Below are 60,948 nucleotides of genomic sequence, written 5' to 3' on the forward strand. Positions count from 1 at the left end.
TGCTCTCCTAATGATTGTGGACACAGGAACAGTGGACTTAAGTTTCGTCATCTGTGTTCTGAATGCTGATTTACTTTTGGGAGAAAATGAATACATATTGAAATGTGTTATGTTGATTCATCTGAGGTTATTTATTTGTTATAAATGTTGGTGAAAACCATGCAATAGTCATTTAGGCGGATAAAAGGAAATGGCTGTTAAATGAAAGAACTGAAGAAGGCTGTATTCGACTGTATTCCTCATACAATGTCATGTATTTACTAACTGCTGTACAATGATACCTGAAAATGTTTGCTCACATGAAATTTTTCCCCCCCTAAGAATATGGAATCAAAATTCGAGCTCTATATTTGATATTTAATTAGAGCAAAAAAGCTGTGGGGTATCATTCTGGAAACTGCATCAAGAATATATACAGCACATCCAGTGTTGTCCTCTGAATGTAGGATTAACAGCTCACTGTTTGTTATTTTGCTGTTTGTTAATGTCAGGACCTTGGCTGTGTTTGCCATGGCTGTGTCTGAGTGTAGTGGCTCGCTGAAGAGGATACTTCAAGTGTGATTAACTGTGAAGGAACACAGGGAGCACCAGTGGCTGCTAATTAACCCCACATTGTGCTTCCCTAACAAAGGCACAAAAGAACAAAGTCGAATTTAAATGTGAGAGATTATCACTATAACAAAAGTAGTGAATCATGCTCTTGATTTGGAATTTTCACACTGATCGTGACAACATGGGATTAGATCAAAGACTGATCAAGTTACATTAGCGGGACAATGGGGCCTTGTTATTCGACAACAAGAGGCACCCATCTGCATGTCACAGAGCCCCATTACAGACAGCTTCCTCTGGATTTAAATACAGTACTGTGAATTTCAAGTCTACAAAAGATGTGTCCTGATTGCTGATGGATGTTCCTCAGGACGTATTGTGTAGTATCTAATAAATGTTCACATCATCCTCTTTTTTTGTGACTGACATGGCCTTGTTTGAAGCATAATCCACCAATACCATTATGGCTACCTTCAGAATCTTGATATATTACTGCATCTCTATTAGTTCTCTAATTCTGATCTGGCCCTAGCTCTTCAACAGGACATGAGAAGGAAGCAGAGCAAATGTGGGTTTTCATGATTCATGCCTTATTTCCCCCCCAGTAGAGATTTAGCCAGGGTAAAACGTGGCCTTCCCTTACACTACTAATCATAATCAGCTCCTCTGACCACTGGGTTTGGCCTTTAGCACTTCTTGACACTTTTTCTCACCTCTACCATCCCTTCTGCCTTTGAAGTACAACTGAAAGTGTTATTTTATGGCAGGAGATAAAGATCTTTGAAAAAACGAGGGCAATAAATTACTTGTGTCAGTTTGCAAAGGGAAAGAATCGGGGAATGAAGAAATGCAACAGAAGCTGTTAGCGCTCTAAGATAGGTAACACCTTAGCACAAAGCTCCCTTAGAACCCAAACACTGTTCTGCAATGTCCTGAAGAAAGATACATTCAGTATAATTACCTAACATTAGCCAAATATGCAAACCACTGTTTGGCTGTTTACTTTAAGCAATGCGTTTACTTTGAGCCATCCACCTGACAAGCCACGACAAAACGGAGGGCTGTTAATCACACAGACAACCGCTGCCTGCTCAGGGAATGTGCAGCACACATACACACACACACACACACACACACACACACACACACACACACACACACACACACACACACACACACATACATAGACATATACACAATCGTGCACATATACACAAGACAGCCACCCCGATTAAATTAAAATATGAGTACATCAGCAAATTATCTGCTTTTAAATGAAATGAATGCATCACACAGACATGGTTATCTGTGGTATGCTAAACAGTAAACAGCACAGCAATTCATATGGTTAATTCTGATTAAGCATCTGAAGTAATCTACAAGTCAGCACTCATTCAGCAATTCACACAGGTACATTCAGCTTCATATCATAATAATCTGGATGACTGCCAACCCAATATTGTCCTCCAAGATAAATAAATCAGATACTCAGGATAATAGAATTTTTTTCCCATTTCTTAGTCTGTGTCAAAACTCTATTGGTAAAATGTAAGACTACAGGCTTGTTGCTCAATACAGCTGAGCTATATGAAATATGGTCTAGAAAATGAGTTGCGGGGGAAATGCTTGGGTCTGGTGTGTGATTGGGTGCTTGGCATGCTTTGACTGTGTCGCTACTGCCAGAGCTGTAGTCTGAAGTGTGATAAATGGGAACCGTGTTTGAACCTGTGAACCACCAATGAGGCTATGCGGTTCATCTGTGTCTCTGCAGGCCAAAACAGGTGTGAAATCACTGTTAGATGGTCTTGTATGTGTTATGACACACATTAAGTTATACGTTTTATTACTGAACACGACTGCAATATAAATCTGCAAAAAAATCTACAGCTTGTAATGCATCTGCACACGAATAAGCATTTGGAAAGCATATGTAATTAACAGCATTAAATAACAAGGTTTTGCTTTTAAGGCTCTACATTGATAAATTAGGCGTGAGGAGCTGAACTCAAACAAATGTGCTTTTGAGACTGCTGTTCAGATGACCTGGTGAACCAGTGAGACGGGACAACACTTCTACCGTGAGTTAAGGTGAAAGCAAAGACCTTTAAAACTAAGATCCTGTCTAATGGTTCCTATTATCGCCTTCCTGTTATAATACACATCCTTATCTTGAATAACAATTAGTCCCATTTTCCCTGCCCCTGCTATGCTAAGTCATTCCCATTAGCTCTAGCAGGGAGCATAAGAATTAGCCATTGGGTAAGAGACCAGGTGCTCTCAAACAGGAAAAAACCTTTTAGTGTCATTTGTAAACTGAACTCGCCAAACTAATAAAATGCCAACAAATTATAGCTCAAGTAAAAATGAACAGCTTATTTGTTTAAAATGTTATGGAGATTATTCACATAAACATACATAGATAGAGTGCATTAGAAATTTTGAGTCATACACCATGTAGTCTGTGTTCTTAGGAAATGTATCGGAAATATATGAATATGTAAATATTTTCTGTTAGCTACTAAAATTTGAGCAAAGTTTAAAAATATGATGAAACAAGTTTCAATGCAGTGCCGTTTGTCCCACATTCAGCAGATAACCATGTCTCAGTGGAATATGGCACATGCCTCCCACTGACATAATTTGTTTCACAGTCACTGCCCAGCAGTGTGAATCAGATGTTGACATTCTAATTTCATGCACATGTGGGTGTTTGGCTCAGTCTAGCTCCCTCTTCATCGCACCCTCTGTTGCTATGCATGTCCACTATTGCCTGCTCCACCTGCATCAGTCAACCACAGCAATCTGTTTGACCTCCAGTGGTGAAGGTAACATATTCTGTGCATGTGTAGCCAGAGAACAATAATTTGCTAATCATCAGTTTCAAATAAATGCACAAGTCATAACAAAGAGTGATGCCAAACATGTGATAATTTCACTAGAGGCAAGGTGCACTTACAATAGTAAAAAAAAAAAATATAAAGACCTTCTTTTTATTCCTGTTTTATCATGAAAATGCCACAAAGCTGCAGAACTAAACATCTCTAATTAAATTAAGAGAGTTTTAGCTAAAATGCAAAATACACCGTTCATAAACAACGTTCACTGTAAGGAGATTTAGAATGTTTATTTTAGTTTTTTCCCCCCCTTCAGTTGCATTATAGAAAAAAATAGCCACCAGCAAAGAATAAACACATCAAAACTTGTCTACCTCCATCTAGCACTTTGGCACATCTGCAGAGTAAACTTAATGCAACTTTTGCTTACTATAGATTAATTTTTATCACTTTAACAAACACTGTGCTGACAGCTCATAATATGAGAGAAATATGAAGGGTCTGTGCTTCGTCTTTTCTGATCTCATTCTGTCAAATTAAATTCAGCACAGGCACAACTAATATGGAGGACTTTCTAACAACAACTGCAGTGGTGCATATAAAAGTATATAGATTCTGCATGTATTTGTAGCTACAGTAAATGTGTGTTTTTTAATAAAAAATAAAATATTCTTCAATAAAAATTATGTACACATGGTAAGGTACAAAAATAATAAATTGCAGATGATTGACTCAGTCAACAGAACATTTGACCCAATACATTGGATGAATGTATGTGTGTATGATATTATGCATGATTTGATGTAATGAACTAGTCTTCCTGTAGAGAAGCCCCTACTGGTGCCGAAAAACAAATGAAGACAGTATAATTAGTACCAAAGTTCTGCTGGGTCAATAATAAACATGTTAAAAATAATCAGACACTGTCCATATCAGCTCCCTTCACTGGAGGTTCAGTTGAGTTTTTTTTTTTTTTTTTACTAGCCATGGATGGCATGCATTAAGCAAATCATAAATTATGCATGCTAATTACCATAGGCTTCCACTTTAATGAATTCTTTTAATTAAACTACCACATTGTGGTTTAGCATGGCATCCTCTATATTTTATCCCTCTGCCCAAGATGACCTTCTTCTTTGTAGTATTAGAGGGGAGGGAGGGACACAACAACAGTTTTGTCTTTGATTAGACAACACACATCATGTTTGTTCTAATGAATAAAGCAAGCTAAGGGGCAACATGCCCTGCTCAGATCTCTACAAATACACAGATTTTTAGTCTGTAAGCTAGGTAAACTAGCTAGCTGCAAGCTTTGTTTCAAGGATAATGGGTATTTCTGATGAGCATTTAAACATATTAAATTATGCTGAGTGGATATCTTTATTGCTAGCATGATTATAACTGTAATTTCCAAACTTATTTGATCATTTAAGGTATATTTAGTGTTGCCAGTGCTTGCTTTCTACCAGGACTGAACTGAAAAAAAAGTAGTTTAAAGTGTTTATTTATTTGTTTGTTTGTTTGTTTGTTTTTTGTTTGTTTGTTTGATTGTTTGACTATTTATCCTTGTATTAGTTTCTAACAGTTTTCTAGCGGTTTGTAGTTTAAAATAATTGTTTGTTTCTTCTTTTTTATTTATCTATCCATTTGTATATTTTTTGTCTTTATTTGTTTAAATTGCTTATTTTTCTCTCTTTAAATATAACATATGTACACCCCAGTCTCTACTATAGTACAGGGTAAACAAGGATATGCCCACACACACAAATAAGAATAAGAATAAAACCCAGCAACTTGCAGTGTTGTGCAAACACAGTCTAAAAGGGGGAGGGTTGGATTTAAATTCCAAAGGGCTCTCCGAGCTCGTTTCCTAGTCCCCCAGTCAGCTATGTGTTTGTGAGAAATCAGCCTTTTTGTCTCTTTGGAAAAAAGGCTAAATCTACATCGGTGGCCCAGTCTAAGTTTGCAATTCTTTGCACTTTCTATTCAGCTGAATGGGAGTGAATGAAGTGGCCAGAGACCCTTTTATTTGATCAGCTCAGTTGCATAAAGTGACGGAATTCTAATGTATTTGCTTAATATCCCGGAGAAGGCTGTTGCTCTGTGGGTGGAGATGCAAACAATACACCTGTTTCTTACTGTTTAGCCATTAGTCTAAATCTAAAAATAAATAAAATAAAATAATTAATGTGTTATCTTTTTTTTACAAGCCTTGAAGTGAAAAAGAAAGGGAGTAAACGAAAACGGGAAAATAAAAAGGGTTAAAAAATTATCTGAATAGAACAGAACTTTATCTAGGGAAAACAGAATAAACAACCCAAACAATAATAACACGAACAAACATTATTTTACCAGTGTATTTTACAGGACAATCTGAAATACACTGGTAAAATAATTTTAAACAAAACGCCAACATTATTATTATTATTATTATTATTATTATTATTATTATTGCAAACGTACGCAAATTTTCGTTGATCCATAGTGCTACTGCCACAAATACAAGCGATATTAAAGTGTATATGTACAATTGCAGGAGGTAATGTGAGGAAGAGTGTGAAAGTGAGCGGCATGAATGAGTGGCTGTCTGCGCTGTGGCTCTTCTACAGGAGCCCTGTGCATCCTAATCAAGCCCGCGTTTCATTCAGCGCTTTAGCCAACTGCGCCTTTTCCAAAAAGCTACAGAATAAACCCAATGTCTAGTGAAGATCCTTCCCACGAGAAGTCTGAAGGTAAGTAAATTAAGAAAATGAGCGAGTTATCAAACCATCATTATTATGCAGATGGATCTGATGCTGTGATGGAATTTCTGTACAACAACAACAACAACAACAATAATAATAATAATAATAATAATAATAATAATAATAATAATAATAATAATAATAATAATAATAATAATGAGTGTGTTTAACTCATATTCGTAATAGTCCGCACTTATTTATAAGCAAGCAAAAATAAAACAAACTAGAAACGGATAAAAAATGAAACAACAAAATGTTTAAGGTTTGCATCATTTTAATGAAAAAATATTCTGATGACCAAGTTTATAATTTAATGCAGACGTTTTGCACACTTTTTTAAAAGCTCGCATGCTTGCAGCAAAACAACACAAAGTTTCGAAAATGCATGCTTTACATCTGAACATAAAAAAATGTTTACAAATTTACGGCATTTAATACACATGGTCACCACGGCTTTAAATTAAATGCTCCACAAAACATCTCCTGTAAAATAGAGATCATCTAAAACATCGAACTAAAAAGTGCATCATTTAACACAATTTTATATCACTTATTTGCAATTATTCACATATATACGCCTTTACGTCACCATTTAAATGTAGTTTTCAAGTTTTCAATATGTGTAGACCCATATGTAAAATCTAATTATGATATAGTTTGGTATGAAAAATAAAAAGTTTTGCTGATCATTTTGTTGTTTTGTGGTACAGTCTTAACGAAGAGCATTAAACTTTGTCTGCACTAGTAACAGACAAAATAAGATTTAAAAATAATTTGTTGCAAAGTTTGCTAAAGGTGCTCACACCAAATGGAACTGTATAAACCAAAGTGATTTTAACTGTCGGTCCTGAATAATGACCTTATTAACACTAAAATTCTGAAATTAAAAGGACAGCATTACTATTGGATTATTAATATTTCCCTCTAATTACAAAAGATTCTGGTAATGTCAGAGTTAAACTCTTTTTTCTTTAGGAAACACTATAAAATATGCCTCTATCTGTACTGAGTCGGTGTACTGAGTCAGACGGAAACTATTTAAAGCAACACACAAAATCGGAAAACACGTACACATAAATTAACAGCACTGCAACACAGATATAGCTCTTGCCTTGATTGTATAGCGGTAGGCTAACATTGTGGTAAACATTTTCAAGGGCTAAAATAAAAATGAAACTTTGGAGAAGGTATTTGGCTACGTCCTACACCGCAAATTGTCGTACTTAATGCGATATGGCAAAAATAGTACGCATGTTGTAGTAAGATACAGGATTATCTGGTGCGTAAAAGCGATAAACACAAAACAAACCCAGACAACTTCTCCATGCCAACCACCTTTGCGTTTATGTAAAGTTGAGCCTTCATGTGAAAACCTTTTTTTATTTATTCAGACTGGGGCATTTTTTTAGAAAGCAGAGTCTTTAGATTGGACTTGTGAAAACTGCAGTAAATCCAAGAGTCAAATATATAAATGTATATGAAACCTCAGGTGGCGTAATATTCTGTATTAAGTACAGTAGTGTGAGGTTTTGGATGTAGCCGAGAAGCTGTCTACAGGCCTTCAGTTCCTTGTCCCGGAAAATTTCCGTCAACTTTGGCCCGCGTCAGTGCACGGCGACAGACTGCAGTGTAGCCGGGCCGCTCAGCGTGTCGCTTGGGTTGGCCGGACTGCTTTGGCCGGTTGCCGTGTGAGGGGATGTGGGGCTTAGAGACTGTGGAGAGTTCGAGAGAAACGCGGGCAGGTGCGGTGGCATCGGCTTGATGGGCACCGGAACGGCGGGCAAACTCTGCGCTCCGTGGCACAGCGACTTGATAGGCACGCCATATGCACCGTAATCGCTTGCCACGGAAATGGGCGCAGCGCTCTCAAGAGCTCCCGCGCCATACACGTGCGGCCAGGCTGTGGCGAGCTGACCGTGTAACGGGTAACCGGCAGACATGGAAGGCATTGTGGAAAAGGCCAGGCCGCCGGGTACCTTGTAATCGCGCGCGATGATGTTCTCAATAGCGAACGGGTGCTTGAAGGTAGACGGCGGAGGTGTGGTCAGGTTGTAGGCGGGTACATGTGGCAGGTGCGCTCCAGTGGCGGCCAGCGCGCTCAGACGCAGCTTTGCATGCTGTTGCTGCAGGTAATGTGCAGCTTCTGAAGGCTTGCTCGGTGCCAAAGGGTCCGATGAGAGCACCTTAAAACGCTTGCGACGCCGAAGAAAGCTGCCGTTTTCAAACATGTCGCCGCAGTTCGGGTGCAGCGCCCAGAAGCTGCCTTTGCCCGGCTGATCTGGCCGCCGAGGGATCTTGATGAAACAGTCGTTAAAGGACAGATTGTGCCTCAGTGAGTTCTGCCATCGCTGTGTATTCTCGCGGTAGTACGGGAAGCGGTCCATGATGAATTTGTAGATCTCGCTAAGCGGCAGCATCTTCTCGGGGCAGCTCTGGATCGCCATGGCCGTCAGAGAGATGTACGAATAGGGAGGTTTTTGGTCGCTGTAAGTGTTTCTGCCCGGGCGAGGCATCCTCTTGACTAAAGCAGCTGTCGAAATGAACAAATCTTAAAGCGAGGCACGAGCATAAAACAACAGAAAAGGCGCAATTTACCGGCTGCCGCTTGTCCAAGTTTCAAGGCGCTAAAAGTTGGGAGTCCGATGCTGCAGCATTCGCTGTTTATGTGAGGCTTCGCTGCTGTCGCGGGTGTAAAAAAAAACAACACAATTCTGCCTCTTTAGATGAGTTGTAGATAAGCTTTAGCCTATAAGCAAATGGCGAACAGTTTTCTCTTCCCGAATCAGACGAATAGACGAGATACCCTCTCTTCTTGCTTGATAAGGTGAGCTAAGTGCCTGCCTCCATGGCCTTCCTCGAACCATCTGATAGTTTTATGTGGTGACATGAGCAGAAAAGACCCCCGGAGCGGCGCTTCATTAATGTGCCACTTCTTTGCTATCACATGACAATCGCCTTGGGAGGAGGAGGAGGATGAGGGGTGGGTGGGAGAGAGGCATAATCTGGTTTCATTTACACCTATTTACACGGACACCTTGGGCCAATAGGAATCATTTCCATTTGAAGACAGAGCAAAGGGGGTGAAAAGGCTCGGCAAACCGGAATTGAACTGCGATGGCACCCAGTAACAGTGTGTGAAGGTATGCGCTAACCTTTCTGTGGGCTTCGCAGGGTGCTTGGTCTGCAATTCACGCGTACAAATGGAGCTACTAAGCAATGGGATGTTTGACATGGAAATTGGCTGGCACTAGCTCTCAGTTTGCATTGTATTGTTAAGGCTACTTTTTTCGGTTTTCTGTCACTACAGAGTTCGCATGACTTTTGCTTTGCGCTTTGTTACGGCTCTTCGGAGCAAAATGCCAATTGCATCGACAAACAAATTTGACACTATCTATACCACGAGGAGATACTGTGCATTTGCATTTGAATCTGTTGTTTGTCTAGTTATTCAATATACCGCATTAGCAGCATAAACCAAAACATATTTCACCCGCATGCTCATTTCTTAAATGTTTATTGCAAACAACATACTTTGCAGCCGTTCAAAAAAAAGTCATGTAGTAAAATCATTGAATTAATGTAACTGAAATTGGAAATGTATGCTATCCAAAAAACAAACAAACACCATAATCTCTCCATAGATCTTTAAATATTAGAGAGGCTCATTATTTCTGTTTTAAATGCGCGTGCACATCCCACAATATTAAGCGCAACACACGGGCACTCGAAAAACCTCTTCATATAAAAAAGGATAGCAAGCATAAATGTAAAGAGACAAAGTATTTGAAAGACAGCATTTGGAATACACAGACTAAAGCACATAAATCAACAATAATAAATATACAATAAAATGCAATAAATGTTGCAAATTAAGGGGGAAAATTATGCCCAACAATCTTCCCTGATACACAAAAAAAGTTATTTTAATGGTAATATATAGTATTACTAAACATATTAAAATACTCTAATAAAGTATGAGATAAATGTAAGAACTGAAATTGGGTACTTGGCTGCGATTTAATATGCGGGATTAGAAGTGGTGCGCAAAAGCATATGCACAAACATCTATACAAAATTTACACAAAACCTCATTGAAACGAAACTTCATGATGCCAGGCAGTCTTTTGTATTCTTGTAAAACAAATTGAAAAGTACTTCAGAAATGCAAATAAAGCCTTTAGGGTGGCGTTGCGAAAACTGTATAAAATATCCATAAGTCAATTATGTGAATGCGAAAACCAAATGGAAGCCTATTTTGAGCAATGGCCATTCAAGCTTTATTTTCCAGAGCTCACCAAGGGCCACCTTTCCGCTTGGTGGATTTGCAATACGAGGGACCACACACGCGCTTGCGGATTTGCTCATAATTTATGCAAATGTTCTTCCATAAATCCACAATGCAACCCTTCAGCTCTCTGACAGATCACGAACAGAATCGGTCACCCAAGTGATTGCAAGTTAAAATACAAGGTTTATTCTGACGCATTTTTAATAGCAGTTTGCAAATTGTGACTGGGGGAGTCTAAAAAGAAAAGACCCGATGAAAAAAAATTGAAGAGACAGTTAATATTAAAAAAAAAAAAAAACGTGAAAGTAGAGGAAAGCCGTATAGTTTCCTGGGATGCAACACAATCTCCGTGTCAGCAACACTTTCCACTTTCCGGGATAGGAAGTCAGCTCCACGCTGCGACTTTAGCACGGCGCTTTTTACATGTCACCATTTCTTTCTCCCTTCATGAAGTAAGTCTTTTAACGTGTCATTCCCCTGTTTGTGTATTGACAGAAAAGGGCCAAAGGATTCCGATTTTCCAGGCTTTTCTTTCCACAAGAAGTCTTCCAAACAGTCCGGGCGACGTCGATCAAGCCAAGCCTTTTGTGAAATAGCAAGTATTCTTTAGTAAACCTGTCACTTCACACCAGCCTTACCAATGTAAAAAATATAGACTTTTTTACTTTTGTGAAATATATATATATATATATATATATATATATATATATAATATTTTATATATATATATATATATATATATATATATATATATATATGTGTGTGTGTGTGTGTGTGTGTGTGTGTGTGTGTGTGTGTGTGTGTGTGTGTGTGTGTGTGTGTGTGTGTGTTTATTTGTTTGTTTGTTTGTTTGTTTATGCGCAACTGGTTCGGGACGGAACAATGCTGTTGCAAAAAAATTAAGACATATTAGTCGGCAGCTGTCATACAAAAAACGAATTAAACATAGTTCATATTGCCAAAAAACCTCATATTTACGCAGTTAACTTTTATTATTTGTTTGTTTGTTTTTAAAACTTTTTTGTACTTTTATTATTTTCTCTAAAAGGTATACATACTATTTGCCTGAACCCTAAGAATGAAACCCGGCATCTCACCCGCCTCCTCCTCTTCGTCATCCCAACTTGGGAATTGGGGTAACAGCAGTAGATCAACTGTACAATGCGTGCGTGAGTTTGGTCATTTGTAGGCTCTGAACAAAAGCTACGCTAAGCCAAATTGCGCTGCACTTGTGAACTGGGACTCCGGCCTTAAGTATCTTTTACAGCGGGGGTGTGTGTGAAGGTGTTGCGGGTAGGCCATAACAATTTTGTATGCGGTCAAAAAAGAGGAAAAAAAAACAAAGGCGCTCTCTGCAACCATCTCAAAGTCGAGTAGTGAGGCGTAACATTCCCAGGGCGACGGGACACAAAAGCTTAAGGTCACGGGGATGAAAAGGGGAATCAAACAGCCACTTTCACACGTCTGCCGTCCATGGCCACTAAGCCAGCACAATGCCAGACAAATGCTGCTCAAAGAGAAGTGAGCACATTCGTTCTGTAATGTGGCGAATGATAGCAAAACAGACTCATTATATGGCATACCAGCGATGGGATGTGCGGTACCACCCATATGCCCGAGGATAGATGAGTCGACGGTTATAGATCAGGGACCCGGCAAGAAGAGCTCAACACATGAACAAAGAGGAACGAAACCGAATTCTACAGCATTAAAAAAGATCCAAATCCCGCCAAGTTAAAAAAAATAAAATAAAAAATAATAATAATAATAAATCAATTGTTAATAATAATTATTTAAAAAACTATTTAAAAAACTATTACTGCTGCTAATAACAATCTAATAATAGAATAAATATATATATGTAATGCTGTAGAAAGTATGATTATTGTTATTTTTATTATAGTTTATTTGTATTTTTGACATACTACATAGTGCTAATAAACTGTAAACTGTAGTTCTAAACTGAGCAAACGAGGATTTGTCTACGGCCTATAAACTGTTATCAAGATTATTTTACCTTAAAGGGCTGTGGCGATTTCTCCTCCTCTGCGATGGACAACAGCGCAATTACACGCATAATTTGTAAGGAAACCTATGAATATTCAGAAGAATGTCAATTAATTATAAGATGTCTTATTTGGAAGGTAATTATTCTCCTATCCCGTCCCACCCAACACAAATTTAAAGAGAAATTGAAATATGATTGAATAACAAATAGGTAAAGCGCATAGAAGCCAATAATTTGGCCGTTTTGCTGTAGGTGGGATGCAGTTCATTTCCCTCAAAGGTTAGCAGGATAAACACGAGGGCTGGCCCATATAGCGACTCCCACATTAGTATGCATGTAAAATTAATTAGCTGCTTCTCGGCGACATCAAACGAAGTACCTGGGAGAACAGCGCCTCCAGGGCATGGCCAACATATGCTGGGATTATACTTAATGGACTAATTACACGAATTAGACATTCATTATACAGCACATCAGGTGTAAAGTGTGTCTCAGATGAGCATGGGGTGGGACGGTGGGGCATCAAGAGGGGGTTTACAAAAAGCCAGGTCAAGACTCATTTGTCTTAAACACTTTTTTGTCCAGAAACTGCAGCAAAGGAACCGAACAGGGGGAAAACAATCCGAAAAATACGAGTGTGTTATTTGTTTACATATTTTTACATTTTACACAGTCTTTTGTGAAAAATGCTAAAAATGTGTAATAACCTATTTTCGTTGATTTCCCTTTATTAAGCAAATTAACTTATAGTGTAGCTTTATAAGGCATATAGCCTAACTTATAAAGTAAACGATGTTTAAAAGCTTTTAAAAACAAAGCTTGTGTTACTGCTGTTTTTGTGTGTGTTTTGTTCCGTAAGCAGCAGTTCCTTAGTTTGGCCATCAGGTGGGGGCAGCTACTGTTTGGTAAAAGGGAAAAAGTCATACCATGCATAAATAAATAAATAAATAAATAAATAAATAAATAAATAAATAAATAAATAAATAAATAAACCACCAATAAATACAATAACACCCATAGAAGCATTCTAGTTTTTACATATGTACAGTAATCTTTTTAATATATTGAAAGATCACAGGGAAAAATCAAGCATTGCAAAAAAATTCCAATAGAAAGAGATTCAGTACCATGGAAAGTTCCATACCTCATATTACACTTGTGAACATTTTTAATCTTTTTAAATATCATCGTGTTCCCATTCTTAATTTAAATTTATGCCAGTGTAACAAGTGTCAAACTGAATGAGAAAAACAGCATATGAAAGGCAAACACATCTGGCACTCCTCAATAGAGTAGATACAGATTGCTGCACAGCTGGGCATTGATGCAAGACTGAACAACACCTTGTCTATGAGCATGTACTGTGTGTAAATCGATAACTGTGAGTGCATGTATGTCTGTGCATATGTGATGTTGCTAAAAGATGCTGCTAACATGGGTTTTGAGGCATCTAGAATCTTCCCAGTTCAGTGAGTCCATATGGAGAGAAAACAGCAGGACTGATGAGCACTTCACCTGGGTTCAGGGTTTGGGCTATCAAGTGTGACTAGGAACAAGGGGACTTCCCTACCCTTCCCCCCTGCATAATTCATTGCAGTCAGGGTGCTCTCCTTAGGTTTGGTGATGGATGACACTGATCCTGAGAAAGAGCTATCCATGCTCAGGCTGCTGACTGATAGCAGTTCACTATAAACTAGCTCCTCTCACTGTGAGCAGCTGGCAAGATAAGAAAAGCCCCAAAACTGGTGGCATGAAAGGCAACTTTACAACATAAGGTACAGAATGAAGATCATGGACACTGACAGCACTGATGCTTTCAAACTTCAAACAAAGCTGATCAGATGACACTTCAGGTCTAATAAACTGAAATACTTTCAAATCTTGTACAGAGAAGTGCTAATGAATAATTATATGAGCTGATTAAAATCCATGCAATGCGTCACCTTTGTCATAAAATATTCTTATTCTTTTGAAAAATTAAAAAAAAATATATAAAAGGGTATATTGTGTGAAACATTTATGAATTAGAGTGGTTTTATTAGATCTTGGCTGATTTCATAGAGAATAAAACTATGAAAGTGTGCTTTGAAATTGATAATAATGGGTGTAGTGTAAAATAGGAGGTAGTCTAATGAACAGAGTACTGAGACACATAGTAGGTAGTCAGTGTGCTTTCAACTCGCATGCATGTGTGAGCACACGCACACGCATATGCACACGCTCTCTCTCTCTCTCTCTCTCTCTCTCTCTCTCTCTCTCTCTCTCTCTCTCTCTCTCTCTCTCTTTCTCTCTCAAATTAAATTTGTTATCCACAACAAACACTAAATTTACACCTCATTACACATTGATCTGTGCTAAGAGTGCGTGCAAGAGTCTTTTAATGGCATAAGAACAATTTCATTCACTTCATAAAACCTTTGGCAAACCCCAGTTTGCTTTAGACATATGCTGAGATTACAACCACCAATTTAGATTCTTTGTACAGTTTGTGCCAAGGCCATTATTCCTTAAGTCAATGTCAAAGACACATTTGCCTAATGTTATCTTATTAACACATTGTACCACGCCAATATGAGGCTCCTCTTGTAAGGCTCGTCTCTTCTTTTTAGGCACTTTAGTAAATAGTATGGCCTCATCTGACGATGAACCCTTTTAATTTGATCAGGGGTGGCAATGACACAGTAGATCTTATGTGTTTCATTGAGAACCTTGATAATGAGGAGGAGGCACTTAGCCAACTGGGACCAGACTTTCCTCTCCGGTATCTGGGGACAACCTACTCTCTCAGGGCAATCCTCATTCCCGTTAAAGATCATAGCCACATGCCACACACCAGCACCTAATTTGTGTGTTTAGGACTTTGTAGAGAGTAACAAGACTGGGTCCTAGACTGGGTTACTCCAGTGTCTTGTTGATGTACTAAATGGAGGCCTGGAAAAGCTCTTCACAGGGTGAACGACTGACCTTTGACATAAAATGTGTTTTTATTTGCATGTATTTCAACTTCAAGTAATGCATTTCAGTCTTGGTACTATTTAAAATTCTGGATTTCAGTCTAATTCCACAGCAGTGAGAGTATCATGGATATCTGACAGCTGTTTGTAAATTCAACAGACAAGGCTTATGTCCATTATTTTTTAACACATAGTAGTCCAAGTCTGACATTTAATGTGTGAGGCAATCACCCCTAGCTAGCAAGACTTTAGACATATTTAGGCAGATTTATTTTTAATGCTGCCTTTGTCAAAGTGGCTTATTATACAAGATGATCTTTGCTAAAGGATAGGCAGAAGACAAGATCATTTTGTTTGAAAGAATAGAAGCACAGTAATATGTGACAGGTTTTCCCACATCACCACATACATTTGAAATACCATGGTTAAATCTTTAAGCTGCTATTCTTGTTTTTTTGTGTGTCAAAGTCAGTGCACAATTTGAATTATAATAATGGAGTTTTTGTACATTATGACAAAGTGGAACTTGTGTAATAGATACAGCAACACTTGCCTAGCCACTCATTGCCTTGTCTGCTGCTGTCTATGTTTATGAGTGAGCATCACTTTAAGCTGTTAGGGCCTGTCACAGACATTCAAATACTTTAATTGGCTTTGATTTACATCAGTCTGAATTAACAGCATTTCCACCGTAGAGCGAAATTAAGGGCCTCCCAGTAAATCATGAAGCCGTTAATAAGGCCATACAAACAGTCAACTAAGCATGACAAGGCTTTTCTCTGGTCCTCATGAGTTGACCAGCTCTGCATGCCTCCTGCTGCAAGGTAATATCCATGACATTTTTGCATGCACTAATTCATTTGCTTAATAAGGAGACAAGCAAACAACGAGCCAGTAATGAGGTATGCTATGAGAATGGCAGTAAGGTCTTATTAATCTGTAACTAATCAAAAGACAGGGTGCCATACCAGCCCCACAAAGTACACTGTGTATTGGACCTTGTTTGTTTTGGATTTGTTCACTTAAATAAACCTTTGCATATGGAAACTCACTTCACTCTTGACTTAGCTGTATCAAGATGGCATGTTGGTAAAGAATACTAATATTGAATGTGATATACTAAAGGTATCTTCATGCTGTTTAATCATTCTAGTGGCCTGTCGTGCCTCTGAAAGCCTGACAGAGAGAAATTCCCCAATGCATATATTACTTTTAAAGGCAAAGTCATATTATTCTGTCGAGAAAATGCTTGCTACAGCTGGAGCACTAAGAGAAGGAGTGAGCATAGTGTTGGGTCTTCATCCATATGGAAATTTTTAAAATAAATCAACACTCAAAGGTGTCTACTTATAAAGGATTTTTCAGCTGAGGGATTGACAAAGATCTGATTTAAGATTGAAAATATGCACTATAAACAGATTTTCTAGTGAGCACTAGCTGATGTAGTGCACATATGCATAATCATACTTCTAATTAATTCCTTATGCATTTCACCAACCTGAACACAATTAGATGAATTGATCAGGTCAACCATGTAGTGCATTTGTAATTAATTAAATAAGAAGGTTCCCAGAACACAGAGACCCATCCCCTTGTTATATTCACCTTAAATAGAAGAAAGGGAATGGTCCAAAGACCAGCTACAAATCACACAGTCATATTTCAGTTGTTCTACGTTTAACAAAAATACAGTCACTGAATAATAGGAAAATATATTAGTAAAATTATTAAAATTCTAAAACATGTCTCTTACACCCTCTTACCATCATAAATCATGTGTGTTCAAGCACAAAAACCTGGATATCAATAAATGTATATATATATACACAGTATATATATATAAAAAATACATTTCATATATTTATATTTCTATGCTGAGACTAATATTTAATGCTTTGTTGCAGAGCCCCGATAACAAGAACAGATGAAAATGGCACTGAACAACCACAATTTGAATAGGCAATCTTAAAGGTCAAGACATCTTCTATTTACGGTTTATGTGCGATACAATCACAGGTTATGGTTCAACGGATTTACTCCCCCTTTAGATATAATCATGATGTACGGTCTATTCATCTAATTGCTACGCACGTAATGAAATGGTCTGCTACGAGTGTCTAAATTGCCAAGAGTAGCAGTAACGAGATGGTGCAAATCTCTTTGGCTCAATGATTGGAAATTAACGTCAGAATTCTATTTGCCATTTTATATTCCAATTTAAAATGGCATACATGAAATGCATCACCAAAAAACAACAGTGTTAAAAAGAAAATGTGCAAGAAACTAGTCAGCAATGAGCTCTGAATACTGTATTCATCTATAAACAAAATCTATAGCTTTATGTAAGCCAGTAAAAGTACCATATATACATTAGTGCTTATTTCATTATATGATCTGTTCACTGGCTTTTAATATGGACTATGAAAACAGAGCACATTTATTTGTATGAAATAAACAATTCAACATCCAGCCCAATAATACCTGAGGAGGGCATTACATTCATAGATTGTAATCTCTTATCTGAGCACAGAAGCACACATTTTGAATCCTGTGACTAATCTGCTTCTAATAAAGTTCTAAATTTATACGTAGTAGAATTTAATACCATTTGCACTACAATATCCTCAGAGACGTCAGAGCGGCCGTGCAGCAGCGGAATATTCTCCTGGGGTTATGAGCAGAAAACCAGAGCGCGAAGATCTGACAAAATGTCAAGTGCCACTGGATAGCAGAAAATACCCGTGTCTCTGTCTGACTTGTGGCCCACTGCGCCTTTAAGGGCCTAACTTCAATAGTTAGGGAAATGTCCAATTCCCCTATCTGGACAAAAACCATTATGAGCCCAAATAATTGACTTTCAAAAACCTGTTACCTTAGCAACAGACAAGTCATGGGTAGTGGGGAAAACATGAGCTCACCTGTAGAAAGCTTTATGAATTTATGAAGAAAATGAAGAAACTTCACTCACATTTCTTGACAACACAAATTAATTGTATTATTTTAATTGTAAACTGAAGTAATGCATATAATTTAAAATTCAAGAGGTTAATAGTGGAACAGTCCTGAACTTTTGTTACTGTCTGTTGAGTCACTTGGAGGACTGGTTACACTCTAAACTGCTTTTAGGTGAGGATTACTGAGTTAATATGTGTGTGTTGCCCCGTGATGGACAGGAATCCAACTAATGGTGTATTTCTGCACTTACACCTGAGATGAATAAATGAATTAGAAGATATCTATACCAATTAAATGTCATGCATGCTCTTTTAGATATAAGCCTTAGAGCTTTTTATACACTGTTAAACTGCAAAAAGCCATCACAACAGCAGCCATGTTGATCACACATCAGGGTTTAACTATGCCTTTAACTGTTTTGCAAATTGGTCCAATTAAGTCCATTAAACTGCTTATTAACCAAATGAACACTGATTACAAAAAAAGCCTCTTTCAAGGGTGCACTGGAAATTAACCAGTTACTGAAATGATTACCGTAATGTGAAGGAGTCTGGCAGTGTTAAATTGAGTCACCAGGGCTTTGCTTCATTACTGTGTTGTAGGTTCTGTGGTGTCTGATGAGTGGCAGCTCACTAAACCATGTGTGAGCACAGATTACTGTGGATTCAGTTTAACATTATAAATCACTGACTGACCTATTAGTAATGTAATGATGCTGAAAAGAATTAGTATTGTAAAAATGTGCATATAAAATGAGGTGAATTGCATGACTGAACAGAAGACATACAGAAAAGCCTTAAATTTAAACCACTTAAAGTGGTAATACAAGCTAAAATCCCACACTGGGAAAAAATTATCTAAAAAAATTATGACTATGTCATTTTTTATAGTTATGCAAGAAATATGATGGATGAATACACAGAACACTCTACATACAGTATTATGGCACAATAAAAGCCACATCCCTATTTGTATAAAGTAGTGAATGATTTTGTTATTGAATATTAAAAAGAGGTTACAACAGTGGAACACTAATAATAAATATGGGATATTAACAGGGAAAAAAATGTCTCAGAACAGCTTGGAACACCAGGCTCTCAGAAAGCTCTGTGGGACCCATGGTCTCATTTTTATAGTTTGTTACAGCAGTTACAGATTGAGGCCAACAAACATTTGGGTAGAGTCTAGTTCTAGCATCGTAAAGATGTTATTTTGGGTTCCTTGTTGTGATGAATGTCATGTATAATTTACAAAAATACAATGTTATGGTTATATAGATAATACAACAATTAACATTTTATGATGCTTATTAAAAAAAAAATCAGAGTATAGCCTGAGTATATTCTATCTCCTAAAATATAATAATTTTCTAATAGCTCTAATAGCTGATTAACACTGACATGAGATAAAAGCTTTTCACTGGTCTTATAACAATATAAAGTACAATTAAATGTCAATATCTAAGTGTATATCACACTACCCCAGAGTTAAAATGATATAGTTATAAAGTATCAGCCATCAAATGATGTGATCATTCTTTACCATCCGGCATGAGATGTGTTATAAGTAGGCAGTTATACTAAACTACAGTTTTGAGAATATAAGCTTTAATAAATAAATATAATAAGAACTAAGCGAGGAATAAAACAAGGTTTGTTTTTGTAGAAAAATAATTAGTGCCAGTGTGATGTGGTGCAGCCCAACACACTGTCTTGCATACAGAATACGGTTTATTTTCTTGTAGTGATGTGTTTAATGCTGTGATACAGCTTCGATTCTCTCAACACTTACATTACAACACCTATAAAGAGTAATTCCCTCATCTCCCTCTTTTTCTCTCTGTTTTGAAAAGAAGAAATGCAGCTTGTGATGTCAGAGAGAAACCTGAAGATCTCCTTTACATGTCTCTGTGTAAGTTATTACTATAGAAATGCTATTGCACTGGAACAAGGAAATAACTTAATTACAGACAGAAATAATACTAGAGCAGCTGTAACAAAATTAATCAACACCAAGAACCATTTTTAAAGGTTGCATATTTCTTCCCTGTGGTCAAAAAAAGTGAAGTGTCATTAAGTCAAAAATAGTGGCATTAAAAATAATAAATGGGGGGAAAAAATCAGGCCTCCTCCATGTAGCAATTAGCTAAGCACCATTATTGTGTAGTAGTATGTGCTGAGACTGGCACGAACGCTTTGGCTGACACTTATGTGTTTGATAAGCCAAGCCTAATTAGACACACTCCAGTTTAATTGTGGAAACCTGACTTTGTTGTTAAAGCTCAACTGGGACCAAAGGCTTGAGCTCTCTGTAATTCATAATGATGGGAAATTTAGAGAAATCAGATGTGCAGCCTGTCCAAAAAAAAAAGTCAACACTCTGTTTAAGCAGTGACATAGCATCCAACTGCTAAAATTCATATGTATTACACTTTAAAACATTCAGGTTTTAAATAGTACAAGAATTTAGATAAATGAATATCATAAGGTTGTAGGCACACTCTAAAACACATATGTATAGTTTTACTAAAATATTTTGTTTTTAATCTAAACATGATTTCATTGCTCATACTAAATTTCATTTCAACAAGCTTAATTAAGCTAAATTTAATTAATTGTCTAAATTATTTAGAGTGAGTGTGATCAATTTGTGTAGTATCTTAATCCAATTTAATCTTGCAAGGATGTAGGCAATGGCAGGAAGAAATAAGTATAGTATTAAATTAACCTCATTAAATCATGTGCAGCAAAATAATGCAGTGGGTAATGGCACTGCCTCATGCCAGCCATCCCAAGGCTCAATCCTGAGCTTAGGTAAGAGTGCAGGGTTCAACTTTATTCAGGACCTAAATATATGATCAAATATTTTAGCAAATTTATTTTTATTATCTAAAACATTGCACACAAACAAATCATTAATGTACACTTTAGATTTTTTTTAAATCTTTTAAATTCTTTTTTTTACTGTAGCTCTTTATCAGTTAAATGTAAAGAAACAATATGATGTGAAAATAAAATCAGCAAAGTAATGCTGAAAAAAAGCTTAAGAAAAGCATCCTTCTGTTAATTTGAAGCAGAGTATGACATCACTTAACTACAGTATAATATACAGCGGAAATGTATATGAGGCATTTGAACATTACTGTGTGTATGTATTTAAACCTCGTTAATGAATCTCTACAGGAGCTAAACCAACTCTGATAATACAGCTCAATAAATGAGGTCAGGAAAAAGCATTTCATTTTGGGTGTCAACATGATTAATCATGCACAAAAAAAGATACCGAGACCCAGTCAAGGTGGCGATAAAGAAAGCATTTTGCATCTCAGCAGTCCTGGCAACAAGACAAGCAGTTAAGTGAGCCAGCCCATGCAACAGTATGAATATTTAATTAATAATTAGTCATGTAATTCCTCCTCAGGAATTATTATCCCTAGAACTGGTTTGTGAATTTAATTATTAGCAGCCTTTTTGTTTCCATGTCCCCCTCATTACTGTCAGGATTGATATAACATAAACTTCATTAAAAATTAAAGTAAGAGTCTTAATTACAAGGCTACCCTGACTGAAGTTAGAATTAGCCAACTCAGTGATGTGCAAATGAGAGCATTATTTAAGAAACACGCTGGAAGTAGTTATGCTAATTTAGAGGGTTCACAGTAGCAGACCTTTTCACTTGCAGTTGCATATTCATTAAACACACTATGCAAATTTAATGTAGCAGTCTTAGTAATGCCTTGTTAATTTATTCAGATTTATTGAGTACGACTTGTAAAAAGTACCAATTTAATTACTCGATCTCCTTGGGAAGGTAGCAGGATATGGCTGAGGTTTTTAAACTGTGTAAATCAGAATTATTGTGCTTTGATGGAGAAAAGGGGGGATAAGAGGACACTGTTTTAATAACCAGGTTTAATAGACGTATTTGATTTACTTAAGATGCACACTAAGGAGAACATCACTTAAGTCCTTCTCAAGGAGGGTGAAGGTAGGGAAGTGTGTGAAAATTGTTTTGGCCAAAGATATGAATGAGGAAGCAGGTTCTTATGACATTACTGAAAAAGAAATTAATAAATAATGGACAGCAGAGCAGCTTCAGTCCCTCCGACGCATCTAACAACTGCAGAGATAAAGCGAACTGTGACAAATGGCACGTAATTTTCTGTAGTCAAACAGACTTGTCTCAACCCAAGCAATTTCCTAAAGCAAATCACTGAGGAAAAAAAAACTGCTGCAATGTAATTCTTGAACTGCAAAACCAGTTTAGTATATTATCTAATAAAAAGAACACTGTCAAACAATTAAAACTCAGGCACATATTTCTTTTTCTCGCCAAACTGTTTCATTCATTTGCCTTTCTGTGCAAACATCCCCATGGGAGGCAAGTTAGAATGCAGGCTTGAATCTGTATGAGTCTTTCATTGGATTTACAGCTTGTTTTTTTGTCTTAGGGATTTCTTTGAGCTGATGGCTGACACATCTAAAGAAAACATCCACCAAAAACACAACTTTTATCTTCCTTCATCTTCAAATGCATTTTGACTTTACTCTATACTGACACTTCAAAACAGACATTAAATAGAAAACACCCGACTGTATTTTTTCCCAGATCTGAATACGTCCAACTTGTCTACTCCAAACTTAAATCCATGGCTGGTTGTTAATGACTGGATGCTGGTCTCCAGAGACAGCTGTGGAGCTAGAAAACATCCCCAAGACTGGAGGCTAGCAGAGCTCAAAGACCACACAGCCTAGAGTGGATCCACAAAGCCAGAAACAACACCGGCCACCAGCCAGAGAAATTTTGACACCCCAGGATCTAATTATGCACTGCCATCACTTATATCCTCTCTCTTTCCTCCAGGAGAAAGCTCCATAGTCCATCCACACACAGGGTGCACAAACACTGGGGGGAAGCAGATGCGGATCCTCTTCAGAAGACGTGAAACTACTGGAAACATGTCACATCTCTCAGAGAAACTATTGTTAAAACTCGTATCACAGAGGATGCTAAATAAAATGTCATAGAAAATGTTCACGCAGAAATCTGTACTAATATTAAGTCATTCTTTCAAATTTGGTATTGCACCATATTAAAATGATTTAATAGTACACATGACATTTTAGAAGCTTCACATAACAGTGTAAGATTATACGACACTGTACGAAAATGTAATTTCGTGTATCTCACTAATTAACTGATAACCACCCCCAGGATATGGATGTTGATTCAAAACAGCCAATAAAATAGCATCTAGTTTGCTGTGTTAACTATTTGCATGAAAAGTAAATAACACTAAGAAAACAAATGAACCACAAGCACCCAGAGATTTATATAATCGTACAGTATGTCGCCTCTAAAGCATTTTACAGATGCATGCAGATGGCTGCGTGTTGTAGCATCATAAAAACTTAAGATTCAGCACATAAATTTTAAATTAATTAACACAATATTTTCCTATTCTATCCAAAGAAAGCATTTGTCCTAAAAATGTGTCCTGAAAAGAATTTAATACATGAATATGCATGGTGTCTTTGTAGATTAATTATCTATGTAAGGACCTCAGAGATTTCAGCACAGTAAATCTTCTGGATCTGCCCACACATTAAATCTTTTCTGTTCAGGCGTTTTTAATATATTTGTTTTATACATTATCTAATAAAAGTAATCTCTAAACCTCTCCTATTAAGCTTTTCACACAAGTAGACAACACTGTCAAAGTGAATTGATGAGGACAAGTGCACTTAATCTTAATTAAATCCATCACTGTGTATGAGTGTGTTGGAGAGGGAGAGAGGGAGAAAAAAGAAAGAAAGAAAGAAAGAAAGAGAGAGAGAGAGAGAGAGAGAGAGAGAGAGAGAGAGAGAGAGAGAGAGAGAGAGAGAGAGAGAGAGAGAGAGAGAGAGAGAGAGAGGAAGATTGATAGGAGTGTGATGCTCAAAGGGTATCAGATGTACCAACATAAAATGACAGCAATCTGGATGTATTTCAGTTTCAGGATCAACAATGGCAATCAAATCAGATTGCAAATTAATCTGAAATAGTTAATGACTAATGACCAGTGAAAAGCTTTTATCTCATGCCAGTGGTAATCAGCAGGCTGGGTCTGTGCTATCAGAAAATAACTAAAATAACTGATAGCAGAACACAGCACAAGGGGTTCATTGCTAGTACACATCAGCATCCAGCAATCACTAGCTATAGGTGAGAAAAAATTAGTTAAAATAGGTGACTGAAAATAATTTCTCTTAGCCAGGATGATATGCTTGATGACAACCCTATCTTAGTCATTTTAGTACAAGGATTACTGATGCAATTGAAAAGTAAAATAATACTTTACCTACAGCTGTAATAAAGAGCTCTTTTGGGAAAAAAAAGCTCTCTTTAGCTAACTGACTCAACCCAAGGTCACAAAAGCTCACTGACACTGTTATAAGGAACAAGCTTAGAAAAACAACTTATATGGCTTTAAAAATAAATAAATAAATAAATAAATAATATTTAAGTAATTAATTGATTAATAAAGAAAAAGCAATTAATGGATTAAAATGCTTCTAGTGAAATATTATTTATTTATTTGTTTGTTTGTTTGCCAAACTGATCAAACTTATGATCTGCACGTGTCTTTATATCCTTGGTTGTGCACTATATACTGCTGTATTCTCCTCAATTAACTAGCTTTTTGAAAGACCCAAGTAGCAGCCTGTTTGTATCCTGAAGGAGTGAAGGCCTGAGGGCCAGACTCTCTGCAACTCTCTGGCTGGTGCACTAGCCTGAGTGCCTGCCTGCCTGTAATTACCCCGGCTCTGTGAATAATAGCATTCCCACAAGCCTTGCAATGCTTTGATAGAGATGAGATTAGCTTAATCAAGTCCATGGGCTGGGTGAAGCCTCTGAATTTCATCATCCGGCCCCTCCAATCAGCTCCACGCCTCCAGCCCATCTGCCACCACTTGCTCCATTCAATACCTTGTTAGTTTCACACGTGCTAACTATGCTAAGATGGGATATTACTTACTGTCTTCTTCCTTTATGACCATTTGTAAATGGACCGTTTCAGCTATATAAAATGTGCCGTTTACGATTTTCTTTGCGATTCATCATGCTATGATACTCTGCTGACTAAATATGGCATGAAAAGTGGGCAACTTCTGCTTTAAAATAAACTGCTCAGACTAGAGTAGTAGGATGGCACGTGTAAAATATCACACAGTCAAGGAGAATGTTCACGTACAAAAAAGGTGTTTTAATTTCCATATGCTGAAATTTGACAGAAATTAGCATCAAAATGAATGGATCAAAAGAATTGAATCAAAGGAGACTGTTGCTCCTGTGTTGCACCATAATGCAGTACAGAAGATCCTGGAGGGTCCGCCTGTTAAGCTCGGGGATTAGTGAGGGTCTATTAAAGATTTAAGTGGTGGGTTTAATTTATTATCCCAAACCTACAACTGTCACTACCATGGATATTCCCTTGTTCCTTCAACAGCACAGACTGTCAATAGTTTTCACAGAGAACAGATTTATGGGTTTATAAATAATGTATGTCAATGTTTTATGTTCAAATTGCATAATTGTTTGTGTTTGCATCTCATTAGGGGTAGTTATTCCTTAGGGACAACTGAACAAAAAGCTATTTTAAAAAATATAAAAAATTTTAAATTATTTACCATTGTTTCATTATATATTACAATCAAACTTTTCACCTTGCTCATTTTTTAAAAATTGAGTTTGAGTAATTAAGGCAAAAGAAGGTTAAAATACAAAAAAGATTTGACTGAAGAATATATGGCCACAAACATCCACAGTTTTATTTTTTGACAATCAGGTAATTAAGCATTAAAGAATAATTCATGACCTTGCTCTGCAGAAAATCAACTCAGATGAATCTCACATGTGTAACTAGAGTTGGTATGTTTAAGATCGCTTAAGCACCTATCGTAAGAAATATCAACATTAAATTACTCACACTAATGCATTTACCCCCGAGGCGCTCTACTTTTCCCGGCAACAAATCATTTTTGTCAAATCTGACAAATACACCCTGGGCTGAGAGAGACTGAGGAGTGTAACACGGGGTGGGGACACCAGCATCTGCTCCATCTCTGACTAGTACAGAACCCAGAAACTTCCAAGACTAGCTGGAGTAAGCAAGCCCCCTAAATTTTGTCCCTGTTTTGACTTTCACACAGCCTCTGTTCACACAAGACCCCGTGAATAGAGAGACAATACACCATAGCAGAAGATGACTTGAGAGTCATTCATCAAAACCAGACAGAAGATTAATTATGCACCAAAGTCTGATTTACCCCAGTCTCTGTTCATCCCAGTGTTCATCCAGCCTCAGGTAAGGTGAGGTGAGGGTCCTCTAAATTGGGGGTTTTGTGTGTGTGTGTGTGTGTGTGCGTGTGTGTGTGTGTGTGTGTGTGTGTACATTAGCTACAGAATTACATTAAAGTAAAAATCATATTTCATTTTTGAATTGAATGAAATGTTAATCGATTCAATGGGCCTGAATTTTGCATGTCATGCAGTTCATATGAATATGGAAACACTATTTAAGCAAAAATGAGCATCCAAGTACATCCTGTGCAAAAAAAAACCCTATCAGTGATACCAATTAGCTTAAAATACACCAGTCACTTTGATGAGTCAAGTTCATCCTCAAAGCTAAAGTGTTTAAACACAGCACATTGATATTGACATGGTGGATAAATCTTAGCCTCATCGAGTTCATGGTGAATATGTTTATCCCTGTCAGTTTTACGGTTTGCGTAGGCATACAACATTCTGCATATATATCACTTCTCTAAACAGCTATCATACCCCACAAGATTGATGCATACAATCTGAACTTTGAGGAGGGGCTAATGGTTTTGCATTGCACTCCCATTTTTCCTGCTGACGAATCCTGAGCAAAACGCTCCCTACTTCCCATTTGTACATATAAAGATCATGCATTAAAAACACACACGGGTGAATATGCACGCCCGTTCGCATGTGCGTTCACACAGCACACACAGATGTACGCAAATTTTAATGAGTTCATTAGCCCGTTGTATCCTCTCTCTCGTTTGAGCAGGTCAAGCTGGTGATAAATGTTGTGTGTGGTGTGTAGCTTGGGGGAAGGATTTTAAGAAGCAGAGGGGGATCGAGAGAGAAAAAAGAGATAGAGGGACTAAGCATGGATGCTGGAAAGAAAAATAAGAAAGGATGAATATGTGGGTGGTGGTAGGGGGTGTGGGTGGTAAAGAACAAGGTGTTTAGCTCACCAGAGAATTCTTTTCTGCCCGAATGCGGCATGGAGGAGACATTAGGAATTTAATGTGCTATTATTCTCCATTGCCCCCCTAAGCTTTCAACATCTGTCCTGTGGGTCTGTGCAGTAATAGGCATGGGCTTTAGGACCTGTTTCTCTGACAAGACACCACACTTACAAGGGCCCTTGACATGCCAGCAACTTAATCTGCGACTCCTTCCACAAAATTGACATTGTCTAGAGAGTAAAGCAATCAGCACAACTGGTATTACAGAGCATTTATATTTGAGCTGGGCATTCCAGACAGACAAATCTTGACCTTTCCAAGAAACCCTGCTGCTATCTTCCATTTCCCTGCGTGTGCCTTTCCGAACTTCCTTGAAGAATTATGTTTGTCATTGGACTTTGCTTTTCTCAAGGCTGTCTGTGGGTTTAAATTCACAGCAAGCAATCTTTTACTCCTAATACCACTGTGGATTTGGGGCTGAAAAGAATGAGAGAGAGAGAGAGAGAGAGAGAGAGAGAGAGAGAGAGAGAGAGAGAGAGAGAGAGAGAGAGAGAGAGAGAGAGAGAGAGAGGACAATAGATGAGGGGGATATATTCTTGCTCTTGAAGGATGGCAAGAGACATTCATCTCTGGACAGTTCCGATTTCTCTGAGTGATTTAGCTATTTGGGGTTAAGCTCTCTTGGATATTTGGTATGAAATGTGGTAGAGAGTGGACAAATGTGTCCACCAAACACCAACTTTCATTCGCACATCGCTTGTACCCTATTTATCAAAAACTGGAACCTGCTAAAAGTAGCAACATTAAAAATTAAATCAACAACACACCTAAAACAGCACATAAAATACAATAAAGCATTTATAAGGACAGTTAAGTCTTCGCAGTATAGCTCATAGTTTACTGTACACTTTATTGTCAGTATTTATAGTCTTTATTGATTTTGCACTGTCACTGTGTTATTTATCATCGTTGTCTGACATTCAGGTGTAAGCACCATCATTCTGAGAGATATTTCATTCCAAGCATTACATCTGTCTGTGATGAGACGGATGACAGTAAAGACTATATGCTATATAGTGACTACATGGAGCTCCATAGAGTGGTACAGTAACATCACACCCCATGTTAGACTGGATCAACCTACATAAATGATAAGCAGGATTTCAACCAGCCTGGGATACAGAACAAAGCCCATCAATGGATACAATCTGTGAATGGATTTTGGGAATGTCCTGTTATTTCCAGATTTCCAGTCTAAATTGTTAACATATAATATATTGGGTTTAACAGATTAGGATAACACGGGTTTATTTTTTTCTCAATTATCATTCTATAATTCCATCACAACTAAAGAAAGGTTGTGTTTTCAGAGCTAACAAAGAATGCTATGCTCCCACCAAAAGCTCTATCCAAACTGCAGTGATTTTCTTAGTTCATAGACACTGCTTTAATTAAGAGGGGAGTGTCCTGGAATTGGACACATAAAACAATATTTGATCATCTTAAAAATTTACTAAAAAAATGGAGATGATGATTGATTATATGTATGAAGTATGTTTATTTATCCCCTGACAAATTATACATAGTATGGGCTATTATTCAATATTTCTAATAATTATTTTATTGATCCCAAAAAGACTTGATTTAACCAGTAAAAGCTAAATAAGTCAAAATATAAACATATCTAGATATCTGCAGTTTATGCAAGCTGTATAAACCGACCTGCTGTTCATCATTAACAGCGCTGTTATAATGAGCTCCTGTCTGTCTCTGCTGTTCAGCTTTGTAGTGTCACTGTCATTTATACCAGCCGGGTTGAATGCTTCATCATGCGCTCAGCTACGACACAAAACTGACCACAAGGGATTTGAGCGGCAGCTAAGCTGAGCAGCCATTCATATTTATAAGTCTGGCAATCTCGCTGAAGAAGGAGGGAGGACATTAACGCCATCAAACGAAGCAATTTACAACAAACAGCCTTAAAGAGATAAATGTGTTGCTTTTATTCACATTTAGCCTTTGATCCAACGTGAGTTCCTCAAATGTGGCCATTAGATTCGGGTGATTTGGATCATGTGACAGGTGACACGTTTTTGTTAACATTTTTTATACTAAGAAATTGAGGCCTAGATATGTGTTCTTAAAAGTGGTGTTGCTGAATATTTTTTACAATTTCACTGCATATGCTTTTGGAAAAATGAGTTGTCTGTATTTTTGGGATGGTTAATGGGTCCAGTTTTCAAGGTTTGTATGCACAGTAAGTGTAAGAAGACGATTTAAACATTTATAATAAACATATAAACATTTCATAAGTTTCCAGAGTGATTCTTTCCTAGTTAGTTGGAATATCAGGACAACAGAAATGAGGCTCAACAGAGGCTCTAAATGTAGTCATCAGTACAAAAAAATTAAAACGACATTTACTAATATTACATTTTCACATTAGCTAAGTTTTATTCAGACAAAACAATTGGCTTAATAGGCACAACAAGTAAAAAAAAACACAAATTTTATTCACTATTCTCTCAAAGCAATTTATACAAATCTAGCCTAATGGTTGATAAATCCGATCGAAAGGTCCCCAAATCTCCCCTCCGGGCTGTATTGAATATACTCTCCTGCTACATTAAATATTAATATGATAGTGAAAGGCTTGTTATGTTCTGCCAAAATACTCCAAAACAAAACAGAAATACCAATCGACATAAACGGCAATGCAAATACTAACGTGAGCCCTGTTAACAAGGGGCATCAGTTAAAGCAGGAAAAACAGAAACAATCTCTTTTCTCTTTTGTTTTACACAAAAACAACACATCCTCTCCTCTGTAGGACATGAGGATAAAAACAACACCAGCCTATCTAAACAGTTAACAGATGGCCAAAGCCTATGTCTTTAAATGCTGATTCTCAGCAGCAATTAAAAGTTTTTGCTTGTCGTTTCTCTCCCCAAGTGCAGACTGCAAACAGCACAAGAGGTCAAATATCTGCGAGGGAGAAAACTGAGAGGCGAGCGACTCATCTGGCGCAGAACAGGATGCCTGTTCACCTGAATGGGCGCCTATAATCACCCAACACCTATGTGAATAATTAGCGCAATAATTACCGACCCTAAAACAAAGCTGTGTGCCGCCCTTTTATAACACCGGCAAGGATAACAGGTGTTGCCTGTGCCTGGGAGGGACAGAGATTAAAGATTATTTCACTATCCTGTGTCTCCTTCTGGCTAAAGTCATCTTCCATTTTCGTTACTCAGGCATGCAGCAGGGCCACGCGGGGCCTCGTTTTTTTGGTCTGGTTTAGCAGTTTTGGGAGCAGGGGCATTCAACAAGAGAGAATGACTGTTGTTTAATCTGGGAGAGCTGATATGTCCTTGAGATTCCCGAACATCCTGTGTCCACATCACCTGCAGCCATGTGAAGGTTGTTTTTCTCTTCCCAGCAATGTGGCTAATGAGTAGTACTACAATGAAAATGTGTGTGTGTATTACAGACAGGGAAGAGAAGGTAAAGCGGTGTGAGCTAAAGCAGTGCCTACAGTGAATTATGCATTGTTATACAGTGCTTTATTATAATAAAAATAAATAATTATGGTCCATAGATTTTTTTTTTGTTTTGTGCTTTTTAGCCAAATTAAATCAGAGAGCCAAGGGATGTTTGTTCTTGGTGAAAATACTTAAAAACGCACTACTATCATTGCTTCTTGGGTACCCTGGCTTTCAGTGTTTGTTATTTCGCTTTTATGTGTGTTTTTGAAATTACTTCAGCAGGTATAACGGATCACATCTAAGGAGTGATTTTATTTTCACGAATTAATGAGCCGTTGCTTGACTCATTGCACTAAGAGGAGATTACGGTTTTATTTCTCAATGTAAAACCAATTTTTCTCTGAGCATTTCTGTGCACATAGGCAGATTATTAATCATCCATTGCGATGACAAATTATATACACACAAGAGTCTTAGGTCTGAGACTAATACATGCCTTTAATCTAAATTTCCACGAGAGATGTGGCATTACATTCCCTCTGTAGTCAGCGCTGCCCAGGGAATCCTGGATCCCTCAGTCTAGAAGGATGAGGCAGCCACAGTGTTCTTTGTCATGATTATTTCTTTCCATTCATCACTAAGAGCGCAACAAAGAGCCTCTCTACTTACAATTTAAATAAGGCTTTGTGTGACACTTTCCGTGACAAGCTGATGTATCCATTCAGCGTCGGGCAGAATATGTGCATGTCTATGCAAAATCAAGATGAATGTATGGAGAGAACAGACAGCAGTTGATTAAGGTTCAAGAAAGTGCACTCTATCTTTCATGGTATCCACTTGTCTTATGATATCTTATCATTAGTTTCCCTGACAATGATTTAGCAGTTGGTATAGCTTGCATTGTCTTTAACAGTAACCTTCTTTCAAAAACAGCTTCCATTTTTCACTTCTGAAGTGTCAAGCACAAAGGGCGCGTGGGCAAATTTGGACACTTCCGAACCATGGCCTCCGTGTCCTGACAATGGCAGACGAGTATGCAGAATCAGGATGGAGGACAGAGCTGTATGTATCCATAACATTTAGCTGGTCACAGAGGATAACTGAGCCACCGCTGAAACATCACCACCTTTAATTTCTTTGGGGAGAATGGGATTCAGGTTCTGTTGCCAAGCTGTTTTTCCCACTTCTCCTATTCTTTGCCCTTTTGCAATTTCACCACTTCAGGTCATGGCCTCCTGGCTGTTAAATAAGAACCAGGGTAATGTCAGCATGTAGGCTGGGGACAGGATGAGCGTGTGCCCCGTGCTCTCTCTCTCTCTGGTGGGCAGCAACTGGCGCAGAAAGTCACCATCCATCTCTAGCACAACACTAATGATGCATCCTAAAACAGAGGAGACTTTGTGCTAAGACCCAGTTTGCAGGTAATTCTCAGCTTCTCCCTCAGCTCTAAAGCCGGCAAAGTACAAAAACACAAAAAAAAAGTGCCTCCAGCATCCCTACAAGACACAGGCAATGTGTTTGATGTCCTTACAGCCCCAGTTCAAGCCTGTGGTTGTCTACTCTGAGCTATGCTTTGGAGTTTGATTTAAAACTGCTCCTTTTTACCATTTTTCACTCGTTCTCTATTTTGAACTTTCTGGATCCATATATTGAATAATAAAAGTCTTACAAAGCAAATGCCCCTTAATAATACTTTGAAGCTATTTTTCAACTGCTGATTGTGCTTAGTTGCTCTCGTTGTGGGAAAAAACACTGAGGAACTTCTTAAGCAACATACTCCAGGAGACTTCTGTGATATTTAACAAATTTTATACAATTTATACAAGTTAGCCATGTTGATTTACTTTTCCACTGGGAATATTTATAGATTATAGACAACCGTATAAAGATTATTGAAAGAAGAGCAAGCCTTAAGGACACATTTCTAATCTGTTAAAACATAAAGACATAAATTTACATTTTATATATTATAAACATCATCAACATCTATAATGAACAAAGCATTTAATTGGTCAGTATAAATATATAACCTGTAATAAAAAAAAATAAAAAAAATAAACATTATTTAATAGTTAATCAAGCACAGTGAAAAACTATTTGCCGTAGTGGAAGGTTCTACCTTTAGAACCTTCCACTACGGCAAATGTCAGTTTTTCACTGTGCTTGAGTAAAATTTGTGCAGGGAGACATAATATGTTTGCCTTTCAGTTCAGTTAGTTTACAAAAGACCTTGAAGACATATTAAACTGCTGCTATCCATTATAAAATGACACACTTTTACATTGCCATAAGCAGCAGTGACAAAGAGGAGAAGGAAAGTGTCATTTTTATTGCCTTGGTATGACAGACTGGAAGAAAAACATGCACACACACACACACACACACACACACACACACACACACACACACACACACACACACACACACACACACACACACACATACACACACACATACACACACACATACACACACACACACACACACACACACACACACACACACACACACACACACACACACACACACACACACACACACACACACACACACAGTCTATTAAAATCATCAGTCTGTAGTGTATTTTACAGAAGGTTTCAGAAGCATAAAAGGACACAGTTCTAAAAAACTAAACAAAATGAAATAGTTCCAACAGTATTTCCAACAGTATTTACACACACTACATCGAGGACCAACAATGCTTAGCTGCTGAAACAAACACGACATATCAAGAAACACACAGCATTATATACTTTATAACATATTCTAATGGACACGGTGACCATTAATGGTCTCTTTTCCATAACCATGTGGTCTATCATTTCATCTAATTTGCCTAACAATAAAAGGGCCAATTAAAGCATAACTGCATTACTTTGTTAATAAAGCAGACAGATTGACTCTAGGGAGCACTTCATTGGTAGTTAATTATGCGCAATGGTAGTCCCAGATCCACTGAGCAAATGTGAAGCTATAAAAGCGTTATAGTCCTGACAATTCCCACTCATGGCCATACACACAGTTAAATCCAACGGTTGTGCATATTGCTAAGGCCAGAGAGACACTCACTGAAGAGAAATGGAGCAGTCTGCAATTGTGCAGCTACCTCAGAGAGTTGCGGCACGTTCGTTTTTTAAACTACAATGAACAAAGGAACAATAAAAGAACGGTATTCTTGCAATAGACGCTCTGTATGAAGGGGTCATTCTCAGGGCAGAGGCAGAATGGTGCTGATATACTCTAAAACAATCCATGACTTCGTTCCCCCCAAAAAGGTCATAAATTCAAAGAATGGTTATTTTAGTCAAACATAAGCTATATTTGTGTTTTTTTTAGATGTTATAGTGGAACATTCGACACTGAACCTGTCACTATGTTGAATAGTTTGACCCTGAGTAAGTCTGGCTGCACTCGCTGAGTTGGTGTCCTAATAAAGAGGCATAGAGTCTTGTGTGAATAAGGGCTTCTAGCAAGAACGTGACATTTTGTCAATACTATATTGGCATTCCACTTAACCTCTGAGACAGGAGGATCATTTTGTTGTTGCAGGCTAGTAAATGGGTTGTTTGTATTGCAGTTCTCTCCAGAAGACATCTGTATTATGTATGTAATTAATGACTTTCGCTAACTAAATTTACTGACTTTCACCTCATGCTATTTTTCTTATTCTAGGAAGAAAAAGGGGAGATGAATACAAATGAGTTGAATCACTAAATGAGATTAATGAACTGTTTACACTTGCTTACTCTTATACTTAATATGCATATCAATGTGTGTTAATTATTATTAAATAAACCATTAGAATTATCGTTCTTCTTTCCCAAGTGTGATCGATGCAGTAAAAGCCATCATTCTGTAAAGAATGGCATCAGTTACAAAATAACTAACAGTAAATAAGCAACACTAACAATTTGAGAGACAGTTGTTGTTGTTTTTTTTAAGAATTGTTTGTTGTTGTTTTTTTTTTAAAAAAAGGTTTAAAGAATAGACATATTCATATTTCTCTATTCAATATTGCTGAGTACCTGAAAGTAATTCTAGCTGATCTTGCTAGTTAAAAAATTTGCTATTGTTTTATTTTTAGAATTTTATCCAATTCAGTCGGTCATTACTAGGTTTCCCCAGCTGTACAATTTTAATAGGTTGTCAATTACTGTTATTCTTACACATTACGTTCGGTTACAACCCCGTGTCATAGCACACTGCTGGAGAGCCGTCTGTGATAAATGATGCTTGAAAAGCACTCAGATCAGTCACTGTTAGGGATCTGACTTCAAGCGCACTGGGACAAGTCTATTTCCAAGGGTTAATATGACATGCCCTTTCCCAAAAAAACAGGAATTTAAGCATATCAGTCTGTCATTTGGAAACCTTGGGTCATTGGTGTGGTGATCGATGAGAGATTTTGATGCTTATATGTTACAATGTCATATACATCTTTATGGGATTATTCTTCCTGCCCATTATTCAAGCACACCGGGGAGTCTGGGGCTCTCACAATTCAGACAACAGAAACTGACACTGACAGCCAGGTATGGTCTTCTTAGCAACCTGCCCTAATCAAACAGCATTGAATCAACAGCATTCAATCATTAAATCAAGTCTTATATAGCATAAAATAAAAATGTTATTTATCAATTGAATATTATGCACTGTTTTAATTATTATAATTATTATTAGTAGTAGTAGTAGTAATAGTAGTAGTAGTAGTAGTAGTAACAAAAAAGTATTACTAATAATTCTTTTATTATGCATTAACAAACTATTTGAATATTATGCATTCCTTTTAAACAGTATGTGTAAAAAATAACCTATTATTTTTAATATTGCTGTTGTGGGATTCAAACACTACTACTACTACTACTACTACTACTACTACTACTACTACTAATAATAATAATAATAATAATAATAATAATAATAATAATAATAATAATAATAATAATGACAGTTTTAGTTTCCAGTAGATATACACACACTACCATGTAATATGTACACTGAAAATTTTAAATGCACAAAAATAAATGTGCTCAAATTAACTAAAAAATAAAAACAATGGTGGAGACAAAGGTGAGTTAATATGTGACTTGTCACACGGCCTGTTAGATTTGTTACTTTACTCTTTACGGTAAACTTTCTTTTTTTTATGTCTTCTGGTTAAAGCTAGGGGAATTGTGTCTATCCTTTCTGAAAAAGAAGAAATATTGTCTTTTAACAGCCACATAAAAGGAGAGATGCTGCAAGCCACTTCAGCACTGTGGAACAGCCTGCAGGGATTTAAACCGAGGAGCACAGACTCGAGCAGATTTAACACCATCACACACACAGCACAAACTTCAAATGGTAGCAAATAGTTATTATTTTCAAAAAATTAAGAACTTCTCTTCTACCTATGAAGAGTGATGTTAAAATATTGAAAAAATACATTAAACATTACATTTCTGAATACGTAGTGCATCTGTCTCCAGCTAATTGAGATGCTAGTAAGAATGTTAGGGCTCAGGAGAATAATTTGTCAGTGAAAAAACACAGAATGGTCCAATTTATTGCTTGCTGCAGGCTGAGACGTTCCCACAGTCTTTGATCAACCTTTTTAGGTCAGTATGACTTGAAATACAGAGAGGTCTCAGAAAAGCGAGAGAAAAGATTGTCTTTTTCCTTAAAGAATAGAATAAGTATTTTTGTGGTTGTGCACTGTTTGGTTGTACAGGATTTGATGAATTCTTCATAGAACTACAGGGGCTTAAATAGAGAAAATTTACCTATGCAGTTTATTTGAAATGATGCCTAGGCAATTAGTAAAACATTCATGATAGAGCGAATGCAAGTTTAGCTGCCAAGCCATCACAGAGATCACATCAGATCAATGGACATGCTGCAGATTATTAATAGACTTTTCTCAAACAAAACAGTTCAAACAGGTTTGTAGTTGGGGTAAAAAGTGAGTAGACGTAAATCTGAGGCAACGACAGTGTGCTTGTCAGTTCAATATGACAATTTCATTCAAAGATACAAACGTTCTAAATTCGTACCAATTTTGTCCCCAAAGGATTTTTTTTTCAGTGAATGCAAATGTATATTTAATTTTAAATCCCCAAAACACTTTTACTCTACTGACAAACTAGTATTGCTGAATATTCAAAGAATGATGCATACATTCAATATTTAACAAACTTTGAAAGTTTAAAATATTGTATTTAGTGTGAATTATTAAACATTTACAGTGTTAAGACAACTCAGGTTTCTTTTTTTATATATATATATTATGCCGATTTTTTCTGTTCTAAACTGGTATAAAGGTGTTTAAAACTCCTATATAGTTGCCTATATAATTCTAGTGTTTCTAAGTCTAACTAGATGTTACTTAAACTGTCCCCTTATAAAAAATCACCCTAATATGCACGAAGGGTTTATGAGATATAAGACGTAGTTCATTGTTTTAAATTCTCTCTCCATATTCTGCTTGTTAGTGTCTGGCTAACCTTGACAGTTTTTGGAGCTGCAAGCTTTCACAGGGCACGCAGGAGTCTACTCCACTCATACCCTCAACCCATTCATTATCCTGCAGAATGATCCCAGGTCGCAGGGCCGGAAATTTTAATTACGTGGGCCATAAATGGAGAAATTAAGTAGCAGGTTTTAAAATGCTGAATCGGTAAAAAAAAGGGGGTTTTTTTGGATGGCATTGCCAGAGAGGAACCGCTGCTGTGTCCTACTCTCAGTGTGCATGCTTAATTTTAAGAAGAAAAAAAAACTTAAAAAGCTATGCACATCGATCTGAAATGCATGCCATGGCATCTGTCTTTTAGAGGCAAACACTGCCATTATTTTGTTTTATGAGCTTGGGTTAAAATACTACACACCTCTTGCAGTTTAACAACTAGTGTAGGTCTCTCCAGCTTGTGCAGTCGCGTTTCATCTTAGCAGTAAAATGTGACTTAAGGTTTATACTCCAGGCTGGCCTGTAAATTAAAGAGAGATTCACCTTCACTTACATTTGGTGTCACGGCAGGAGAAATGATTCGCCGCTGCAGTCGCTTGGTCCTACGAGGCATCTGCAGATCAGAGATTCAGCCAGCTGCCCTATGGGTAGTGGACATAATTATTGAACATCAGGCATTAACTTGGCACATGCTGCTGGCCACAGATTTGGTGCAACTTGCCCTGTTCACCAGCTAATTTTAATTAACACGCTCCATTAGAGAGTTGCACTGTTTGTCCTGGGCTCAGGTCCATTGCAGTTTTGGTTCAGTAATTAGTTAGAAATAAGCACAGATTAATACAGTACACCCTGGCATTGTAATTTATATATCAGTGAAACCAGAATCTTTAAATATTAAATATGCAGAAACCACAAACCTTCGTAATAATATAAGGTTAATATTTTGGTTTTAAAGGTTTAAAATTTCCTGTTTGTTGATATAATTCTAATGAGTTAAACACAGAGTGGGAAAAAAAAACAAAACATTTACAATATTGCCCACGTATGTAAAAAGTCAACCAGGATCGAGAGCCGGAAAAGTCTATTCTCAACTATATGGTGTGAAAATAGGAAATAGAGAGACAAGTTTATGTTAATAATTAAGCAAAATATCGAAATTTTCAGAAACCACTGTGTGAGATATACAGCTCATACTACTAAATAATGTAGTGAGCAAGCACCATGCTAGACATTCAGTCATACTACACTGACTGCATGAACAGCAATTGGGGAAGTGTTATGAAAACTAGAATTTAAAAGATCACATCTGATGATACAAATACTATCCATTCTTGCTGATTATCAAACCACATGGGGTCATTTTTACCTCTGACTGAGTAAAGCCTAATACTAAAACACATGCTCCATTGAGCGAAGCCTAACACTAAAACAGCTAACATCCCCCTTGGCTAGTCAGGGAAGATTGAGAGGTTCACTTTGGCGATGAAGATGGAGGAAGGCAAGCGAATGAAAGAGGGCCTCATCCTTACGTTAGAGCCATAAGCACACTAACAGAATGTGAAGGGCTCCGTCCCCTGTGCTAACCACAGAGGGAAATAAACGTGTTCAGTCAGGGCAGCTCGGCCGTAAGTCATGGGGTAATGATGTCGGGCTGAAGGAAGGTTTAGAATGATAGCTGCAGCAGGGCCCCTGAAGCTGTCAAAACACACACACACACACACACACAGATGTATGATGCACACAGGTCAGTGACATTAGTGCCACAACATTCAATACACATTATAATCCAGCTAAACACAGGTGGCAGCACATCACTTTTGTCATGGGCCAATGAAGGATCTCTGTGTTACACAATATGAAGATAGTAAACAGAAATCAATCTTAGGACAAATGAAGTGTTATAAAATGATAGTCAATAAAATTAATTTAAGTCTATTCTAAAATGTCTTCGATGTGTAATACAGAGTGAATTTAAGTGCAATTAAAAAAATGTAAATTATATTTTTTCTAATACATAATAATATTAAAAAACTCTCCCCCTCTGTTTCTCTTTCTCACGCATGCAAACGTGTGCGCACACTTACTCACACACACACACACACACACACACACACACACACGCACACACGCACACACACGCACACACATGCACACACATGCACACACACACGCACGCACACACACACACACACACACACACACACACACGCACACACACACACACACACACACACACACACACACGCACACACACACAGGAAGCAGAGAGAGCACTTGCGCCACTCATCTTTTTTGTAGCATGGTAATTAACCAATTCACTAAGCACAGTCAATTCTCAAAGGTGTCTTTGAACTAATTGTTCTCATTGACTCAATTAATTATTTGTTTGCTTGTTTAATTATTTTCTGATCTTGAAAAAATGGAAAGAGGCCAGTGACGGTCAAAAAAAAGAAAAATCTTAAACAATGTGTGTGATAAGTTTAACATACCTTAAATACATGTTAACTGTTAAAGCCTTCAATAAGCAAAAAAAAAAAAAAAGAAAAAAGAAAAAAGAAAAAAAAGAAATGCTTAAAGCGGCTTGAGTCGTTAAGAAAAGAATCAAAAGGTATCTAATAGCCAGAGCAAATAAAACAATTAGATACTATCTCATTTGAACTGAGACATTTTCCAGCTAATTATACAAATTTAACAAGTACATAATCTGGCTAAATATTATTATGAGACTTTAAATTAAAACGTTACGTTTTGAGAGGTCCTATAGGGGCCAGAAACATTTTGCAAGTGTGGCTCATTGGTTAGAGGTTTTCGGTTGCTAATCAGAAAGTCACTGTCATTGTCGGGCCCTTGAGCAAAGTCCTTAAATCTGCTCCATATTATGGCTGACCCTATCCTCTGCCTCAATCTTCTAACAAACGCAAAGTAAAGAGTTTCAATCTACTGTAATGTACATATGACAGTTAAAGACTTCTTCTAATGTTTTAACACTAAAATGTCTACAGCGTATAAAATGCCCGTAGGAAACGTTGAAGCTTTGTCATCCTACGCTGTTAACTTTAACCTAGAATTTACACTGATACAAATCTAGAAAGAGTGACTTGTATAATTTGAGTATGAATACAAATAGGACTTCAAAACATATTTCACATTAGAGAAATATTCCTTTTACTTGTTGGAAGAGTACAGTCTGCTAAATTTCACGTAAAGTGAAAATGATTGCTCCGAGTTCATTTAGCCTTCTAACAGGATGTCCTCTCCTCTGGCATAAAATATTATCTATCCTTCTGGTCAGTGCCAACATTGTGCCCTGAACTTGTACCAGACCAGCAGAAGCATTAAATTCTGACTGGCCTGTGGCATCCATCCAAAGCACCATCCACAAAAAGCCAATATTCCTTTGCAAAGTGCCAGACCTGTCGAACCCTTCTAACGTCTGCCATATGAAAAATAAATAAATAAATAACCAAGGAGGGGATCAGAGAGAAGTGTGAGCATGGTAAGAATTCTGAGGACCCTCTCTAACAACTGGACCTCTTTCTTTATGACTCTCACTATTATTTATCACACTGCTTTACATGTTTTGCTCATTTGTTTCTGTTAAATATTTCATCCCTCTTAAATATTCATTTAACATCTTTTACATTTTTTACCAGGTTCTTTTCCTCGCTCTCTCTTTTTCCATGGTTTCCTTTTTTGGTTTCACAATCACACATCATTATTCATGGGCACCCAGAAACGGATTGCATAAAACATGCACATGAATTCCTTCTCGCCTTTTCTCATTAAGAGATATACTTCAAGTAGCCTAAACACTTCCCAATGCTCCACTTGTGGAAATTGGATATTCTCTTATGCTGTACAGGTTCACAAACGGATTACAGCTTCATTCAAAAAGAAAAGGAGAAAAAAACAAAATTGCATTCCTTTTCAATCCTTTTTATCCTTAGTGGGTATTGCGTACACATTAAAGGCTGAATGATGTATTCCTAAAAGAGTAAACCTAGTTGTAAACATTTAAGCATTAATTCTTAAAAAACTAAACTATGGTTTCTTGCCCTGAGTGTTTTTTTTCATGGTGTCAGTTGAAGCTGGGAAAACTGTTTGCTTAATAGCTTTCTTGTTATGTCCTCATAAATTAGTCACTCACTTCATCTCACTTCATCTCAGTCTGCTCCAGATAAAAATAAGTTCAAGCATTTCAGTACTGAATTCTGGGAAAATTTCTACCATTAGCTGAATCTGACTCTCAGTTCTGCGGTCAGGTGAATCGATTCTACCTAAAATCTGGTTTCTCCCTGCACATACACACTTTAATTCTGCACTGCAAATGTTTGAAAAGAGGCTACTAGGTGCACAGAGGAAAAACACACATTTTTACTGTCTAGTCTAATTTATACTACTGAAATACAATAACTGAATTTAGCATTCAAATCAAACTGGAGATAATGTAGGTTCACTTTTTCATTTAAAAAAAATGTTGGCTTTTTGGTGTTGGAACTTCTCACTAAGTTTCATAGTCCTCTTCATCCACAAAATAAATCTGAGAATATTAATGTTTGCTACATCTTCTTCAAAGCATATTAGTGTTTCAGTAAGCAAGTTTGCTTTAGTTGATGAGAAAGACAAGGCCAACAATCAAGCTTCCAAAATAATTCTGCTAGTCTTGGAATACACATAATAGCAAAACCCTAAACTTCAAAGTCTACACCAGCTTTTATTTGTGAATTCTACTAATAAAGAACCAATGCAAACATTACCATAGTGGGAGATAAAATGGTATTGTAAACTTTCAATTTTGTTGGATTAATGTGACCGCTTGATCAGACAGAGCAAATAGCAGTGTGTTAATTAGAGATTATACCAAATGATCCTATGCACACGGTTGAGGCATGGAGAAATATTCAGATTTACCAAAGAGCTAATGTTAAAAACCAATCCATCTATCTTTTAAAATAATGTAGTACTGTTACACAAAGGTGATTTGTAACAATTCAATGTAAAGATACTATTATGGTACTAAAGACAGACACAGGCTCATAAGGAGGAAAAGCTACACATGCATCCGCCAGAGCTGTGTGCACATTTCTTTGTTCATCTGTCAAGAAATTAGTGAAAGCTTCCCGTAGTCCTTTCTCATTTGCATACACTAATTGCTAGTCCTCATCATGCAGCATGAACGAAACTCATTTAATAATAAGACAAGAATAATAAATCATAAACTTAACTTTGTGAAAAAAAAAATCAAAAAACGATAGAATATTTGCAAAAATATGCGCACCTGTCTTTTCATTACTATTCGTTTTGCCAAAAGAAAAAAAAAACTGCAGTTCAATTAGGAATTTATTTCCACAATTCATTTCTATCATTTTTGTTCATTTTTAAAAGAAAATATGTAATACCATCATGTATCTGGCCTTTTACTGTATTAATTAAAAATAACATTTTTAATGTTTTCTTGTTTGTCTAATTGCTTCTGGGTATTTGGAACACAAGACAAATAAGATTCTCTAAATTAAAATTTTCATTGTTGGTATATTAATTAGATTAAGCTGTATAATACTTGAATATATTACAATAGTCCTTATATTTGTGTGTTCACATGAAAAAGTATTCACATGAAAAAGTATCATAACATATTAAAACAGCCACCCAGACGTTGGTAAAATTTACATTTTCTTATTGTATGGAACGGGAAGAAGGTAGAAAAGAATCTGCAACTACAAAACAAAACACGGGTTTGTATGCTATCGTCATTTGTGTATTTATTTACATTTACAGCATTTAGCAGACGCCCTTATCCAGAGCGTTTTATACAACTGTGCAGTTGAGGGTTAAGGTCCTTGCTCAGGGGCCCAGCAGGGGCATCTCAGTGTACCTGGGATTGGAACTCACAACCATCAGATTGGCACCCTAACACCTTAACCACTAGGCCACCACATCCCCACTCATTCATTTATAAATACACTATGTATGCATTAATCTCACCTTAAGGTAATGTGATAATCTCATCCTATATATCATAGACTACGAATACCAGCTAGAATCCATGATTATGTATATTCATTTATTAAGATTGTCGGGATAGACTGATTAAGGTAGTACGCTGCTGCCATCAAGTGAACACTAAGGGATGTTTCTTTGCTTGTTAATGATAGACCGGTTGTTGTTTTTTTATCAAAATAACAACACCACGACATAAGAGTTCTGTATCTTCAATAATCCAGTTTATATGCCTGCTGAAAATCCATTTATGTAACAATTGCCAATGAACAGGCCAAACGGGTAAAACGGGTAAAACTGGTAAAGTTTTTTTTGCCAGCTGTATTGATAGAATTTTAATTGCACAATGCTACACCACTAATGCAACATCATAGACAAGTTGTGTTGAAGAAAATACAGTGAGGCCAATAATAAGGGAGATGAAAAACAACTTACCTGCTGGTAAAGATGCTTATCCAGTTTGAGCAGCTTGGGCTATGTTTTGGTCGATGGTCAAATTAAAGATTTTAGGAGGTTTGTTTAAAATCAACAAACTCAACATATAATTTAGCTTCTTCATGTTTTCCCACAGTAGACACCTTCTTATCCAGGTCGTTATTCTAATGACATTTTTAACAGTACTTTTATTTTAGTAAAGGGAAAAGCCCTCTAGTAAACACTAGTATCACACTTTAAGAGACTGTCTACTTTTATTTAGATTTGTAACTATTTATTATTATTATTAATAATAATAATAATAATAATAATAATAATAATAATAATAATAATAATAATAATAATAATAATAATAATAATACACGTAAAGATGTATGACAGAAAGACGCTATAAATGAGGTCTAAAACGCAATTCATTTCATAATAAGATACAGTTTTGGGTTTATTAGCAGTCATAGTCTTTGCGAGCAATACTGCCACCTGCTGTACGCGATTGTGTTCTACATTTATGATAAATCTGACCAATAAAATCAGTCCGCTCATTAGCGGGCTTTGCTCTTACTGTTCCAACTTTTTTGTTCTTTTTCTTTTTTTTTATTTACTTTATTAACAAGCCCCAAACACCCTGAATTCCTTCCTGATCCTAATGTTTACACCCATTTTTCCAACCATGTTTCATCCACTACTACTCAGGGCTGGCAATTCAATTAGTTCAATCAGGTGTGCTGATTACTTTTTTTTGTGTTATTTTGCTACATGCAATAATCTATATTTTCACTTTCTTGTTGGTGGAGTTTTAGACCTTTTGCCTTGGTCCATGTCTGTATCATGCAGCAAGGATTGAAAATTACTTTTCTATTTAATGGGATGCTAGGGCAGTGGTGGCTCTGGGTTGTTGATCGGAGGACCGGGGTTCAAGTCCCAGCACAGCCAAGCTGCCACTGTTGGGCCCTTGAGCAAGGCCGTCAACCCTCCCTGCTCCAGGGGCGCTGTATCATAGCTGCCCCTGCACTCTGACCCCAACCTCCTCATTTGGGGTATGTGAATAAAAGAATTCCACTGTGCTCTAATGTATATGTGGTGATAATAAAGGCTTCTATGCCCCGTTCTTCCTCTTCTTCTTCTTCTTCTTCTTCTTCTTCTTCTTCTTCTTCTTTACTACATATGGCGATTTGGGGGCGTTCCTTTATGCAAATTAAAGTGGTGGTTAAGAAGCACATTAAATTTAATAACAGTTTTATCCTGGTTTATTTATTCCAAGTGCTTTTTTTTTTTTGCAAAACAGATTTCATTTCCATATTATGGGCTACATTTAGCCTGTCTTGATTGTGTTAGTCAAAATATACAGTGGTCATCGTTTTCAATCATGCTTGCCAGTGAAATAAAATATTTGGATTATAATGAAGATCTGCAGGCTTTGTTTATATTTTATTTTACATTACATTCCTACAAGGACAGAAGAATACTGTTTATGTAAATGTATATTCTAATACATGTAATAATTAATTTGTTTGTTTGTTTATAGTTATTATACTAGTTAAACAATGGACCAATTAGAATTGTGAATTTTTTCCATCCTTTTTTCTTGAAAACTCAGGGGAAAACAATCAAGTAACAATTCCTATAATGTATGTTTACTAAATGACTAAATGAATCTTATATTTTCATCAAAATGACTCTTAAATCCTTATACATACAGTCAGCTCGAGATTTATTAGCATTGACAAAGATAGAGGAAAATATTTTAGTGGTCAGTTTGCTGTTTTGTATAAAATGAATGTATATTTTAAAATTATTATTATTATTATTTATTATATATTTATTATATATTTTATTATTTATTAAAAAAAATTATCTTAGGCACTCTCATAACCTGTTTACCTATTTCTGTTCCCAAAGGTGAAAGTAATTTTGGAGATTTTGGACAGCTAAACTCAGGGATTAGCACTGTTTAACTGTTAAAGCTTATTGCTAGACTGGGAAAAGTTATACTGGTATGGTAAGGTATACTGATATGGTACGTTATACTGGTATGGTAAGGTAAACTGGTATGGTAATGTATACTGGTATAGTAAGGTATTCTGAAATGGTACAGTACACTGTTATGGTGAGGTATTCTTGTATGGTAAGGTATACTGATATGGTACTGGTATGGTAAGGTATACTGGTATGGTACTGGTATGGTAAGGTATACTGGTATGGTACTGGTATGGTAAGGTATACTGGTATGGTGAAGTATACTGTCTGTTATGGTACAGTACACTGTTATGGTGAGGTATTCTTGTATGGTAAGGTATACTGATATGGTACTGGTATGGTAAGGTATACTGGTATGGTACTGGTATGGTAAGGTATACTGGTATGGTACTGGTATGGTAAGGTATACTGGTATGGTGAGGTAAACTGGTATAGTAAGGTATACTGATATGGTGAGGGACTTTTGTTTTGGCGTAAACGCCGCACACTTTTATTATGGCTCTGTGTCGTTTAGATGTCGAGCTTTAGGATATGGGAGATTCAGTGCGGCTCCTGTTCCGTCCAGCAGTGAATAATGTCTTAAAGATAAAACACATTTGTTGAATCTGTGTAATATTTTGACCGCATGGGTTTCGGAGAACTTGCTGTTCAGTTTGCTTTAATTGTCATTTCCTGTCCGTTAGCAGTTTACTCGAATACCAGCTGACTAACTGACCGGCTGAAGCGGCGTCAACATTTCTGCTGCAGGACGGAAGAGACGGAAAAGTAGCTCAACAAGCAGGATACTGGGATTTTACTGTAAAACTGCGTGTTTTATATATCACATGATATCACATGACATGCTTATTCCGAGTAAGTTCATCATAAGTGTTTACAGTCTAAAATCAGTGTTATTGTTAGTTAACTAGCTGGTAGGCCTGCTGAAGAATTCTTTCCAGTCTAACTCTAATTAGCTAGGCTAAGCTAAGCTAAGCTAAGCTAGCTGGTCACACTGGATTGTTTTGGCCAGGAGGGCTGGTGTCGCTTCCTTAACTTCTGCTCTTCTTATTCGCCGCTGTTTTGCTTAAATATTAACGCCCGTCCAGCTCGCTCATGGCTACAGATGCGACCGAGAGTGAAGGGAGTTTAAACAGGACGGACAAAAATAATGCGGTTATTAATAAGAGCAGTGGTGAATCAGACACACCCGGAATTAGTGCGACGCTGGAAAACAAGTCAAGTGGCGTCGCTGAACAAGGAACTGCCGAGAGCGCAGTAACAGCGGACTGCACAGCCACAGACCGAATGACTTCTCTGGATAATGGTGATAGACCTCCCCAACCCAGTCCGAGCAAAACAGAAGGAGTGCAAGAAAGTTCACCGAAAGGGCAAAGTGAGGAGTCGACACAGTGCAGCTCCCCAGTGAAGCTTCCGCACGCGCACTCTGGGCTGGAACACAATGGCAGGTAAGAGTCAGTCATCTCATCTATAGGGTGCATCACCAAAACACTCATCATAGGATTACTTCATAGACGTGATTTAACTGTGTGCAATAATACGCTTGTCTGTTGTTGTTGTTGTTGTTGTTGTTTTACAGTCATATAGGTCCCAACATAAACTAGAGCACATTTAAGTCTTTATTTATAGGCCTATTTATTTAGGTTATTGAGGCTTGGATTGAAACTTTTGTACCATTAATATGTATGTTTTACATGGATATACGTAATAATAGATAAACTGTAAGAATAAAGCTTTAAAAGGTATTGCAGTGCATAAAATATGTTGTAAAGTTACCAAATTGAGGCACCATGCTAGGAGTTAAAGGGTTACCCATAACTACAGATGTACCATTTAGAAGAAAAATTCAAAGTCTTTATTCTTGCCACACATTACATTACAGCACAGTAGAGTTCTATTCTTCACATATCTCTGCCTTTTTTTTTTGGAAGTTGAGGTCAGAGCTCAGGGTCAGCCATGGTGCGGCACCCCTATAGCAGATCGGACTAAGGGCCTTGCCCAAGGGCCCAGCAGTGGCAGCTTGGCTGTGCTGGGGCTTGACCTTTGTAGACATTTTCTCTAAGTATAAGCTTAAGGCAGAGTGAGAAAAGTAATCTTAGATGACCATTTGAGTCTGTCAACAAGTTCGTGAATTTTTTACCTTTATTTTGCCTTGGCCAATTCAGAGTCACCACCACATATTTCTGAACTGCTGCTCATGCTGTATCACAGGGCAGGGTGATGCTCTTAGACGAAAGAAAATATTCATCCTGGAAACGTAGGGCATGCAGACAAAAACATTGTTGATTAGAGCGGACAATCACCAGACTGGTTTGAGTTGACAGGAAGTTTATAGTAAACCTTAATTTGTTACATAAACACCATAGCACAATGAGAGAAAAAAAATTTTCTCCTCCATATTCCAGCTTGTAAGGAAGCTGTGGACTCAGTGCAGGCTAAACACTCTTTAACTGTGGTGAGCATATAAGCATCACAGGATGCACAACATGTCACACTTTGAGGTTGATAGGCTTCAGCAGTGGAAGCCCACATCAGGTTCTACTCCATTCAGACAAGAAAAAGAATCTGAGGCTATCATGTTTGCAGACATATTAGATTTTGTTTTCTTTCTAATCTTTAGCTGTCCAGTTTAGGTGAGCCTGTGCTCATGATAGCCTCAGAACATGAATCTATATTGGATATTTGAACTAAATGAGTAACTTCTAAAACTATGGTGGAGCACTACTTTGCTGAACACTGAAACATTTTTACATTTTGTTCATGTTACTGCATTGTATACATGTCCAATCCTTATATTTACTGCCCACAGAAGTATAGTTGTGGCCTTTTAAAAATCATATCACTTCAACTATTTTACTGAACCGGATGTGTTAAAGCAGGGAATTCACTAACATATGCAAGACTGGGTACAGCAGGGAACCTGTTCTTTAGAAAGATACCATGATCATACTGGAAAAGGTATAGAAATGCGCTTTTGCAGATGCACAGGTTTTTTATCATGTAGACTGTCAAACGTGTATGCAGCTTTTGACCTATATGCATATTTGTGACAAGTGTCAGTATGTGTTTCTGCGGTGCACTGTTATAATTCTTCAGTATAGCTGCAGTCTGTGAACTGTTAACATCCCTGAGTTAAAACTTCAGCCTCTTTAGTGTTTTTTAATTGGAGATCAGCTATGACTTGCTGTGCCATAGTAACAACATTTTTTTATTCAGTGTCATGTTCATAAATGTTTTATTTATTTACTTGACTTTCCCGTTTCTGTTTGAAATATACAGGGTGTCTGGATCCAGTTCGAACATGTTGAGTAAAACCCACAAAAACACGGAACAAATCATGGCAAAAATGTAGTGCGTATGTTATAAATACAAAATTAGAAATCTCTAGAAATGTAGCTGTACTCTCTTAGATCACAGAAACATCAAGAATCAACCTCTGAATTGCTGCATGAGAGGAAAAATAATTATTAAACAGGGTTTATAAGATAAAATGTTTGTCCTATAATAGCATTTTGATTGAATCTTACAGCACTCACTGCTGTTCAGAATTGCTTTTCGAAGAAAAACATAGACTTGGTATATGTGGTGGTGCTGTTGTTAATAATATATGGTGCTGGTGCTGTTGTTAAAGGTTTGTAATCAGCCTCATTTTAATCTCTACCAGAATTGACAGTGTGCCTGATGGTGTACATGGATGGCATGATAATTAGCTGTGTGAGACAGTAAGCCAGTGTTAGTGTTCTTCCATCCTCACATCTGAGGACCACCTTTAAAGGGCACCAGCTGTTATGTGGGTGTGTTTTTTATGTTTCATACTTATAACTTATATGTTTCATACTTATAAGGCATGTGAGGTTTTGGATCATCTGTTCCTACCTATAAATGGACTAAGATGGGATTTAGTAGTATTCTTCAAGTTGTGTGTAAATATTAAACACTCAAGGAATTATGATTTCTATAAAATGTATGTGTTTGTCAAAATGATAAAATATGTCTTGTCACAAACATTCTTTGAATTAGCAAACTCTAAACCAAGAGTGAATTAAAAAAAAAAATTCTCATTCTCTCACCATTCAACGATGGTGTGAATCAGCATATAGTAGCAGATATCACATCCATAAAGTTTATATTGTACAATGCTGAGCATCCTAGAAATAGTCTACTGCATCCTACAAGCAGCACAATGCAACTATAATTGCTTTAATTCCAAACAGCAAAACTTCCAAATATGTTAATCGTCTTTTGTAACTGCTGCAGTTACAACACCCTGCAGAAATATGCAACTGTGAGGAAGGATTTGTTTTGATGGTCTTTTCATAAATTAACGAGATGAAAGTTTAAATAATAAATTCTCATTAACTTTTATGTAATCGTAATTTTCATGAAGTACTGTGGAAGTTTGTATGATTCTTTGTTACACCCTTTAGACTGTACAGACTCTAAAGCTTGCGTGTGTGTCAGCACTTGCCTGTCTGTAGTTAAGTAATTTTTGGATCACAGTGATTGCACTAATGCCATGTCTCTTGGAGTCTGGGACGCTTAAATCAATCAGTCTTTCTAGGAAGCCGTAACTTGATTTTAACCTGATTTAGGTGGGGAAGCAGCAGTGACTCCTAGCAAGCCTAGGCTTTGTCTGAATGACCTGCTAAACCGCAGACATTAACGGCAACAAAAGCTCTGGTTCAAAGGAAGGGAACTATCTCTCAAAGCCAGGTTGGCTCTCTGGTTATTGTATTTTTTTGTGTTTTAGTTTTGATCGACAGGAGTCAGTCAACACAACAGAGGCTCGACTGCGAATGGAAGGAATGGAGTTCAAAGAAGAGTGGCAAGATGAGGACTTCCCCAGGTAATTAACTACCAAATGTTAAATGAAGGTGCATTTAGATTGTTTACATTACTGTTTTCCAAGTACTGTACATATAATCTTAATGGATGGTTCACAATGTTATTTGTACCTTGTGTGCCCTCTATGGAGCCCTATACTTTAAACACATATTTTGTATCACATCTGAGTTTATAAGTTTAATTTCTTACTGAATTTGAAGACCACTACCTGAAGAAGGGGAGATTCAGCTTGATGAACATCTCTTCAGCCACACACCTGGAGAGGAAGATTCTGGTATGGGCCATATATACTGTATATTGCCAAAATGTTTTGTCTAACTTTTAAATAATGTGTACAATTTTCTTTCTTGTAAAATGCTTTGCCATGCATGCAATTTCATAACATCAGACAGCCATTGCATCCTTTTCAGGTGTAATATTAAGTATCCTTATTGCTTATCTTCTTTATCAACTATTCTGTAGGTCCACAGGATGAATCGAGCAATGCCAAGAACACAAAGCGGAGATTGTTGGCCCCAGATATCAGTCTGAACCTCGATCGTAGTGAGGGCTCTGTGCTTTCCGACGAGCTGGATGAAAGCACAGAGTTGGACCTGGACGGCATGGACACCCCGTCAGACAACAGCAATGAATTTGAATGGGAAGGTAAGAATAGACTGAGACATGTGTTTTATATCCTCTCTGGTCTGCCTGCATCTTAAGATTCTCTTAAGATAAATAAAGAGCTGCTAATACACCTGGTTGACCTTACTAGCTGTAGGTATTGCTTTAAGCTCTTAGGCATTCTTGCCGTTCTCCTTTAGGCCTGCAACATTTCTTAAGTGGTCTCCCATCAGGAAAGTGAGTCCAGGAAGCCCTTACATATTACCTCATGGTTGAATAGTGTTCTTGTTTTGTGTTTCCACTCTTGCTGCCATCTTCTCTCTGTCCTGGACGGATTGTTTCCTCCTAGTGGTTGGGAGTAGGCCTCTGGCCTGCCCTCTTTGGTAAGGTTTCCTGGGTGACTGTTAATGTGAAATCTCAACCGAGCTGATTGTGCACATTCCTCTTAATTGTTTATTCATTATTTTGAATTTTTCTTCAGTTGATAAATTCAGCACTGTGAATGATTCCAAGTTTATTCAGTGGTCCTTATATTATTATTTGTTTATTTTACGTTTTGTTGTCGGAATGTATCCTTGTTGCATGCCTCCTAATCAGCATTTGTGAATCACCCAGTAAATTTCATGGAATAAGTTCATAGTAACAGTTGGTGTATTTTCTGTGTTATTTTTTAACAGAAAATATTCAATTTTGCAGAACATTTTTTTAAAGAAAGTCTGTAAATGCAGTTATATTTAATTTTATTTAAAATCTCAATATATTGACACTAGGTTTTTTTTTTTGCTCAGAGGCTTACGTTAGGAATTCTAACATTTCGTCTGAAATCCTTCTCAGGTGATAAATTGTCTAAGTTTGACTAGTGCTTACTTTGAACTTTCAAGTTTCATTTTTTAGTAGCTGATGTTTGAGCAAGTAAAACCTTTCTTAGATAAATGATGTAAGCAGATTGTAAGAGAAAGCAAGTTTATACAAAGAGTTTTCCCCTTAGCACATACAATTTATAGACTAGAAACAATCAAGGCCTTTTTTAAAAATATATATATATAAATAAAAAATCATATCTGCTTGGCTTCTCAGTACAGTAATCTTCTAAGTGGGAGGAATTTGACTTTTGCATTAGGGATTGCTTTTATTTGTAGAGCACAATAGCAGCAGTGATTTATGAAGATGTAGTAACTACTGGAGAAAACAGCCACAGGAGAAATCAAATGCACAGATGTTTGTCTCTGACTCTTTTATCCTGCTTTTTAGATGATCTCCCAAAACCCAAAAACACTGACATGCTGCAAAAAGGTGTGGAATCAGTGACCGAATATTCAGCATATGATGAGCGCGAAGATGGCCGACGCTGGAGGATCTTTCGTATTGGGGAGCAGGACCACCGAGTCGATATGAGGGCCATTGAGCCCTACAAAAGGGTCATCAGTCATGGTGGTCAGTAATATTACCTGGTTAGGATAACTGAGGTCAGAGCAAGCTCAGTTCTAAAGCTATGAGCACTTTATTAGGAATACTATACTAATACTGGGTAGGACCTCAAAGTCCGAGGTGCTGTGCATTCCAAGATGCTTTTCCGCTCACCACAGTTGTAGGCATTGGTTATCAGAGATGCTGTAGCCTTTCTGTCTGATCATTGTCTGCTGCCCTCTGGCAAATGGCTTATGTTGCTATAATGTGCGATTGCTAATTCATTCTGTGGTAAGGGTTGTTTGTTCAGACATTCCTCCTACTTTTATAGGTTACTATGGAGATGGACTAAATGCTATTATCGTCTTTGCTGTTTGCTTTATGCCCGAGAGCAATCAACCAAATTACAGATACATCATGGACCATCTTTTCAAGTGAGTTCACCTTCGGGTTTTTTTTTTTTTTTTTTTTTTTTTTTTGATGAACCATTTGACATAAAAAGGCAGCTAGCTTTCATGTGGTCTTTGCTTTATCAGCATATATGAAGCAGACTGGTAGCAAAGATTCTTTTATAACAGCAAATAGGAGAAATGACACAGAACTGCTAAGAATTTAATAATACTTATCCTTTTGGAATCAGGTATGTAATAGGCACTCTGGAGTTGCTGGTGGCTGAGAATTACATGATCGTGTACCTGAATGGTGCCACTTCACGCCGAAAGATGCCCAGTGTAGGCTGGCTGAGGAAGTGCTATCAACAGATAGACCGGAGGTGAGTTCTGCTGATTCATTCAGTCTGGGTCATGATGTATTTTAAAAAGTTTTAAAAACGTTTAAAAAAAAAAAAATTTTTTATCAGTTTAGAAAAGAACTTTGAATCAATATGTAAATGTATATTGAGCAGACGATGCACTAATAATGCTGCTGGGATCTGCATTGTTTTTTGTGTCAGTTGGTTGTCCTCACAATTTCAACAATATTTTAAATGTTTATTTTTTCTATTATGTTTGTTTGATATTTTTTTTTGTTGAGATTTGCCATTTTCATGCTTCTAGATTAAGGAAGAATCTGAAGTCTTTGATTATTGTCCATCCCTCTTGGTTCATTCGAACACTCCTGACCATCACAAAACCTTTTATAAGGTCAGTCTTAATTCTTGGCTTGTCAGTGAATCACATTACTTTATACACAATATGATTTACTTAAAAAAAAATCTTTCAATTTGTCTGTTCGTTTTTTTTTTTGTTTTTTTCTTTTCTTCAGTTCCAAATTTAGCCAAAAAATAAAGTTTGTGTACAGTCTGGCAGACCTCGCTGAACTTGTGCCAATGGAATATGTGTCAATACCAGATTGCATCAAGCAGTAAGTAAATTTCATAAGAGCTGTTTTTCCTTTTTTGGAATTAATGTAGTAATTTTTTTGTAGTTAGAGGGACATTGAAATGCATTTGATTATAATCTGGATGCCTAGACAGTCATTTTGTTTGTCACACCTTCCAAGACCTTACTACAAAATGAAGTGCTTATATCAAGTAGTTAAGTGGGTTTTTATTATTATTCCTTTATATACCTACTACACATGGGAACGAAATTGCACAAAAAACTTTATAAATGTCTGATGTTTGTTGGCTATAAATACTTCTTGCTGAGTTCCTGCAAGATTGGCGCAGGTTCCGAAAGGCATGACGACATGTCACGAAGGTCCCACCTACTTTAGGACTGACTGGAAAGTTGTTCAGGAGATGACATCTGCAATCAGTTCACTGTGAGCGCTGACGTTGACCTTGTTGAGCAAAGGTAGTAGCACAAATAGCCCAGACTCCCTCTAGTGGCATCTCTTTCAGTAATACACATAATATACATTCCTCAGAAGGTGGGATGTCCAGCATGTAGCAAATCAGATTTTTTGGCCAAGTGTGTTGACACACACAAGGAATTTGTTTCCAGCAGTTTGTGACTCTCAAAGGTACAGACATAAATAACACTATACTATACAAGAAAACAATGCAGACAATGAGATACAATATAGACATAATGAGTATATAATATGAATATAGAATGAATAAAATGTATAAAAATATGAATATGGAATATGAACGATCAGTAATGTACATAAAGTGTGGGAGTGCAAATAACAATATTGTGCAATATTATGCTTTTTGTACAATATACAGCAGCAGTAGTGTGTAATATACAGATGATTTGATGACTGACAGTCCTGATAATGCAGTACTGATGATAAGAAGCAGTGAATATAATTATGGTGAGTTGTTGGTCAGGATGATAAGGGGCCTGGGGAAAGAAACTGTTCCTGTGTCTGGCAGTTTTAGTAAGCAATGTTCTGTAGCACCTGCCAGAAGGGAGGAGCTGAAAGAGGTTGTGTCCAGGGTGTGACGGGTCAGTAGTGATTTTCCCTGCCCGGTTTCTGGTTCTTGTATCGTACAAGTCCTGGAGAGTAGGCAGGGGGACGCCAATTATTTTTTCTGCTGTTCTAACCATGCATTGCAGTCTGTTTCTGTCCTGTTTTGTTGCTGCACCAAACCAGATGCTGATGGATGTGCACAGGACAGATTCTATGACTGCGGTGTAGAACAGCATCAACAGCTCCTGTGGCAGACCATACTTCCTTAATTGACGTAGAAATACATCCTCTGCTGGGCCTTTTTGATGATAGAGTTTATCTTGCACTCCCATTTCAGGTCTTGGGAAATGGTAGTGCTCAGAAACTTGAAGGCCTCCACAGATGACACCGGGCTGTTGGATATTGTGAGGGGGAGTAGTGTTGAGGGGTCTATCCTAAAGTCCACTATCATCTCCACAGTTTTGAGGGTGTTTAGCTCCAGACTGTTCTGACTGCACCATAGCACCAGCCACTTTACCTCGCGTATGCAGATTCATCGCTATCTTGGATGAGACAGATGAGCGTAGTATCATCTGCAAACCCCAGGAGTTTAACAGTTGGGTCACTTGAAGTGCAGTCATTAGTGTAGAAGGAGGTGATCCACTGACAAATGGAAGGGGGTATAGTGCGCCTTAGGAGTTTGGAGTGAAGAATTTCCTAAATTATAGTATTAAAAGCCAAACTAAAGTCAACAAACAGAATCCGGGCTTATGTCCCTGGGCAGTCCAGGTGTTGCAGAATGTAGTGCAGTAATATTGACTGTTGACTGCGTCGTCCACTGACCTGTTTGCATGGTAGTCAAACTGTAGGGGATCCAGCATCTGTTCTGTGACAATCTTTAGGTGGGCCAATACCAGCTGTTTAAAGGTCTTCATGACAACAGATGTCAGAGCGACAGGCCTGTAGTCATTTAGTCCAGTGATGGAGTGTTTCTTGGGGACCGGGACAATTGTGGAGAGTTTAAAGCAGAATTTACCTTTAGTTCCAACTAGTTGATGTGTTCTGCTCTTACACTCTAAAGAGGTCATTAGGCCCAGGTGTTTGTGATGCACATGGATGATGAAGAGCTCATGCTGTATGATCAAGAATTTTGGATTGCACTGTCAGGCAAACCCAGTTATACTGTTCAAGTAAAACATACTGGTTACGACAGTTTTCTGAAGAAGGAAATAATTGTATGGCACGTAATTGACTAAAAGCGAAAACGAAATTGCACAAAAAACCTGCAAGATTAGTGCAGGTTTCAAATGGCATGACATGTCACGAAAGTCCCACCTACTTTAGGACTGACTGGAAAGTTGTTCAGGAGATGACATCTGCAATCAGTTCACTGTGAGTGCTGACATTGACCTTGTTGAGCAAAGGTAGTAGCACAAATAGCAGCAGCAGCATGAAAGTGAAGGATAAAATAGAGTGCAAACTTTTTAATATACGATTACCATAGGGATGACCTGAAAATGTAAAAGCTGATCATTTCCTTCGTTATATTTATAGCATTGTAATACCTTAACATGAGTTCTGTCTGCATCCAAGAGCTTAAAGCACGTCTCTTTTTGACTGTACAGTGTATGATTGTCTGCTGTTGGCTGTTTAAACCTTAAAAAGCTCTCTTGTACTTTAACCATTCTCCCTGCCCTTCTTCTAAGGTTTGATGAAGAAAAAAATAGGAAAACCCGTAAAAGGTATCTGTATAATTCACCCCAGGGCTTTTGCTAAGTCTCCATGTCAATTACCTGCATTGCACAAACTAACCCTTACTGTATTGAGGAACATTACCAAAAATAACCACGCATGTGACGTTTGCTGCTGGATGATAAACTGCTGACTGTTATGTCCAGGCACTGCATGTTTGTTTATGATGGATGATTCCCTGATTTTAAGCAATGCTGTTTCTAATATTAATTTTTTTAAGCTTAAATACTGATAGATTTTCATCTATTCAGTTTAGTTTTTCATTTACAATGAATAATATAAACTAGTTTCACAGAATTTCTTATAGGGGCCAAAAATATTTACAGTGCGGACAGTTGAGGGAGGAGTGATGACAATATCTGGAATTCATTTGTCTCTCATTCCCATCAAATGTATATTTTTATCACCATGCCCATGTTTTCTCTGAACAAAAGATACAGATTTGGATGCTGACCTCATTTCCACAATGTAAAGTGTAGACTGAATGGTATGTACAGCAGCAAAATTCTCTCTTAAAGGGAATGGATTTAAGGACTTTAGTCACAAATGGTGTCTGTTGGTTTTCTGTAACATTTTTTTGAAATGCATGTTTCACAACCGGTTTGCATGCCTCACCTTTTATCAGCTCTACCCAGCCTTGTACAGGAAGTTGTAGACATGTAGTTTGTGCAGACCTTCCAGTTCAACTTGTCTTTCATGTTATTGTACTGCAATAATCTTGTATAATCCACCAAGCTGCAACTGCTGGACCCCTGAGAAAGGCCCTTAACCCTCAATTGCTCAGTTGTATAAAATGAGAAGAAAACAAAAGTATGTCTCTCTGGATAAGGGCATCTGACAAATGCCAAAAATGTTAATGTAAATTCAGAAGGGTTATTCACCGTCATGCAACGAACACTGAAATTGCTTGTTATTCTAAGCTCATGATTAATCAGAATATTTTGTCTAAGCACATTGTTATTGTAAAAGATTGACCCTTTTCATGTGCTTTGAGTTAGACAAGTGTGACAGCCAATAGACTGATTTTGCTCCATACACTTTATTTCATGTTAGATTTCACATGTAGAAAAAATCTCACTCTTAAAACTTACTCTTCATTTCTGATGCTAATCTGAATTTAATTTAAAGTCAACAGAGTTCTTCAATACACAATACCAGTCACATGAAAAGGGTCCATGTAACTCATGTCTAATTTTCCTACATGTCTGATTTTCCAACCCGATTTATTTATTCTCTACTTGTTTTATACCAAGGCACTTTAACTCAAATCCAAATAAAACACCCCTTGATCAAAAAACTAACACTCACTGTTATATGTTTTTGTGTCTTCGTGCAGTTAGTAAACCTAAATGCTGTAATGTGAAGACAGTAAACATTTGACCGTTGTAAATGCTGTTGTCTGACTATTTTTAAACACAAACCTCATTCATGTGGTATTATAAGATTTTTGCATAAAGCCTGGAAGGTGAATAGCATTTGTTTTGATCAATAATCGTCCTACTGACATTGTAACTTCACCCTTTTCTTCTTTAGGATTGACCAAGAAATGCATGGCAAAGGAGAGATGGGAGGTGCAGAGTGAGGGTGAAGAGGAAAGAAGAGTTGGATGAAAATAGTGTGGGTTTTTGTGTGTCTCTCAGCTGGGGAAATAAGTATGTGCCTTCCAAGACTCTATTGCCTATTACATGGTGGGACTTTTATTCTGTATTGTATTAGTGTGCCAAACACAAGTTGAAATCTCAGTGCTGTGCTTCAAGTATTTTTATAATATGTACATGTATAAATTTGGAGGCAGTTGTCATTGTTGTCAATAATTTCTGTTGCTTCTCCCTGATGTTCAAGGCACTTGGTTTTCAAGTTAGGTGATGCATGCTCTATTACTTTACATTTAAAATATATTTATATTCTAATGGTGATAAAGGAGAAAAGATTAATATATATATCTATATAGATCTATAAATATAATTTTTTTTTGCATTGGACAGTCCTTTATGGTGTTACTTTGACTTACTGAAATCTCACATCATACTTGTTACTTGTTATAAGACATGCTGTATGAGGAAAGTATTGTTCTTTTCTTCTTAGCCTCTTAGGAACAATTCTCAAGAAATGGATCACTTTATAGTCACATATTGTGTTGTATGCTGTCTCTGTAGTATACATTTGGGATGGGTGTTCAGTGTGTGTTATGTTCTTGCAAGTAAAACTTTAACAATACAAGAAATGTCTTCCTCTTTTCTAAAGCGATTCTATGTCCCAGCAGCAAACAGCAGTTACTTTAGTATATAAAGCAGGTCTTTATTAAAGTTATTACATTTGGAATATTTATTATATTAAGACATTACATTGGTAACCACTTTTCACCAAATAATGATACACTCAGTTTGTCTTTGGTTATGAAAGAATGTACACCACAGTTTTGGCAGTTTTTTCTAATGCCAACTCTCTAACTCTTAGTGGTGGTTGATACTTTTGTTGTCCCATTTTTGTTTGTTTTTGTTTTTTAAGTGATCTGGGAAATAAAATAATTAAATTAACTGTAGAATTTTAGGTGGACTGATAATGCTGAAAACATTAACTTACAATCAAGTCATCTTAAATTTGGTAAATATTTTTGAACGATGTTGACACTAAATAATAAAAGTAGCATTTTGCTTAATCCCCTTTGCTTTTAGATCAGTCTCATGTGTTTGGAATTGTTTCATTATTCATTTTGCAGTGAAAATAGTAATATTAAAGGTCATTCTCTCACTGCATGAAAGTATGATTTTTTTTGTTTGTTTGTTTGTTTTTTGTCTATGGTTTTTGGTCTGCCTGCTTCTGTAGCATTACCTTAAATATTTTTACTTTTAGTCAATATAAATTTTGATTTAGATTTCGATCTTTGTGTAATTTACCCTTCTGTGATGATTACTAACTTCAGCTAATCCTCTTCATCTGTCATCAGTCAAATTGTCTTATTTTCTCCGTGATGTATTGAAATGTTGTGTACAATGTTGCTGCATCGTTGTGCTACTGAAGCAGCATGAGATAAATACCCATTGGATTGTTCTCTATCAAACATCAGACCAACGAATGTACCACCTGTTTGCTGATATTTTTGATCTTCTGTTGTATGTTTAAAAGCGCAATAATACCAATAAACAAGTGCTATTATATTATGCTAGGTTTGGTGTTTAACCAAAAAACAGCACTTTCATTAAATTGTGAACTCACATTCACACAACAAACATGAGTATTGTTTCTTAATTGTCTTGTATCAACCATCTGACATTTTTTTATCTGTTATGACCAACATTACAATAAGTGGATAATCATTTAAAATATAAATATATAGGTCAGTTGTGTCAATCTTATCTGCATCTTCATGTGAACATCCTGAAGTGCCAGTTACTATCTTTCTCTACTGCTGCTGCCATTACTTACCTCTACTTCACCCGAACAAACCAAGGAATTTAACTCTAAACAGCTTGCTGAGTCTATAACTGAGGGTTTAACTCTTAGTGGCCACAAGCACAAGAGTCAGGCTTGCATCAGGAAGGACATCCGGTGTAAAAACCTGTGACAAAATCAAGTATGTGAATTGGACGATTCATGGGGACCCTGTCCAGGGAGCAGCCGAAGGACAACTCATGAATTCAGTATAGTTCAATAAACTGCATTTTTACACTTTAACCAGTAGATGACATGAGCGTGTTCTGATTAGCAGTTGTATAAACACTCACTGTACACTTAAATAGGAACATAAAACAAATTTGCACAATGCTACTAAAGAAAGAAAGAACAATGGTATTAAAGCCTAAAGCCGAGGTCTGATGCCTTACTTTAAAATGTCTTTAAAATGGCAGTAGAAATAGAAATATTAGATAAATAGCCAGTAGAAATATTTCCTGACTTGATGTTCAGTGCGCAATTTTGGGGCCTTCAAGGTTTGGACTTTTCTTTAGTTCGGTATATAAGCCTTCACCTCTATTGCTCAGACAATAGATTTCTTTTTCATTCAAAGTCTGCTTTTCTTCCTGAAGCTGCTAAGATGTTATCAGAATGACAATTACAGTATGATA

The 60,948-nt window shown here is 37.1% G+C and overlaps 2 protein-coding genes across 4 annotated transcripts; one reads left to right on the plus strand and one right to left on the minus strand.

The window, feature by feature from the left end:
• Window positions 1-6,402: 6,402 nt before the first annotated feature.
• On the minus strand, window positions 6,403-9,429 carry foxb1a (forkhead box B1a). The gene has a single exon (XM_027173071.2). It carries the CDS (start codon window positions 8,641-8,643, stop codon window positions 7,735-7,737), a length of 909 nt encoding a protein of 302 aa, XP_027028872.1. The 5' UTR covers window positions 8,644-9,429; the 3' UTR covers window positions 6,403-7,734.
• Window positions 9,430-46,434: 37,005 nt separating this feature from the next.
• Window positions 46,435-60,119, plus strand: bnip2 (BCL2 interacting protein 2). 3 transcript variants are annotated; one of them, XM_027173272.2, is made up of 11 exons: window positions 46,435-47,385; window positions 50,688-50,783; window positions 50,983-51,056; window positions 51,245-51,427; window positions 52,637-52,819; window positions 53,124-53,226; window positions 53,433-53,564; window positions 53,848-53,934; window positions 54,056-54,154; window positions 56,839-56,874; window positions 58,418-60,119. In XM_027173272.2, exons 1-11 carry the CDS (start codon window positions 47,033-47,035, stop codon window positions 58,464-58,466), a joined length of 1,395 nt encoding a protein of 464 aa, XP_027029073.1. In that variant the 5' UTR covers window positions 46,435-47,032; the 3' UTR covers window positions 58,467-60,119. The 3 variants fall into 3 exon arrangements, with proteins under 3 accessions (XP_027029073.1, XP_027029075.1, XP_027029074.1); XM_027173274.2 differs by lacking the exon at window positions 56,839-56,874 and adding an exon at window positions 57,319-57,371; XM_027173273.2 differs by lacking the exon at window positions 56,839-56,874 and having other exon boundaries at window positions 46,436-47,385.
• The last annotated feature ends 829 nt before the right edge of the window (window positions 60,120-60,948 follow it).

The sequence above is a fragment of the Tachysurus fulvidraco genome, chromosome 10 (assembly GCF_022655615.1).
Source record: "Tachysurus fulvidraco isolate hzauxx_2018 chromosome 10, HZAU_PFXX_2.0, whole genome shotgun sequence".
Lineage (NCBI taxonomy): Eukaryota > Metazoa > Chordata > Actinopteri > Siluriformes > Bagridae > Tachysurus > Tachysurus fulvidraco.

What these genes read in the sequence shown, in the direction of transcription:
- foxb1a (XM_027173071.2), bottom strand. Translation starts at nt 8,643, where the DNA reads ATGCCTCGCCCGGGCAGAAACACTTACAGCGACCAAAAACCTCCCTAT.
- bnip2 (XM_027173272.2), top strand. Translation starts at nt 47,033, where the DNA reads ATGGCTACAGATGCGACCGAGAGTGAAGGGAGTTTAAACAGGACGGAC. An exon ending in GGGCTGGAACACAATGGCAG is followed by an intron (nt 47,386 to 50,687) that starts GTAAGAGTCAGT and finishes TTTGTGTTTTAG; the next exon opens with TTTTGATCGACAGGAGTCAG. An exon ending in ACCTGGAGAGGAAGATTCTG is followed by an intron (nt 51,057 to 51,244) that starts GTATGGGCCATA and finishes ACTATTCTGTAG; the next exon opens with GTCCACAGGATGAATCGAGC.